The sequence below is a fragment of the Coturnix japonica genome, chromosome Z (assembly GCF_001577835.2).
Source record: "Coturnix japonica isolate 7356 chromosome Z, Coturnix japonica 2.1, whole genome shotgun sequence".
NCBI lineage: Eukaryota > Metazoa > Chordata > Aves > Galliformes > Phasianidae > Coturnix > Coturnix japonica.
In genome coordinates, this window is record NC_029547.1 from 51,164,872 (window position 1) to 51,229,617 (window position 64,746).

General features: G+C 39.9%; 2 protein-coding genes and 1 long non-coding RNA gene across 8 annotated transcripts in view; 2 read left to right on the top strand and 1 right to left on the bottom strand.

Annotated features, from left to right (window-relative positions):
• Positions 1–16,561, top strand: part of TTC37 (tetratricopeptide repeat domain 37) — a 45,302-nt gene extending 28,741 nt beyond the window's left edge. For all 4 annotated transcript variants that reach the window (XM_015849654.2, XM_015849655.2, XM_015849652.2 and 1 more), the window contains 10 exons: positions 489–561; positions 1,199–1,252; positions 1,362–1,473; positions 2,660–2,788; positions 3,389–3,510; positions 5,291–5,449; positions 8,033–8,185; positions 10,262–10,392; positions 11,581–11,704; positions 12,655–16,561. In XM_015849654.2, coding sequence (XP_015705140.1) covers positions 489–561; positions 1,199–1,252; positions 1,362–1,473; positions 2,660–2,788; positions 3,389–3,510; positions 5,291–5,449; positions 8,033–8,185; positions 10,262–10,392; positions 11,581–11,704; positions 12,655–12,732 — 1,135 coding nt within the window. In that variant the 3' untranslated portion in view covers positions 12,733–16,561. The remainder of the gene's footprint in view (positions 1–488; positions 562–1,198; positions 1,253–1,361; positions 1,474–2,659; positions 2,789–3,388; positions 3,511–5,290; positions 5,450–8,032; positions 8,186–10,261; positions 10,393–11,580; positions 11,705–12,654) is intronic.
• A 2,789-nt stretch (positions 16,562–19,350) lies between these two features.
• Positions 19,351–37,957, bottom strand: FAM81B (family with sequence similarity 81 member B). The gene is made up of 8 exons (XM_032441506.1): positions 37,718–37,957; positions 34,993–35,343; positions 32,337–32,455; positions 28,013–28,142; positions 25,637–25,743; positions 22,679–22,811; positions 20,894–21,089; positions 19,351–19,693 (listed from the first exon to the last, which is right to left on the bottom strand). The coding sequence occupies exons 1-8, from the start codon at positions 37,955–37,957 to the stop codon at positions 19,572–19,574; spliced, it is 1,398 nt and encodes a 465-aa protein (XP_032297397.1). The 3' UTR covers positions 19,351–19,571.
• An 8,377-nt stretch (positions 37,958–46,334) lies between these two features.
• On the top strand, positions 46,335–55,680 carry LOC107306460. 3 transcript variants are annotated; one of them, XR_004305682.1, is made up of 4 exons: positions 46,335–46,498; positions 49,961–50,081; positions 51,226–51,354; positions 55,536–55,680. It is a non-coding gene; the product is annotated as an uncharacterized LOC107306460 (long non-coding RNA). The 3 variants fall into 3 exon arrangements; XR_001552125.2 differs by lacking the exon at positions 55,536–55,680 and adding an exon at positions 52,605–52,689; XR_004305683.1 differs by lacking the exon at positions 55,536–55,680 and having other exon boundaries at positions 51,226–51,447.
• The last annotated feature ends 9,066 nt before the right edge of the window (positions 55,681–64,746 follow it).

The window sequence follows — 64,746 nt, forward strand, 5'->3', positions numbered from 1 at the left end:
TGTTCTTATCAGGGGGAATGCAACTCCTCTTCTGGTCGTCCGTGAGGTCTCACTCCTTATCTGCATCCTCCCTGCTCTCTCAGGCCCCGTGTTTCTTTTACTTGTTACCTTTAAGTTTCTCTTACTAATTTCTATAAACTACCTTTAAGTTTCCTTTACTTGTTTCTATAAACTACCTTTAACAGTCCCCCTTTTAGCCCCCTTTATTCCGAATTCCAGCAGAGCATCTGTTTCCTGCTTCACTGTTCACTGTGAACATCAATATATGTTTATATGTGTTGTTCACTTTATTTCTTTATCCAGTGATAATAACATCAGTGTTGTGTCGATTGTTTTAAATTAATTGCCATGTGCATTTACATCTGCACTGGGTTTTCTTTCTAATAGAAGAAGGTCCATGTGGTGTTTATAGAAACTGGCTACAAGAGTTATGAAAGACCAGGTTCATTTCTAAACCAAAAAGTTTGTTATCCTTGTTCTTTTTGCAGTTACCCTGGTAATCCTGCCCTTTGGTCTCTTCTGTCTCGACTAGTTCCACTGTATACACCACAGAAGGCAAAAGTAAGGACATTGCCTTAACAACTGTATGCATCCTGAGTTTGCTGTCTGTGTTATTTCTTAACTGAAAATAAAAACTGATACCATGCTTCAGTATTTTAAATAAATAAGCATGTTCTGAGCAGTGCGTGTACTGAAGAAATCATACATCCAATTATTTGCATCCTTCACAGGGTAATGGTTCTTTATCTTCCTGAAATCTACTAGAAATGTTCCAATAAGCAAAAGCTGGACTATATGACCCCTGTGGCAGGTGGGCTGGAGATTTGTGATCCTTGAGGTCCCTTCCATCCCAGGCCATTCTGTGATTCTATGTATGAATATGATATGTATGCAAAATTGAGAGAAAAGACTTTATCTGGCTTGAATTTGCTTAGTCCGGTCAATTTTATTTATTTCATTGTGTCTTTGCTGCTTCTGTGCTTACTGTTAGCTCTTCTACATTCAGAATGTCTCTTCATAATTGTTCGCAAAGAGATTTTTAGAATTTTCCTTTCCTACAGAACAAAATACCTTGTGCAAACTTCATATATATGGCTAATGTATCGTAAAGAAAAAAAAAAGACCTTGCCTTACATTTTTTATAAAATCTCTGAACTAGTCGTATAGCCAACTCTTTTTTTTTCTTTTAATCTTACAGGGGGGAGCTGTGGCAGGAAACATCGCACATGCACTTGATTTAAGACATGGAAAGGTTTGGTTCACTGTTAAATTGTAGATTTTACAATTCCCTAAGCAATCTTAAAGTGAATTCTTTCTGATTATTTACATTACAATGCTGTCATTCATCTTCTATTTTATAGGATGTCCTACTGAATGTTGCAGTTAATCAGCTGGCAGCAGGATGTCACATGTTAGAAGATGAGAGAAACAATCCTCTAAAAAATATTCAGAAGGCAATACACATCTGTCCAGGTACTCAAATGCACTAGTGTGTTTGTTTGTTTGTTTTTTTACAAATCAGAATCAGAACCATTGTGTTAACAAAATACTTGCTTTTCTTTGATTGTTGTTATTTCTCTTTGTCCATGCATTATTTTGAGAGAATGTGTAAAAACAGAAATTTAAACTTGTGATGCAAGAAGAGACAAGTATTATTTTGTATGTGAAATAAAAAGGAAAATCACATTTTCTCACCGGGTCAGTATGTCATGCTAAGCAGAAGAGATTTATTCATCTAGTTTGAGAAGTTGAATATTTTCTATTACATCATTCTGGTTATGAACTGTAGGCAACTGTTCACCTGTTGCTAAATGGTCATCTTCAATATGTGTATGAAATGCAGGTCTAGTGGGTCTTTCAGAGAGTATCTTTTGGAAGTGATAATAAAGCATAAAACGTACAATATACATCAGTGTGGCCTCAAGTTAAAAAGTGTATATATGATTACTTTCCCCCAAGCATACGCAAGACTATTATGGCTATCCACAGGTGTTATACTTTGCTTCTTACTTTAGTAAAGTAAAATCTTCATGCTGTTTTTCATTTCCGTGACATAATTAATCATTTTTGGGCTGAAAACTTAGCCAGATCTCATAGTTTATCTCTGTCTGATTCAGTACATAGGCTGAACTAAAGATGTTCTTTACCGAGCTCAGTCAGAGTAATGTGGAGCTTGGATTAGTTCACCCTGGAAGCAGGAATATAACCTATCTGTGATTGCTATAACTTGCATGCCAGTGGTTGAACTATGTAGAGTCCATATTACTCAAAGCTGTAGAAAACATCCTGGGATTTTTGCTGCCACTGTTAGGTAGTATTAAAAGGTACTGAGGTTTAGTCTGTGTAGTTGGAATCAAGCTGGCATACGAATATTTATACAAAAAATCTATTAGTTGACTTAAGAAACCATGTCTTTGTCTTAAGCTTTGAGGAAGCTCATTTGTTGCAGGCAAATACTTTTCTGCTGCCTTGGGCTGAGCTGCTGTAAGCTGCTGTCTGATCGAAAAAATTCAATTGCCTTCTTGCTGCCTCTTACTTTACAGTGTACCGTTTCACTGATGGCTATGTTTTTATGCTTAATCTGGTAAAGACCATTCTAAGTTTACTATCAGACTTATACAATGGTCATGAGTTGTCTGTAACAGTTCTTTTCTTCCAGATAATCCTGCTGCCTGGGCAGTGTTAATGGCAGCCTGTCATGCTGAAAACACTGTTGTCTGCCTAAAAAACACTCAACCGAAGAAAACAGATCTAGAGATGACACTTGTATCTACAATTTCAGCCAAAAGTAAGATATAAAACTTTCAACTGAAAGAAAATGAAATAAAATGGAAATGTTTTAAGCTTGTAATACTGTTATGAATTTCAGAAGCCCTGCATATGAAAGTTGCTTAGAAGTGATTTGAGCCATAATTTTATTTTTTCTCATAAAAATCCACATCCTAATGTAGAGTTAGGGTTAATTACTTAATTATAGCTTGTGTTTCCATTCGGAGCCTTAAATGCATTTTTTAATTAGCACTTCTTTATTCTGATACCTAATGAGTAGATCATCATATTACAAAGGAGCACTGTTGACAAGAAAAGGCTTAAGTGCTCCGTGACTTCTCCTGTAGATAGCTAACCTTGATTAATGGGTGCATGTTGTGTGGTGTGTGTAGCATTTCAAAATCTGGAATTAAAATTCTGTATTTAATCAGTTATTCTCAAACTATTAACTCGAATAGTGGATGACTTTTTCTATCTGCTTAATGTTCTTACTAATGAAAAAAGCCACATCAAACTGATACTCCAAAAAAGTTATTACTTGCCAGGTCTGGAGCATGTGACGGGGATGTCACTACATCATACACAGTAATCTGGTTAAGTGCTTTATCTTCTTTTGCAGCTGGAGAAAATAACCTTCCTCATAATTACATCCAAAGTCTTGAAGACTGGTCTCTTTGTCAGGCTATCACTAGTCTAGAGGAGAGTGGTAGAATCTCAGAAGCTGAAGCACTTTGTACCAAGGTATGGCAACAATACATGGGCAGAATTCTATGGAAACTTTGTGTATGTTTTACTAACAGGTAATCTTTAATGTAGTAACTGTTTATTTTGTCAGAGCTACAACTTGCAGTAGTTGTTGGCAAAGCAGGAGACCATTGCTGCCATAATACCAACACTGTCTGCAACACTAACTTTCCGAACAGTTTAAACAAGCAGTGTAATAGGTGACAAAACTTGTTCTTCCTCTCTTGCTTTTTTTTTTTTTAATATTAACCTAGTGTTAGGCAAAGCAAAGCATTACAGGAATTTGAGGGAATAAATCTTTGAAAGCTGGGGGACTTTCAGGGGACTTAACCATCTTCAGATCTGTGGTTAAGTTGCAGTGGTGCCTATTTCAGATCTACAAGTATATGCCACAGGTTTAATCATTGAAAGGAAACACTTTGGTGCAACACATTTGGGAAACCAAACTGTATTGTTAACATGCTTCAAGTGTGTGTGTCTAGTTGTCTTCATAAACAAAAGGCTAAGCAAAAGATCAGCAAAATAGCAGTTGTACTTAGCAGCACACATCCTTGACTTTCAAGTAGGAAAGGCATTTGTATATTAGAGTTGAAATTAAGGCATTTGTATATTAGGGTTGAAATTAATTAAATCTTAAAAATGAGATTCAGTAAACATGCTAATTTTTTAGGGGAAGGTACATTTTCCTGTCTCTTGGCTTGGCTGGGGAGAGGATGTTTTCTGGACAGTATGTCTAATGACCTATCTTACATTAGAAATTATTGGAGACTTCTGCAAATACAAGCTGTTATCTGGAGCAGGAAGGGATTATGGTGTTCTTTGCTTGCTTTATTTTTTTTATTTTTTTTTATTTTTTTTTATTTGTTAGTTACATAGTCTGGATAAAGTAGTCAATTTGTGCAGAAACCAGAATAAGAGTGACTGTTACAACTAAATCTCACTGACAGTTACAGAACTTAGGATTCCCAGTTGTTGTAACTGGCAGAGATGGGTCAGACCCTGCACTCCTTGAATTCCATATTTGCCAACAAGAAAAATTACCACAAATACTAATAGCTTCTATTCTCTTTCATTGTCTCTGCATATATGTGCATTTTTCAAAGAGCCTATTGAGGTCTTGCTGTTACTGTATTTTCCTTTTCTTAAAAGTGGGTGCAATGTGCAAATGCTTTTTTTTTAGAACGGATCTGGTTCGAGTTAAGATTTTTGGATATATCATGACTTAAAACAAGCAGAAATAACACATAATGTGACTTGGAGAAACTTCTTTCTCATGAGATGGATAAAGCAGCAGATGACTAGCTTTCTGTCATTCTTTAATATGATTATTTTTTACAGAAAGTGTTTAGTTAAGTTCTATTCCAGTGAGAATTAAATACACTCACTGTGAGAACTGGAACTTCTTGGATTATCCTTTACATCACCACTGTGGGTTTTTTGGGGTGTTTTTGTTTGTTTGTTTTTGATTATTTTATTTTATTTCAATTTTACCTCAAACTTGAAGGAAAAAAAAAAAAACAAAAAAAACCAGAGGACTGCCATTTATCTGTCTTTCAGAAACCTCTAGTGGTAGGACAGGTGCAAAACTTAGGATAGATGAGAGAGAAAGAAAAATCTTACTTATTTCCTTCTATCAATTTCTGGAATACTTCCTTGTACAGAGCAGAGAGAGATGCTGTCTTGTTTTCAATGCTATTTTGTATAAAGATCTGGTGGGGAAAAACAGCAGTGTCTTCTGATATTTGTAAATGATAATTTTGATATAATGTGGTTTTAGGGTTTAAAGAACTGCCCTGAGCACCCAGGTCTGTTTTTGCTTTTGAGACAAATTCAATGTAAGCAGTTGTTGCAGTCTCACAAAGAGCTTCCAGATACCATCTTGAAGGAGCTTCACAAAACGGTCATGACCAGTTCATCTTCCATTGCAGCGTGGCAGGTAAGTGTGTATTCTCTCTCTAATTTTGGTATACCACCTGTTACAGTGAGCTCTGTGCAGAGAATATCTGCTATGTGAGAGTTTTTCACTGGTTGCCTTTATTTGTCCACTGACAAGAGAAATCAGCTGATTTTAATTTCTTTATAAAACTGTAATATTATGTTAATTTTATTTTAATTCATGAAATAATGATAATTGTTTGTAAAATTAAGCAGATGTGGATGTAAAAATAACAGCTAGAGATTAAAACCTGACACCTGCATCTTTAGGGTTATATGACTTGGCAGTGTGAGTCAAAACAGTAAAATACTTACGTGATCTCTATATCCCCATAAGAAAAGGTGGAGGTAAGCTGTGTACAATTCCATATTCAGGATATAAAATCCTGAATAAATCTCTTCTGTGTTTCATGATTTTCTGACATCAAGCATCACCATTCTTTTGTCAGCTGAGACTGGGGAAAAGAAGAATCCTTCTCTGTGGTAGTGTTCACTCCCTCCCTTTCATGGAATCACAGATCATTTTTTGGTTAAAGTGAAGAGTCTGTAATTTGGTTCATATGGTGGGACAATCTGAGGAGCTATCTCATGCATGCCAATATAACTTTCTGGTGATGCAGCATGTGTGTGTATATATCTAATTTTTATTTTTGGACTGTTGCTTTTGGTTACAGTTACTTGCTTCCTTTACAAATGTTAGTGTGTTTAGAAAAATTCCACAAACTTCTAGTGTTCTGCATCTAGTTGTAGGAAACACAGTGCTCTCTCTGCCTGTTGAATACATAAATTTCTCTTTCCAGCAAGTTTCTCTTAAAGGTGATTTCAGTCCTAAAAGGTAAGAGAAAGACAGCTGTAAATCTCAATATTTATGTCCATTGTTCCAAGGTTGCAGGTCATCTTCTCTTTTGGAACATAGAAGTAATATCTGTGGAATGGTGCTTTTTTTGGGTATGTCTTTCATGGAATCCTAAGATTAAATTTTCCTGAACTGCAGAACGCATCAGATTGTTGGATTTGTAAAACACTGGGATATTTGAACCATGATTTGAGCCCCTATTAATTTATAATAATAGGGAGAATGGAATTAAATCTTATATGTTCTTCATGCATCTCTTGCATAGCCAAGTGTCATCTTGCTTACAGACAAGGAAAGGGAATGAACTAAAAGAATGAGGGTTTTATTTTGTTTTAGTTCGGGCCATAGGTAAGATGCCTCTGGGTAAGATCTCTTCAGTCTTCAGTTAGAGAAGATACTTCTCAGGGCTTTGGTAATCATCTGAAAAAGTTTCTTGGCTGCTAGACTGTTCCTAATGGATAGCTCTTCGCTTTTGTGCTTTCAGACTTCCAAGTGTTTGATAGATGTTTTGTCTTACTCAAAAGCATGTATCATGATACCTCAGAGTTTCACTAAGTTAGAATGACTGTTAGCATAGCTTCTTTTGCTTTCTTTAAGTTTTTGGTGCATGTCTGAAATTTTCAACAGGATTTAGGAGCAGTGCTGAACTAGTGCTCTGCTGACTGTTCTGCTTTTTTGTGCTGTGACTCACCAGGGAGACAATAAAATTGTGCACCTGTATGGATGTCCTGTTGTTGTACAAAGCAGTCTTGAAGTTTGATGTCAAGATGCAGTCTCATAGATACTAAAAGAGGGGACATCCTGGATAGTCTGTTCACAAAGTGCTTCAGTGCATGAGAAAAGCTCAAGGATCTTGTCCCCTCTTACTCTAGGCAGTTATTAGCTAGCAAAAGTATTTTTTTTGAAAAAGAGAATTACCTTGCTTTTAAAAAAAGAAGTTGCTTTGTTTGCTTGGTGATCCAGCAAATAATAATCTTAAATGTAGCTTAGGCATTTTGGTGCTTATCATGCACATGCCAGGAATTTTCAAACCTGTGGCTGTATCTCCTTTTAAAAATGTGATATGGCTACACAAGTAAAGAGGGAGAAGATAGAATCCCTTTACTTCAATTTATAGACAAATCCAGGGCAGATGGAGCAGGTAGCAGGAGCAAGAAACTCTCCACAGCACCTGTGATCTACTTTTTGTTCCACATAGCTCCTCCATGTGACTGTGGTGTGTAATAAAGATGTGTAACCCAAGTTTTACACTCCTCATCTGAGCTGAGACTCAACTGGAAGATCTTTTATGTTCCTGAAATTGCTCACTTGAGTTGGAAAAAACTTTGTTCTAGTGGAAAAACTTTTCCCCTAGTAAAGAACTTTCAGGAACAAGTAAGGCACCACATAATGCTCTTCTGGTCTAGAGAATGACTTTCACAATGCCAGTTGTAGTATTTATTCACTTATATGCAATATCCAGATTAAGACAGCTGTCAGAAAGTTGAGTGGGTGTGAATGAAACTCTGAAATATGTTGCTGTGGTGAGTTGTACTGCTGGCTCTGCAATCAAGAGAATGTATTTTCCTGCAGGACAGTGCATTATGTTGTTGGAGTGAGGGTGAGGTTGGCAGTGATGTTTTCATCCATATTTATACCGTGGAACTTTTACAAATTTAAGTGAATTATATCATCTATAGGGATGTGTGTTTTGTTGGTTCCTTAACTGATTTTGTTGGCTGTTTTCAGTGGCTGGCAAAAGTGTATCAGTCTCAAGGAATGATGGTTGGAGCAGAGATGTGTTACAGAAAGAGTCTGCAGTTGGCATCACAGCAGGGCAGCTGGAGTGGGAAGTTATCCAGTCTGCTCAGGCTGGCTATGCTCGCACTGGAAATCTGCATGGTAAGATAATCAAAATTATGTAACTGCATGATGTAACAGGAATCCATGTAGTGCTGGGCTTCTGCAGTCTTTCACTGAAATTCCTGCTTAAGTGACTGTGTTTTGTGAACAACAACTTGACTAGTGAATAAAACGGGACTTCAGGGGACTATTTTTAGAATATTCTTTCATAAGGGATTGCTGTGAAATAATTGTGTAGAATCACTGTGTACATAAAATGGCTAACTTGTTTGATATGGGTTGTTCCTCTAATTGATTCAGTTTGATCATCAAAACTGCAGTGTCCTTCAAGGCTCTGTTGCCTTGTTCAGATTACTGTCTTTAATAAATGCTTTTCCTATACTGCTGACTAGAAACTTCAGTCGGGTTTCAAATGACTTTATACTGTATGGTCACTTCTAGATCTGCTGCCTTGCTTTGAAGTATAAAGGTAATGGAAGTGTACACTGTGATGTAAAGAAAATCATCTTTCTTTTACCTTGCTTTGAAGAGCCAGGTAAACATAGCCCAAATTCTTGGAAAGCATCTGTTCTCTCTAGGCACTGTTACTCCAAAAATTTGAAGTGCTCTGGTGGGCTTCTTTAAAGGAGATAAAAATTGATATCGGTTAATCCTGGCTTACACTTTGTCAAGTATTTTAAGAGACTGCCAAGCCAGCAGGCAGATCTAAATTCAGGCAGAGGAACTCCACACATTGTGAGTGTTAATGTAAGAAAAGATAGTCAGTTTTACTGAAGTCAAAGCTGCAAAACTGTTGCTTCTGTTGGTGGGAAAAAAAAGAAGAAAAAAAATCCCCTCAGTGTAGAAAGATTCACTGTCTTTGTGCTTCAATTGGCAGCGTTCATCAAGGGACAGGATTATTTCCTCCTGTGATTCTTCTGTCCCTTTCCCAGTAGTCTGCATCAACTTTCTTAAATATCCATAGTATCTGCACAGGTTTCATGGTACTCTTTAACAGAATTAATACTATTTCTTGAGATGGTGGCTTAAATTACATGAGTCTATATGACTTTGTTTAAAAATAGAATAAATGTGGTTATCTTCTTTCTGCTTTTGCATGAACAGAACAGTTTATATGTGGATTTCTGTTAGGTCAGCTGATTAGCTGTGGCGTAATTAATTGATGTGCAAAAGGCTAATCAAAACCTTGGCCCCTCTGAAGCACAAGGTCATGTCTTCTGTCCAGGCAATAGCAATGTTATGTTCTAGCTTGTCACTCCAAAAGTAATGCCTCCAGTTTATTTTCATGGAAACTATAACAGATGCAAAGAGCTCAACAGCACTCTTTGATAGAGCAAATTCTCAGCTACAAAATATTTTTTATTTTAAAATAGTCATCACCATTAGCTATGCATTTTTGCCAGTGTTGAACAACAGATGGCATGGTGCACTCATACAGGTCACCACCAGTGGAGGTGACATGTTGTCACTACTGCTGAAGTGTAGCACCCACCACCTTACTGTGATGACAATGAAATGTGATGGAATATTGGCAGGAAGTCTCAGCCTCTTCTACTGCTGTACCACCAACATCCACCTCTGACATCATGGGCCAACATAATAAATAGGAGGCATTACTTTCAGAGCAACCATCAAAATAATCATTTTGTTGCCTGTAATAGTAAGCAAAGAAACAAATAACTTGCCCAGTAGCTGCTTAGTAATTACCACCTTGGAGCTGATTTTTATTGCTAGTAAAACATTGTTGTATTCTCCATTCTCTTCTGGGAATGAATTTACATTTTAACATACTCATGTAATCAGATAGAAGTTTACAAAACAAATGTTTCTGATAGGCAGGCATTACTAAAACATGTTTGGAAAAGACAAAGAGATTCTTCACATAAGTGAGCAAGTGGAATGCTCACTTATGTAAAGCCAAGAAGACTTAATGTAATTGTTCCAGGCCCTTCTAAACAATGTTTTTTAAAGAAACTGCTTATTAACTTGACAGGTATTTTATGTAACTCTGAAAAACTTGAATTCAACCTTCTCTACAGAGAAATGCAAACAAATATTGATTTGCACTGCACACTGCAATTAAACTCATTCTCTTTTTTTCTTTTATTTTACTAGGCTAATGTCTCAAATGAGCGCTGGCCATCTTTGGTTCAGGAGGCAACAACTGAAGCTTTGAAACTCTATTCCTGTCCCTTGGCAGTTCTCCTGCAAGCACTTCTACAGTATATTCGCAAAATGGGAGCAAGGTACACAATCTGTTAAGCATAAACGGAACATACTGTCTAAAAGTATTTACTTGTCAGAATGAAAAATGTCCAAGTGGCCATGATGGTCATATCTAACTCCTAGACCAAAAAAACTGAAAACAAGAGTTCTTGAAATAGTATGACAGCTAAAAGGGCTTTCCCATAGATAAGGGGTTAGTAGTGTGGGGAGCAGGAAGCAGTAGAATCTCACTTCTCTTCTAAAAAAAACTGTAATGACCTGATTTCATTCTATGACAAGGTGACCCCCTTAGTGGATGAGGGTAAGGCTGTCGATGTGGTCTACCTGGACTTCAGTAAGGCCTTTGACACTGTCCTCCATAACATTCTCATGGAGAAGCTGGCTGCCCATGGTTTGGATGGGTGTATGCTCCACTGGGTGAAGCACTGGCTGGATGGCTGGGCCCAGAGAGTTGTGGTCAATGGAGTTCAATCCAGTAGGTGGCTGTCATGGGCATTGTCCCTCAGGGCTCAGTGCTGGGGCTGCTTCTGTTTAACATCTTCATTAATGATCTAGATGAGGGGATTGAGTGCACCCTTAGTAAGTCTGCAAATGACACCAAGTTGGGAGAAAGTGTTGATCTGCCAGAGGGGAGAAAGACCTGGCTAAACTGGATTGATGGGCCAAGGCTAACAACATGAGTTTCAATAGAGCCAAGTGCTGGGTCCTGCATTTTGGTCACAGCAGCTCCAGGAAACCCTACAGGTTTGGGGAGGTGTGGCTGGAAAGCTGCCTGATGGAAAGGGACCTTGGTGTGCTGATGGACAGTCGGCTGAATATGAGCCAGCAGTGTGCCCAGGTGGCCAAGAGGGACAATGGCATCCTGGCTTGTATCAGGAATGGTGTGGTGAGCAGGACTAGGGAAGTCATCTTGCCCCTGTACTCGGCACTGATGAAGCCTCACCTCAAGTACTGTGTTCAGTTTTGGGCACCTCAGTACAAAAAGGACATGGAGGTACTGCAGCAGGTCCAGAGAAGAGCAGCTAGGCTTATGAGAGGCTTGGAAAATCAACAAGTAGACACACATCTCTGCTTCCTCACTGGTATTTCCATAAGGGCATCCCTTTTCATTACTTCTGGTTATTATTAATTACAGTCAGATGTTGCTGTGTTGTACCAAGTTAATGAAGTTCTGCAGTTAATTTGGATTGTTTTGGTCATGCTTCTAGGGAGACTCGTCGAATGTTGGAGAGAGTGGTTTACCAACCAGGGAATCCAGAAACCATAGTGTCTGTGGCTCGCTGGTACCTCCTGCAACATCTATATGCCAAAGATGATTACGAATTAATAGATGTAAGACAATTCATTCTATGCAATCGATTTTCATTTTATATTGTGGCTATTACTTCTAGGAGGGGTAGGGAGAGATTAGGGAAGTGATGGTTCTCCTGGCAGAATACAGTATTTAAGGATTCCATGCTGACAAAACATACCTTGCTTTGTATCCAGCTTACTTGAATGTCTTCAGTTCCTCCATGCAATACTAATGAAAATCAAACAGTAAAATCTCTCTGTAATCCAAATCATAATTTTTGTACTTAGGATTTTTATTGAATTTTTGATGATGCATTATTTTTTGTTCTCAGTAAATGGTGCATTCTTTTGTTTTCATAGCATTGTACAAATTGATTTGGTCAAATTTGCACATCCAGAAAGTTCTTTAATATGATGGGAGCTGATTCACTTTGGCTTGTAATTGGAATCACTTTGCCACTCAGATCCTGAATGTGTAAATAGGAGGCATGTAAAATAAATGGAGAAAGGCTAAATTTAAGTGGGGAAGGCAAAAGGAAGCCTTGGCAGTTTTAAGGAGATAAAATGCTTCTTTTTGACTAATTTAGGTATAATACATCTGTATAGATGTATTATAAGGAGGCAGGTGTGCAGTGACAGGGAGATAGGTCTCACCTAGATCTGTTGGTGTCATTTCCAGCAGGGAACTTACTTATACTCAGCCTCAAGTAGCAAGTGATGCTGCTATAGTGCTTTGCAAGTGACTACAAGTTTAGCAGGTGACTAGAGTGTTTTTTTTCTAATAAATGCATAATGTTTTAAGCTGGTATGTCACATTGAGTATTTCTTATTTCAGTCTGGACTTACTGGTTACTTAATTTTTTGGATAATTGGATAGCAGAAATTAATATGATTTAATTTGAATTAATATGAATTAGAGTTTCTAGTTAAATACTAAGATTAAACTTAAGAAATTCTCAGTGCTTTTTTGCTTGATTTTTTTTCTTCAGGTACTTGTAGAAAATGCCAAAGCTAATGGGGATATTAGAGCTCTGGATCTACACAAGAAATTGTCAGCAAGTGCCTAGTATGGACTACCTGAAGTGGAATGTCTTCTGTTCACGCAACTTAATCAGGCCATCCTTCAGGTGTTCTATGTGGTCTGGGCTTTCTAATTTGTCTTAGTTTTATTTCTTGTTGTGTCAACAGCAACCTTTTTTGAACAAAAGTAGGTTGTTCTTTTCTTGACGTAAGTTCCACCATAAAATACACTTCACATGAAAGGAAAAAAAACCTTATTTTTTGTTTGTTTTCTTCCCTGAAACCTCAGTACTGTTTGCAGTAGTTATCATCTTTCCCCATTGGCCACTCACAAAGAAGTACGATGTTTACTGCATTGGTAGTGATGAAAGCTAACCAATTGGCAACAAACTTTTCTTCCCTCCCAGATATTGTAAAATATGCAGAAATGTAAAATGTTTTCCTTTTGTTTTCGAACTGAGACCTAAATCCATGTAGAATTTCATGTGTGGTGTCAGTTTATGTGCTTTATGTTTTGGACGTGCGGAAGCAAACCCTATAGCCTGTTAGGATATAAAGCAGAAATGTTTAATAAAGAGAAGTGCACACAGCCCTGGTGCAAGGGGTTAACACTCCAAACTTGCACGCCATTGGGAAAAAGCATGTTACAGATATAGGTTGGACTAATATATGATCAATAGTCTCCCCCTGAGTTTTATTACATAAGCATTAGATTCCCCATGACCCCACTGGCAAAGACAGTTCTTTTTGGCCTTCTTGCCCATGTTTTCCCAGGCTTAGTATCTGCAGTTCACCCTCTCTCTGCCCCCCTCAACATAAACTATCTGTAACTACCCTTTGCTTTGGTTTCTATGAGGCCCCCTTTCCCTTTCAGTAGCAAAGTGCTCCCTTTTCATTTATTATGGGGTCCTTTCGGCTCTTCATTTTCTGTTAGCTAACTTTAATTACAGCAGCATGTCATGTCCCACCAATGAGGAAGGGGGTTGTGACTAAATTTCACTGAGGGGATTAATTGCTGTGGATCTTGTTGATAGGTCATAGAGTTTGGTTACTCTGGTTCCCTTTTCCCATGCAAAATTCCTGTTGAAATGCACAGTCATACTTACCTGTGAAGTAAACATGTTTTCTCTGTTGGTAGCGGTTCCATTAGACATGGGATGTTTAGGTTTAAACCCTGGTACCAGAAAATCCCAGCAGTTGCATGTAACAGGTAATAGGTAATAGTCTCGTGCGGGTTGGAAGGGACCTTAGAGATCATCGAGTCCAATCCCCGGGATTCGAGCCTCTGTGTAGCAGAGCAGCACTTCTACCACTTGCGCCACAGGGGGAATTTGAACACCCGGGCCCTGGTGTTGCAACGCGGCATTCCTACCACTGCGCCACTGGGGCACACCATGTCTTGAATCAAAAGTTCACAATTCTGGCATATGCCATATTTATATGGGATTCCACATGAGTGTTTTACAGCTAATTGTCCATGAAGAGTTCATTAATATGGAGTATCCTCTTGGGGATGGGAATTTATTTTTTGTTCATCTATTATACTATCCAGATTGGACAAAAAATACTTATGGGACCAAACACTTTCATAACAAGAGAGGTCACTGTGAGGTTAGCCGCCCCATTCATTATTAACTTGAATTCACCAACCTGGAGATAAAAGGACAACATATTCATGTTGTAGGGGTTCTCCATGAGGTAAGGAATCCAACAATGTACAAGATTACTTAGGATCTCTAATTCTCAGGGACAGCACTTCTGCTTTAGTATCTTCTTACAAGATCTCTACATTGTGCCCCTAAAATGCCCACTTTCTTCAGGCTGCAAGGGGGATATTATAGTTCACATGTAGAGCTCTTGCTTCCAGCATGTAACTCTGTGTGTCTTCCAGGGTTGTATCAACCAGAAAATGATAGTTACTGGAGAGGGTATGTACCAAGTTGTTCCACTATACTGCTTAAATGGGAATGAGTAAACCCCCACAACAAAGATTTTTTCTTCCTGCGTGTATTTTGAATACACTTCTGGTTTCATGTTGCTGTCTTTTGACTTATAAAATCTGTGAGAAGTTTAACCAAATAATGGCAAATTTAAGGCCTGCGGCTGTTGGGATGTCCAGACGAAGGCCTCGATCTGTTTGATTCCAGATTTGGATAAAACCAGTGATCAGTGTGCCCATACCAGGTTGGGTGGGCTTATTCACATTCCCAGTTTACTGAGATAAGATTATATTCTTACTCTGTGGATCTATAAACTCCTTCTCTGTGTGCCTACCATCTTCCTCATGGGGATAATGATACTGCAGATGGTCTTGTTGATCTGTATGTGGTTTCGAGGAATCAGGCAGGCTTCAAATCAGAGGAGTTATTCTGTTCAGATTAGTAATTAATGATAGCACTGGGGAAGGCTGCTGACAGACTAAATTTCTGTCATGTATTAACTCAAGGCAAGCACCCTTCCACAAACTCTCAGTCAATAAAGACTGGATACTCCCATCTCCAGGGTGTCCAGAACTCCTACCCAATAGGCAGCTCATTAAGTTAATAGCCATGGCTCCGTTGGGTCATCAGTAGTTAGGAAAGCTCTGGGCCTCATCTTCCAACAGCAAAACTCAGTTGCCACTCTCCACACGTACTCTGTCTCTGTTTCTTGAGCTAACCTGCTGTATTTTTCCAGGACTTCTGGACATGTTGCCTGCTGAGAATGGTACCATCTAGGCAACTTGCTTATCCTCACCCTGGCCATGATTGATGGTCTCTATCTTAATTACTGTCTTTGTTCTTAAGGTGAAGTACTTTTTGTTTACTTTCCAATTCCTCAGTTACATACAAGGTGCTTAGGCCTGGTTTCTTGATCAGCTGTGCCAAGCTTGTAAATTGCAGCTCACTATCCAGAACAGAGTCAAGGTCTGTCCAGCCAGGAGAGCTTATCCTTCATCCTCTAATTCAGAGTATAAATTTTTCTCTCAGTCTGATGTATTGGACGGAGTGATAGTACATTTGGCAGTTAGCTGGCTCTGCAGGGTTTTCATTTGTTCCTGCAAGGATTTAACCATTTTATCATTAGTTTCTTTAACCGGCTGCCTCTTCTTCTGCGCCATCACCAGTGCTGCTCCCAGCACATTACACGTGGTGGTTTTCCCTTTCCATGGCCATGCTTTTCAGTTTTTTATAAGTGTTGCAGTCCTGTTTGTTACAGCATTTGGATCATACCAACTAACACAGGCCCATGCCATCCATGGTGGGATGGGGCATGCCTTATATTCCTTCAGCTTCTCAGCAAGAGGGGAGCAGTCAGGCCTAGGCATTTCCTAGGCAGCCATGGCTTGCTGCTGCAAAACTTAACTTGGCATATAGCTTAGAGGTTACTTCCCAGTGCTCCCTCAGTGTAATCATTTTGGAACCTGTCCCTTATCACAGAATCACAGAATGACCCGGGTTGGAAGGGACCTCAAGGATCATGTAGTTCCAACCCCCCTGCCCAGCAGGGCCACCAAACATACACCTTTACTAGATCAGGTTGCCCAGGGCCCCGTCCAACCTGGCCTTGAACACCTCCAAGGACGGGGCATCCACAACCTCCCTGGGCAGCCTGTTCCAGGACCTAACCACTCTCCTAGTGAAAAACTTAGAACTTACGCAGTGTATCCCTCTGACTGTGGGCTTCACTAAATGTTCTCATCAAGAAAAACTAGTGGTCATTAGGGACAGGGTCATATATATATATATATATATACTGTGTGTAACAGGCTCTTTTTATGTCTTGCTGATTCTGCTGCTGACTGCTTAATTGGGTGAATCATGACAATGGTTCTTAATACATTATGTTAATTTGCCTTTATGTACATGAAAATAAAAAATGAATCAGTTATTCTAATCTTTCAGTGTTACCATTGGTGATTTTCAAGCTGTTGACAACAGAGTTGTGATACCTATCCATTCCTGGTTTACAGTTTCTGGATGTGCAGAAGCGTTAAGAAACATCTTGTGTTGGTTGGGATCTCATACTACACACTTAAAAGGCTTACAGGGCATGCAGTGCACTGCTGACATAGTAGGACTGTACTGAAGTGAAGGCACTGTAGGCTTTAGTACCACTTGCACCTGGCTTAAAGAAAGCAGGATGCTGAGCTGTGATGGAGCAAAACCATGGGGCCTATCCACCAGCACATCTTGGCTGCAAGCCATGCACAGTGATTGGTAGAAAGTAGGTGCAAGCCACAGGCTACCACTGTCATTTTAAACCATAACGCTAAGCTCAGTAGGATGGATTTTCTGCTCTGTGGAGGTGAACATTCTGAATGTCAAGAAGCCCTCCTCGTCTCCCATCCATCTCAGTACGTTGCTTTAAAAAGACTTTTTCTGATAAATTTAGATCGATGGTGGTTGCCTTCACAGCCTGCTGTCACACAGGCCTGAGCTATCAGTAACTGCATACATTAAAAGGGAATGTTGCAAAAGCCAGACTCGTGATTCTCAAGACTAGCTGTAACTTTTTTTAGCTTGCTGCTATTAATAGCCTTGAAAAGTGCATACAGCCCATAGTTCCTATCCTTGTCTATGGCTTTGATATTTATGCCTCCTACTGTAGTGGTGGGAGAGCCATCATCGCCAGCCTGGTGACAGCATGGTGAGTGGCTGCCAGCCCTTGTTTTTAAGGCATTAAAGAGAAGTTCTTCCACTTGAATATTATCCAATGCTTCATTCAGCATCAAACCCTTCTAACAGCTAGAAGAACAAAGGACCTCAGGCCAGAGAAACCAACTGAACTAACCACCAACAGTGAATATCCTGTGCATTAAAAAAAAAAAAAAAAGGGGAAAAAGAAAAATTCAGTGTTTTCTCTCTTCAGAAGGCCTTGAAGTTAATAACTTTTACTGTGATCAATAATGAGCTCCTTGAACAAGATAATTACTCAGCCCCAAATTGTATTGTGTGTCCTTAGAAAAAATCCATATCCCTACCACCTACTCATTGGAGAATCCTCAGGGATCATGAGTTTAAGTTTCTGTAAAACCAAGCACTAAGAGGTAAAAATCTTGTTCTCCTCAATAATGTGCATCTATAAGAAATCAGAGCTCATAGAAGCACTACTAAAAAAAAAAAAAAAAAAAAGTGAATTCATGCAGATTGAGACAGCCCTATAATTTATATTATCGTAGAGCTCAGCTTTGGAAATCTAAGTGCTGTACAAAGGCACTTGAGCATCACTGAGATGGAGGACTGAGACTTGGATACAGATTTCACTGGCTGGAGAGCTGTACATCTGGTTGCTACTAATGTAAAGGGGAAAAAAAAAGAAGCACCAGTTATGTTATATTCCACTGTCTTACACTGAAGGCAGAATGGAATGAGATTTAATGAATTTCAAGGTAGAACATCTGATTACATCAGATATGAAGGATTTTATATGCTGCTTACATTTCCTTTCATAGAAGTGTGAGAAAATGTCTTCCTTCTGATAAGTTCATCTGTTTGGGCCGTGCAGGTTTGTGACCATTCATTCCATTCTCTGTATTTCTGTTGCCTTGGATTTCTGTTCAGCTTTTCATCTTCTGTCTCCCACGACATCCTTATAACAAAGCTGAGGAAGTGTAGGAGAGATGAGTGGACAGCGAGGTGGGTTGAGAACTGGCTGACTGATTTAGACTTTAACAAAGCTACACGTATTTACTTACGCAACTAAGTCATTCAAACAGCAGCAATGCTCCAAATACATGTTCGTATGTGATCTCAGTTTCTAGTTGGGCCCCCGAGCCCTTCCAGTATAACCACACAAACCAGTACTAAGATAAAGTAATTTTTGTCGGTGGCCTAGTGTGAAGCATTGGCCCAGGCTGCGCAGAGAGGTGGTGGGTGCTCTGTAGGCACTCACAGTCAGGTTGGATGGAGCTCAGAGCAGGAGAGTTGGACTCAGTGGCCTTTAAAGGTCTGTTCCAGATCAAACAGTTCTGTATGATCCTGCCCTGACACTGCACTGACAAATTTTGAGGCACCACCCACAGTCTACAGTGATGTCTGCAAAGAACAGAACAAGAAGCACACCAAAGCACGAATTCTGAACATCTCAAACTGCTGCACATCACAGAGATTTATTTTAGTGTTACTGGTTACCTAATGCGTGTAAAAAACTTGATAAATGCAGAGCCACCGTGAAAGCAGCCAGCAAGCTTAGGAGAGCCTGGCAACAATCAAGATTCAGAAAGATTGTGACTTTGGTTGCAGTTTGATTTGTTTTGTCTTTTCAATAAGCCAGCAGTTTCTAGGACCTATTAACTCACAGGAGAAACTCTAACATACCAAAGTTGCTCCCTGCAATGGGAACATAAGTAATTACTGAGTGGAGTTCCCTACTGACTGCCTGAGTTTGGTTTCAGCAGTTGTGCTGTACAGGTTCAGCTTCTGAGAGAAGCCATAGCATGTGTACCCAGGCTACTTTTAATGATTGAATAACCAGTCCAAGTCATTCCACTTTAGCTTTTACTACCTACACATTGTGTGGAGCTGAAGGAATCTACTCAGACTGATTTCAGTATTTACAGCAATCTAAAACCAACAGGAGAACTGTACTAACAGTGCTTAAACTCTGAGTGACAGGTTTCATGAAGTCCTTTAAAGTAGTATGAATAATTCTGTATGAAATCTGCCTTCAAGATTCTAAGCCAATCCGTACTTAAATCTTTTATTTGTGTACTTCTAATTGTGAACTTGAAAATGGCTGCAGGTGCAGCAGGGCTGTTATTTTTGCAGCTGTCCAATATGCCAAGTCACAAGAGCATCCTACAGCAACAGGGGAAAACAAAGCTGAGTGTGTTTAATCCAGTGCTGCTTCTCATTGGAGAGAGCATCTGAGTGTGTTTATAAGGATTTCTTTCTGCAGTTCAATCTCATGGAAAGTCTCTTGCTTTGTATCTTTTTTTGTATTTCTCAGTTTTCTTCTTTTCAAGTTTCAGCTTTGCGTTCTGTATTTGTTTGAGCAGCTCCAGAGACTCGTGAATGGATTGAAATCCTGGTAGAAAAATAGGAATGGTTAATGAAATTGTGGTTACTTTGAGTACACTAAGAGATTCTTCTTTTTCTCCCTAAGGACTCCTGGCCCACTTGTAAACCAGAGCACATTAAACCCAATTTATTTGTTTCATCTTCCTACTGAATACCATAAACATGCAATATCAGCTTATGTTGCCAGCTCTTTGCTGTAGGATTCATATCTTCTAATGCACTGGACAATATCAAGCATGATAAGAATAAACTGTACCTCTTCAGTGGCCTTTTTCTCCCTATTTTGGGGGGTTCAGTCTCTACTAGACTTCCATGGAACTTTGTACTTTGCAAATAATGGATGAATTGTAACTGAAGTAAGGAGCTGTGGTCCTGCATCACAGACAGCTTTGAAGGTGAGAACATGTCAGACGTGAAGCACTTGCGTAGTGTTTCCAGCCCTCTGTTCCCTTGGAGCATTGGCTGAGTGTTGTTTTTTTTTTTGCATAATCTGTTTCCATTTTGTTTCCATTATCAGCTGAGTGTGGGGCAATAGGATACTTTGTAGTGAGTAAAATCTCCCTTTTCAAAGCCTTGTGCTTTGCGCAAGGCGAATTGCTCTTGATAGTTGGAACAGCCAGAATTGGCTCGGGCTGATAATGAGTCTGTGACCAGGTAATTGCACTCAGCCTCACTTCACCCATAAGAAGCATCTACTGTGTGTTCAGCAATGTTCTCTAAATGCTTCTGTATTCATCTAGTCTATGGTCTGGGTAGGGCAGCTGTTAACAACCGGGTTCCTCTTTCTCAATCTCCTGTTAGTAGAAAATGGAGTGTAAAGGCTGTAAAAAATACAAAGCAAGCAAACACGATCAGCAGGATCTGAGGCAAAAGGCAAAAACTTTCACCTCTCAATTAAGGTTAGTAGCCTTGTGAGCAGAAGAAAGAAGTACTCAGAGAGACATGGAAAGTGGATTGTGAAATTGCCTTTTAGACCATCTTACCATCAGACCCTTAGGAAGAGAAAGTGACCTGTGTGTGAATATACTGCAGGTGCTGGTAAGGACAACTGGGCTAGCTCAGAAGCCTAAAAATGACACCTGTGAATCCAATGTGTGGGAGAGAGGAAAAGTCTTTTGAAGGTACTTGTCTCATTACTGGAAAATATTTTCTGCAGTGGTAATTTACTTTACAAACGTATTGACAAATAATTGCATGAAATTCTCACCTGATCTGTATTCCTCCTGGATTTCCTCGAGCTCCTTCCAAATCTGTCTTTCAAGCCTGGTGATTCTTGCATGCAGGTTTTTTTCATCACTCTTCACATGGTTCAGCTGCCTTTTGTGTTTCTCTGGGTTGTCTGATTGCTCTAGCTGTAGTGACAGAAGTAGAAGCTTCTCATCTATTTTCTTTTCTGCTGCTTCCTTTAAACACATGGCAGAAGGTAATGGTAAGGTGCTTTAAATATGTCCACCATAATACTCCATCTTGGCAGCCCTTAAATTAGTCAGTTTTTCTTCCCAATCCCAAGAATAAGAGCATTGCAGAAATGCAGTGAGGTCTGGAACCCTGAAGGGATGTCAGTCCTCTTTTCCCCAGGTAACTGCATTAACTGGGGAAGGGGCTGGGGGAGGCCAGAGGGCTTTATTATTTATGATTTTTATCACCTATTTTAACTCCAGTTGTTCTCTCTGTTTTGTTCTCTAACAACAGGATGGAAATTCAAACAACTTATTTCAGGCTGCATTTGTGCACTTACCTCAAACACAATTTTTTGAGCCAAAGGGCAAACCAATGAGGAGTGTATCCAGCTCCATGAGTAAGGACAGTGAGCCCCTAACAGCTGCTATTTGGAGCCCAGTGCCACTCCTGAGGGCCACCGCACCTCCTCAGAGATATGCTCATATCTGAGCCATGCTGCTGCCCTCTCCTTTCTTGCTCTTTAAGTTGCATTGAGTCCTCTGCTAAGATCCTAGCAGGTCCCTCACTTTTTGCAGCCCCGGTGGCTCAGAGAATTCAGACAATGCTGGGCTCTGCTTCTCAGTGAAAATATTTGCAAACCTGGCAGAGCTTTTTGCACCTAAACTGAGTTTATGGTGGTGCTGAAAAGGCATTCTGTGTTTACAAACATTGCCATGCTGTACAGGTGGCTGGTGGAGTGAGTCAGCTCCAGGAATAACCAAACTGCTGCTTCATACTCCCAACACAGCTTCAGCTTCAGCATGAAACATATCCACCTGCCCTCTTATCCATCTGGCCTCAGAAACACTTTCATATTTGCCTGGTTGCAGCAATTGTTTGGTATTGACTACTAGAGATTGTGAAGTTAAATTTCTATTGTGTTTTAGTTCCCTTTTGAGCAATTTCTCTGTGTGGTTTTGTTTAGCAGCCTTCATTCCGGTTGTAAGGTACAGCAGGTGTGTTTTAATTGGTTTTGAACTCTGAAGCTGAGTGAATGGCAAGAAGCAAAGGAGGAAAAGCTTTTAGAGTTGGGAAGGAATTGATTAGAAGATTTTGACCCTGTGCCAAGCACTGACTGCTGCAGAGAAATCTAAACTCTGCATATTAATACACCAAGCACAGTATGGTGATGGCATGTCTGTATTTAAAACAGGTAAGGATTTCCACAGAAGATCCCTTACTATTTTGAGCCTGTCAATGAATGGAAGAAAACTTTATGATGCTCAGTGATGGTACTGATGATTGTTCTGGGACAGTTCACCACTATTGGGTAAACTGGGGCTTCACAAATAGCCAGTTCATATTGGGATCCATTCTCAGAGGTACTTAGAAGTCACCCGGATGAGACCTGCCACCTGCCTTTGTTGTTGGTCCTGTTTGAATGAGGAGCTGAATCTCAGGACTTCCAGATATTCCTTTGAAATAAATTATTATACAGTCTTCTGTTTTTCATAATTCATCATTTTACTGGCCACCTCACAAGGCACCAGGGCAATTCCATTTCTGTGCTCAGTCTTGTGGTGTGTGTAACTTGCTATGTGGGAAGCCTTACCAGCCTCTCCTTCATCGCTATGAGCAGCTGGTGCTGGTACTGCATTCGATCTTCAGATTGTGTCAGCTGTGCCTCCATCCACTTCCGCTGATTCTGGATCTGATCTTTGAAGTCATTTAGAGTGCTTGTCAACCTAAAATTATGGTAAGGTTTTTTTTTTAGTAACAAGAGTTAAGGTTTAGTCAGCATCGTGGGGGAGTCTTGAGTCATTAAACTGTTTAATGTTACTTCAGATCTCCTCAGTAGTTTCCTAAGGGGACCAAGCTCAATTATTTTATTAATCCTTACCTTGAAGTCTGCATATACATGACAAAATGTCATTTCTCTGGTGCAGTCTAATTTGAGAAAATACCCAAGGGCTGAAAAATGCTGTTTTGCAATTGACGATTTGCAATCAAATCTTTATCTGAAGTGAGTGAAGAAGCTACACTATCCCATTGAACATCAGCTGTGCTGCTGGACATCACAGTGGGCACCAGAATCACCTGCGGTTTGAAAAGGTTCTTAAGGATGAAAGGCATTTTTAAGTAATGGTTTACAAATGTGGACAAAATGTGTGCATGCCTCTGAAGCACCAGCTCCCAGAGGAAACAGCAGAGGCAGCTCCTGGATACATGAAAGGGCAGTGGCTAAAAGAATGCTGCACAGAACAAACTTTTGAACCCCTGAGCTAGAAAGCAGTGTGTTGGCTTTTATGCTGCAGCACATAATTGACAATATGAGCCAGGAGGGGACATGGACGTATATCCAAATCTTAGTCACATTTCAATTTTCTTTCTCCTGCAGATTGCCAGAGCTCCACAGAAAATTTGAGTGTAACTGTATTAATTCCTAAGGAGTACTTGGATGCAAAGAGTGACCAATTGAAATTTGTTTGGGTCTCAGACATGTTACAGACCAGCAAGGAAGGAGTGAGGTTTTACAACTAGACTTCATGCTTAAAGCACTTGTAACACTTATGGCACTTTCCAAAGAAACTGTTTTTTAAATCCAAGTGATTGATGACAATTTTATATCTGCCTAATGAAGTGATAATTGCCATCTAATGTAATGTAATTACTACTGTAATGTGAGAAACAAATTAACGTTAACAGAATTTCTGAGCGACATATTACTGCTGTTTGCTTGCTGTAGACAGTGCCTTACCAAGATCTTGTATGGCTGTGAGGTCAGTATATGATTATTACTCATTTTATTCATTCTAGAACTGTTTTAACAATAACACGGGGTTGGGGCTGAGTGAACTTTGAGCTTCCTTCCAACCCAAGCCACTCTGTGATTCTTTGAATTACTATCCTTCCTTCACGGAGCTAAAAAAAAATGAGACATATAGTGAGCCAGGCTGCAGAAACAGATGAGTTGCCATAGTCTTGGTTCAGAAAATGACTGAAATATTGATGAGATATTGTGGATATTTAATATGAGCATCCTCTGAGTAGTGCTGGGATAAACGTGAGATCAGAACTACTGACGAGTGATCTGCCTCTGTGCAGTTGAATACAGCTATCTGTCAGCTAACTGGCCCTGAAAGACAAGTACCCAGTCCCCCAACTGTGAAGACCAATGTTGCCTAGCAAAGCACAACTCTCTCTGAAGTCCTGAAATAGTTAAAAAATTCACCAGGTTTTCAGCAATTGTATATAGATGTATCAGTTTGTGCTTTTACAATACAACTGCTGGATCAGGAAAACTGCTTGTTATCGGACAGCTTTGGGTCAGCTGAAGAGATAACTGGGTTTTAAAATGAAGTCAAATGTGCCTGCTCATAAGCAGGAACTCCAGTCTGTCCTAGCAAGAGAAGTTACATTTTACTTCACATTGAAAGACACAGTGCTAGTGCATCTCAAAGCCTTGGAAGCTTCCTATTTCTGTTTTGTAAGGCCAAGTTGACTTATGAGAACTTCAGCATTTTCTTAAATTTTCATATTTCCTTTTTTTCTGGCATTTTTACATTCCTTTTTTCCCTTTTATTTTGGTATGTACTTCTTGATTCTTTACTTGATACTTTACTGTCTTGATTCTCTTCATCCTTTACTCTCGGTCTTTCTGTAACTCCTTTTTTCTTCATCTTAATCTGTTCCCTTTTTCAGTTGTAATTTCATCGTTCATCCCTGTTCCTTTTCTTGTTTTCTTGATGTGAACATTTTGTCTTTAAAGCAGCATATTTTTAACTCTGAATGCAATTCAGATAAATTTAATTCAAATACTCCAGCATTTTAAGAATTGGAAATGCTGCCTTTGAAATACTGTTGCAGTGTTATTATAATTAGATTTCAAATTACTTGTGCTGGCTCTGCTGTTTAGCACTGGGCTGTTAAGTGTTGTTCTGCATATGGGTGCCAGGTACTTCAATTCATTGTGTAATCACTGGGGCTCCCACCTCTGCAAAACTCATCAAGACTAAAAGGACACTCTAAAAGTACTTTTGCATCCAGAACAGGAGAAATATGTGGCTTAACAAAGGAACAATAAATTACAAATTCAAGGGCATGTGAGGCTGTGCAGCTTCACCCCCCAGCTCCATCCCTGTTCTGCCTCTGCCCACCTACCTCAACCAGCACTGCCCCATCCCAGCTGCTCTCCCAACTGAGCAGGCAGAGCAAACCTTCCAAGAATACGTCACCTGCACCTTAGGCAAGTCACAAGTTAGCCTAAGTTACTGTGGTAAATAGTGTCCTTCTAATCCATGCCTCTGTTTTAGGTATGGAAGGGTAATTGCTTTTGTACCTTTCTTCTTACAGGATGGCATTTAGTGCCTCATTTTAGCAATTATCTTGCAAGACAATGTATTTTCATCATGTATTTTCATTATCTTATCGTACGGATCTTCATTAACCTTCTCTTCATGTTTTAAATAGATGTTAATTAATGGGTTTGTTTGGCTGTTTCGTGACAACCTGTTCATCATACTAAAGTATCCAAGGTGAATTACCATAATGAAAACACTTCATCACCTACTTGAAATCCAGAAGTTGCAATTCGTGATGTTGATCTCCCTGGAACATCTTTAAATTTGAGCTTTGATCGGAGCTGGAAGTCTCTATCTTGCCTAAGAGCTGCATTATCTAATGAGAATTAACAGAGAATGCCTTTATGAGCCAGAATGCAAGCACTTAACTTTGAATATATATTATGATTGCAAGAATGAAAAACACAACTGACACAAAGGTACAACTTTGAACTTCTCTCACAAACTATTTCATTCAGTGAGGACTTGAGCTCAGGGTCACTAAGGCTATAGGAACCACTTAGTGGAAGTTTTTGTGGACTTTGCAGGCTTTGTAATCAAATTCACAGTCTAACACTTTTTATTTCAGTATGACGCTTGCACCACTGAAATTTCCCAGAAGATGATAGGACCCAAGGGGTAATATTCCTTGACAGAAAATGTTCATCAAAAACCTCTTGGACTCCCAATAAGGGAGAAAGGAGGAGACAGTCATTCACAGATCAATCCCTCACGTGCCCCATCCAGGTTGGAATGAACATCCAAAGCATCACAGAGCACTCTACCCTGGGCACCTGATGCACTCTGAGGCTTTTTTGGCTCGTGCTGTCCCCATTCTGTGGGGCCATTCACTTTTAGAGGAGCAGGATGAGAGACTGCCTCAGGAACCAGGGCTGTGGTTTCTGGACCTCGGGCAAATCATAAAATTGTTGAATCATAGAATCCTTTAATTTGGAAGGGGTGCTTAAGGGTCATCTGGTCCAACTCCCTCACAATGAACAGAGATACATACAGCTCCATCAGGTCCTCAGAATCCCATCCAGCCTGACTCTCAGTGTCTCCAGGCATGGGGCATCCACCACATCTCTGAGCAACCTGTGCCAGTGTTTCACCAACCTTATTACAAAAAAACTTCTTTATATCAAATCTAAATCTCCCCTCTTTTAGTTTGAACACATTTTCCCTTTTCCTGTCACAACAGATGCTGATAAAGAGCCTGTCCTCTTCATTCATATAGCTGTCCTTTAGTATTTAAAGACTGCCCTGGTCAGAGAATGCCTTCATCTGGTCGATAGCTGTGGCACATATATGTCAACAGGGAGCTGCTAAAAGCTTATTACATTGTTATTACATTTGATACCTTAGTACTCCTTTTACAAGAAACAGCTCTGTTTTGGAAATTCTCATTTGCTTTTTTCCCACAAATGCATGAGTATAGTTCTCCCCTCTTCACCTGAGAAACTTTGTTCTGCTTCCTGCTTCATGCCTATGATGGCTTATTTTTACCTGGTATTGTTTCAAATGATCTGACGCACACCTGCTTCATTTCCCATTCTCAGGCAAAGAGAAATATCTTCATAGGAATTCAAGGAGACAGGTGTCCAAACAGTGTCTTACTGCAGAATTTCAGGTAAAATACTTTCATTTAAATTGTCATGAATATTTTTTTTCTTTGTAAAAGAGGGTATTTGGGTACAAAATGACTGGAATTCTGCCTTGTGCAGCAGAAGATGCAGTTAAAATATAGCGATGAGTTTTTAACTGATATCAAGTGCATGAGAAGCTGAGTGTCCCATATCTTCTCCAAAGCTCAATTGTAATGTGTACAGACAACATGTAATTTGAAGCAGGAGCAGAAAGCTGTCATGCTGCAGGTTTACAGATCAGACATATCACTGGACTGTACTTGTGAAGCATTATTGCTAATGTACTTGAGCCTGTGGAAGGTTCTAAAACAGCTACTGGATACAATGAAACTGTCACCAGATCAGTTACAAGGAATCATAAGCAGTAACACTATTTATTGTTGGGATATCCCCTCCATCGAGAAAGAAAAAAAAAAGGGGGAGGAAGGAGAGAGAGAGAGATTGGAAGAAAATACCATTTTCCAGAACATTTTCAGTGCTACAGTTTCAAATATTTTTTGAAATATTGCCAGCATTCATAGAGGCCTGGATATGCTGCTAGATGTTTCCTCGCAGACACCTTAAAATTGAAAAAAAACCAAACAAAAAACAATGGAAGTATGAACTACTTTTCAGCTCCAGAATAAATGCAACTGAATTTTCTGGATGCACTTAAAGCAGAACCATGCTTTAGTTCAATGGTCTTCGAAAACATACTGAGAAACCAACTGTGATGGGTCATTCATGATCTTAGTATTCTCAAATCCTATAACATTTTTGTTATCTGTTCTTAGACTAAGCCTTTTATAAAGGTCACTACCATTCCATAGCATCAAGGAAAACCTAGTTTTTATTTTAAAAGATCCTGAGAATATTTGTAAATGGTGTATTCATCAATAGTATCAATCAGCACATAGAAGAGTAAGCACTCTACATGTGCATCATCATCACTCACTGGATATTGTGAATTTCTGTACTCACCATCTTCTCAAATCTGCCAACATGATTTTTGAGGGTAGAGCGGAGGCTGTAGATCTCCTTATCAATGTTCTGGACTTCATGCCTGATAACACGGATGTCTCCTGATAGCTGTGCAATACTTGACTCACATCTGCAACCAAACCAGAGATGAGAGAACTTTTGCATGGACACATATGAAGGTGGGGAAGTAGAAGGCACTCAGCATTCAACCAGCAGTCCCCTGAATTGCAGTGACAACACACATGGTGTCCATGCATTGCAAACTCCTAGTGGCTCCCAGCTGTTTGAGGTGACCTGAAAAAGTCCACAGCTCACCCTGCTGGGCCAGCTCCTCCTTGGTTTCCTGCTGTCTAATCTTAACGGTGAGCTAATTTAAATCTGAAACGCAGTTACACAATCATTCCAGCTGCCTGCAGTCTTTGGATGCCTACCCGGAGTGTAGGAGTGCCCAGACAGCAGCATCCTCTGGCTTGAAGCAGATGTGGAGGATAATCAGGTTTGGAATGGCAACAGGCAAAAAAGATGTGGTGTTTTATAGGAATAACTTGTCATTTTCTATTTAAACTCTATCAGCTGCATTCAGTAAAATATCTTGTCACATTTCAAACGAGCAAACAGATGATTTGAGAATGATGGCATTAATTGAATAATACTTAACCAGCTTACGTCCAGGTAATATATGCATCCAGTTTTTTCCTGTCTTTACCATACCTAAACACAATGTGTAATATATGTGTATGTAATTACATAAATACATCTACTTTTTTTCACAGGAGGAAGATGATTTGCTTTAGTGTATATGTAAATATTTGTATAACATCATAAAATCATCCAACATGAGCTAGAAGACAGAGACTTCTGCTCTGCACACCTCCCTGAGCAGTGAAGGATGACTGAAAGTCCCCTCTACACCTGCCCCCCCCCAGGAGAAACCACCTGCTCCCATCAAATGCACTTGTAACAAGACCAAGGAAACAAATATCCTAGCTTGTGTAGTTTGTGCACAGCACAAAGCACGGAACATTGAGTATACATAGTTGATTGGAAGTTGAAACAGATGAGTTTTAAAATGCCAGAGAAATTATCTTCTGAGGCACCACAGGTTAAAGCCAGTTCTGTTGTCAGACAAAGGAACTAAAGAGAGCCTGTGACAGTTTAAATAGACCATCCTTTTGTCATCTCTTGGTGATGCAGAAATATTGAGATTCACCTACAGAGCATTCATCTCAGGGAAATGAAAAATGTTTCTGCACATAATAGAGGCTTTGTATAAAGGCCAGAACATTGATCAAAAAATTTATATATATGTTATTCATCTGGAAAACAAATTACAAAATAGCTTGAAAGGCAAACACAGCTCTTGAGAGGGCAGGGAGAGTGAGGTGGTGCCTGCTGCACTACCTTTACCAGTTCAAAACTCCAGCACCAGCATGGAGCCGGCAAGGGATGGTGCTCTAGGGGCTGGGAGCCCCATGGGGACAGGGGACACCCAGCACTGTACTGGGCCAGAGGAACACATTTGTATGTAACAGCAATGAGTCTGTGGCAAAGATGGGGTTATGGGATTATAGAAACCTCTCCACAGCCAGAGCAGAGGGTAGCACATGTACCTACACACAATACTGGTGCTTTGTGCAGCATTGCATGATTGCAGCAGTCTGGCAGACTTAGACCTGAAAGAAATGGAGATACTTGAGACTTTTAATATCCTGCTCCAAATCAGTATTTGATGTAGGAGATGCTCAACAGATTGTGGTGAGATCATCGTTTTTCAGTCACATACACAGAAACTGAGAGTATGCGAGGAACAGCAGGATGGGTATGGAAAAGTGCAGGAAGGGTGCTGCCTTGTTAGATTTGCATATAAATTAAACAGCAAAAAGAAATAAAAGCTTCTAAGGATTGTACAGAAGGATTTAATTATAGGCAGGAATATAGCCGCCTCATATACATTCGAGGAACATTACCCTTTAAAGTCATGGAAAGAGCAGTATATTCAATAAAGAACTACTAAATTTGGCAAAGTTTGCATATTCTGAAAGGTGGAATAACTTCATGGGCATGCACCACTGGCTTTGGTAGTCCAGCACTACACTGGATTTCTCTTTTGAGAAACAAGGAAAAAAAATCTCAGGAAAAAAATTGTAATGCAATCATCATCTGTGTAAAGTGCAATGACTATTCAGTCTTCTACTTGGTGTGTCTGAAGAGATGAGTCAACATTTATGAGAAGTTTCATCTTACAGTTGATTACCTAAGTTTTATTACTCTAAAATATGATCCCAAACCCAAAGGAATTCTTGCTTCAATTTATTTTAAGAATTAGAACACAAATCTAAAAATACAGCTAATTTTATATGCTGCCTGCTGATGTTGAAGGTTGTTTTTGCTGTCACTGCTATTCGAAACACAAATGTTTACATGGTGTAGGTATGTGGTCAGAAGGTCCCAGAGTTAATGGATGGCCACGCCAGTATTCAACAAGAGTGCTCTGTCTTTCAGGGGAAGACAGAGTGACAGAAAAGAGAGACACAGACTGAATTACAAGAGCTAATCCACATTAATCCTTTTCATGTGGCAGAATACAGGAGGATGAATCATCTGCTCAGAGAAAGAGCAGTGTTCCATTAAAGCTTACTTCATCCCAAGTAATCTTCAGTTGAGGTCAGGCTGCGTGTTAGCAGCAAAACTTCCACTGCAAGTTTGTACTGGGAAGATTTCTAATCAGTCAAAACACACAAGTTGTATGAAACCCTGAGTTTGTCTCCAGCTACTCTGGGCTATACTTCCTTTACACAGCTTTGGGATGAGACTAAAGGTTGAAGGAACATGAGATGATCCTTCTGACCAGTTCTGGCTCACTTCAAAGCACCATGCTGGGGACAGTTTTGCCAGCGAGAGAAATGAGAAAGTGCTGAAGATTCATTAATCAAAAGAAAACTGTACTATGCTTCAGTGTGCACTGTCATGAGTGCAGGACCTCCATTATTGTGTGTGGATTTTCAGTGAGTAAATGGAAGTGGATCAGTATTTTTTTAACCCTTTGCATTTTCTTCTTCCATTTCCTTCTTTCCCCTGGTGTGTTTGCTTTCCTTTGCTGCAGGCCAATGCTCCATCATAGCAAATGGGAACAAGACCTACTGGAGCTAGCAAAAATGAGCAGCAGGCCTGGAGAAACACTGGGAAGAAGAAAGAGGACACATTGCTGACTGAACATCATGACTTTACTGAAAGCATATAATCTGAAAAGTCTGCCCAAATTTGAGAAGACCAAGGGAAAAATTAATTGCATGATCACATCCTGCTTTCTTTCAATGCTGATCAGGCAGAAGATTTAAAAAATGTATATTTCTCCTGCCAACTTTAAATGTACTACCTTCACCACCTAGTTTTGAATTTTTGGGCTTTGCTTTAGTAGTTTGGAGCCCTTCAGTACACTATGATTTTTTTTTCTCAGTATCTATACCTGGAAGTGAAGACATCTCTGGATGTTTTTTTAGAAGCTATACATAGCTGCATACTTCTCTCAGCCAGAAATTTTCCTCATCTCATCACCACATTCCCGGCTGTTCTTAACAACATATCAAATTTTTTGCTTCAGAAAGGGAATTCTGGACTCAGTTCAGTATTCTGGTATCTCTGCTAGGTATGGAGATAACTGGTCATTGTTCAGCAGTCCCCCACAGCTCTGGTCCAGGACTACAGTCTTGGCATTGCTGACACTGCATATTTGTGAGAGCCCACTGTCAGTTATTCATCTACCATTTTTCCCTCACAGGGCTTATAAAACAATTTTTTTCCCCATATGGTCCATATGGCCCAAGTATATTCTTTCACAACACCAATTATATTTCTGTTATCCACAGGTATCAACAGCAGTGATTTTATATGGAACAAATATGACTGGTCTCCAGAGAAAAACAAACAGGGAAACATTAGAAGCATGCCAGTTCAAGGAGTTTGCTTCATTAGAGACTACTTTTTTTCAGTGTATTTATTGGTTCAGACATTTCTTAATCCATATACTCTCCTGATATATAACACAGCAGGGTTTCATTTCTTCTTTATGTCATAACACTAGGTGCTTTTAAATGCCTCATGAAAGTTCACTATCAAAGAAAGAAATTAAGTTTGTTCTACAATACTCACTTTCCAAGAGAGGAGGTGAAAAACAACAGGACAGCTTAATGTACTTCAGCTGAAGTCAGGTAAAGATCAGGCATACAAAATAAATAAATAAATACAAAATGAGTGCAAAATATATGTGCCACCTCTGAGCTTGCTTTGCCTAAATCAGAAAAGAAGGCCATTGTGTATTCCTTACCTCACCACTCTTCCACGCAGGTCTCCAAGACTCTGGATATATTTATGGTCCAGGCTTTGAATAGCAAAATTGGTTTGCACTGTGGCACCATCTCTTGTTCTTATTTGTCTCTCCAAAACCTGTGAATTGAAAATATTTAATGCAGAGTTGGTTTTCCGCATTACTTATTTATGATTTTTTAAAAATGGGCTGAAGCACCAGTTTCTAAAAAACGTCTGTAAGTTTTTTTCTTTCAAGGAAGAAGTAAACAGCATATTTTTCTTTCAGAAATCTACAGCTGTATAAATCAGTGCTCAAGACCAGGTAGGGTGGGGATTTGGGCAGCCTATGCTACTAGGAGATGTCCCTTCCCATGACAAGAGAGTTGGATTAAGTTGGTTTTTAGGGTCTCCTTCAACACAAATGATTCCATGGTGCTGTGAAATTATATGTCTGTCTCTCCCTTAAGATTGTGCTTTATGTAGAAAAGTTCAGCACTCAAAAACAGGGAAATGTTACATTAATCTTATCCCAAAGAGGCATGTGTGTCAGTATGAGCAGCTAGTCAATGTCTTGTTTTGCTCTTTTTGTTTGTTTTGTTGCACAGTAATAAAAGTCTGATCTAAAGACAGAAGGAGCAGCCACCCTGAAGGCTTTTTGGCAGTGGCTCATCCTGATCTTATCTGAATGTGTCACAAAAATTAATTTTAGGAGGATATTTGGAGCTACCATGACCTTTTACAGACATAATGCTGAGAGAGAGAATAATATTCCAGATGCCCCATTTTTAGGACTCTGGTTAAGAGCAGAGGCCCTAAGTTGACATTTCAGTGTTGCCACAGCCATCCAGGGTTACAGCTGGAGATGGGGTGAGAGACACTTCTCACCTCTGCAACTAAGCTTTTAACATAGATGTATCCTTCATATAATTTGAAGTCTCTTAGAATCATGGATAGTGAATCAATCAAGGTCATATCATTAACTGTGTTGAAGCTGCTATTTCAGCTTATGAAGTTATGTCAAAACTGTCAAAGGGAGGTGTTTCACCACCTGCAGCTTCACTCTTTCCAGAGTCTTCCCCAGGACAAAATATCCTTCTTTTTAGGGCATTCTTCATGTTTTGGGGTAGACTTGGAATACAGAAGCCACATTTCCTGGTGAATCCCTTTGTCTTTTGTAACTCTTTAGAACTGGTCATTGCTCAACTCTGCTAATTCACTGTGTGCCAGGAGCAATTCCCCAAACTTGTGCTCTCTGGTGGCTTTTGTTGACAAGTTCTTACTGTGCTGCTTTCTGCACTATTGATCCTTCGCACTCAGAAATCCTCACAGCCATAGCATAGAAAGTGAGCAAGCACTTGAGATTAGGACACAAAGTACATTTACAACCAGGGGACTGGTTTTAACTTAGAATAACTAAGTTTTAACTGGTTTTAGACTTAGAATACTGAAAGTATCTTGGGCATTTTTCTAGTAAAATAATCCTGATCTCAGGTGAGTCGCTATTTCAAATTTGTTAATATAAACACATAGAACATAAAATATTCCTTTACATGAGAAACAGAATTTTGAATTTACTGGCATTTGGAAAACACTCAGCACTTCAAAGAATAACAGAAATATCTTTTGAAGTCTATTTTTTGTGCTGCACATTTTTGTCCAAAAAGAAAAGCAAGGAGTCGGTGAATTTCACATATAAATCTGACAAATAACAGCAAAGAATTAAAGTTTTTAGCCAAAGCAGGGTACCCCATGAACTTCCCGTACAGAATCATCAGTCAGCTTAGTTAAAGAATCATAGAATCACAGGGTTGGAAAGGTCCTATGAGATCATCTAGTCCAACCTTCCTCCCTTTACCATACCTACAGAATTAAACCATTAAACCATATTGCCTAGCTCCCTGTCCAGACACCTCTTGAGCACTGCCAGGGATGGCAACTCCACCACCTCCCTGGGCAGCCATTCCAGTGCCTGACCACTGTCTGAGAGTAAAAGTTCCTTCTTATGTCCAGTCTAAACCTTATCTGACACAACTTTCAGCCATTTCCTTGGGTCCTGTTTGTTGTCTGGCAGAAGAGGCCAAGCCCCTCCTCATCACAACCTCCCTTCAGGAAGTTGTAGAGTGCAAAGTGCGACCTGAACCTTCATACCAGTTTAAAATGAGCTTCCTGAAGACTTTTATTTTTCAATTATGTTTTCATACAGAAATTATGTTAAGTAGAACATCTACAACTAGAAAACTAAGAGGGGGAAAAAAAAATCATGTTATGTTAGAAAAAATGTAGTTTAGTCATTTCCCTTAAATTCTGTCTCCCATGCTCCAACAAAAAATAAAAGCAAATAGAATATGATTCTTTCAGTTAATAGAAAGTAATCCAAAAACCTGTTAGTATGCTTCCCTCTCCTCCCCTCCCCTTCCTTTTCTCCTTCCCTTCTCCCTTCCCCTTATCCTTCTTCTTCCCCTTTCCTTTCTCTTTCCCTCTTTCCCTTTCCCTGCTTTCTTCCTTTCTTTCTTCATAAGGAATTGCAAGTGCTACTATATAAGAATATCAGAATTTACCTAAAATATACCACTCATGATAAGGACATTTCCACCCCCAGAACCACACAAATGTTGTGTCAATCATGGGCTAGTGCTGTGCTACTGGAACAAGGGAAATACCCTGCAGTCTCTTACCTGAATGTCCTGGCTGAGCTTTTCAGTTATGCCTGTTATGGTCTGCACGTGGTTCTCCAGTAGCTGCCGAGCAGCAGTCTCCCTGTGCTGAAAGCCTGTGGTTTCCTGGAGGTAGGAGACAATGTCATTCTTGATTCTGAAGGCCTGATGAAGAAGGAAGGATGTGGTCCTCTCCAAGCTGGAAAGCCGTCCCTCCAGCAGATGTGCTTTGTCTCCAGGACCACGAGCAGGGGATGGACCTCTCCTGTCAACATCCAAGACCCCAGGTATTGTTGCAACCGTAGAAAGCAAAACAAGAGAATGGCATGGAGCCGTGTCAGGGGATGTCTGGCTGGCTGCTAGGAAGAGGCTCTACACCAGAGAACAGTAGGCATGGAATGGGCTCCCCAGGGCAGTAGTCACAGCACTAAGCTGCCAGAGTTCCAGCAGCATTTGGACAACACCCACAGGCATAGTGTCTGGATTTTGTGTGTTTATGTGTGGAACCACGAGTTGGACTGATGGTCCTAGAAGATGTAAGCAGCTTTTTTTTTTTTTTTTTTTTTTTTTTTTTTTCAGCATTGTATACTGTCTGCTGTCTGTGAATGGAACTTTTATAAAGCTGGATTGGAAGATGGCATTCCCCATGAAATGTCACTGGCAAGGATGTGCTGTGCAAGGTAGCCAAATAGGTGGTAGCTGAGGGAGTTCAGGCATGTTCCTGAGGCTCCTCAGTGGCATATCATTGTAGAAATGTTCGTTTTAACCTCTTCATAATTCATTTCAAATATAGGAATAAATTAACACAGGCAGTGGTCACCCTGGCAGAAACACTGTGACTTGTGCAGAGCAGACCCCAAAACACACAGCAGGCAGGAGCAGCAGAAGCAGAGCTTGAGCCACACACAGCAGTGCTCATGTTCGGTTTCCCTTTGTGCAGCTTACACCTACCCACTGGGAAGAAAGTTGCAAAACTAACGATTTTCTTACAGCTCTCCCAGGCTTGAATATAAACAGTGCAACTGCATATAAATATAGAAGGAAGGGAGAGAGGAAGGATGTTCCATGGAACTGAAACTGGCAGGTACAGAACAAAACTTAATTTAGACAGGAAAAATCTGGAGCTTGAAGAAAACTGGAATGATGAGCTGCTTCTGAGTAAAAAGGCAGAGAGAAATTTAATTTCTGTAGAACCTCAAGCTTCTGTGTTATCCAGAAATTTTGTTGTTGCTGTTTGTTTAGTTTAGCTTTGTTCCTTAATTTAATCTGAATGGCATATTTATGCTCTCAATACTATATGAAATCCCCTGATATCAATTTGGCTAAAACTTGTAGCCTAATGATGAATAAAAATATTCAGCCATTTGAGAAAGAAATTGTATATCTTATCCAGTGCCACTAAAGGCATCCTAAAATTTAATTTGCTTTGTTGCACTCCTGTGCCGCAGTATCTCAGTCAAGCTGGCATTCAGAGTGCCAGCAGATAAACTAAATTAAATTTTGGGTGGTCCTGTACTGGGCAAAGAGTTGGTCTTGATGTCCCTTGTGGGTCCCTTCCAAAATGAGATATGATTCTGTAACTCCGTGTTTTCTCTGAATAGTAGCTCTTAGACTGGTATAAATAGAAGTTTAAATGTAAAAATAATTTTTAAAAGGAGAGGAGAGAAGAATTCAGCTGCCCTACTCAATCAATGCACAAAATGCAAAGATGGCAGTTTAATGGCTGATGTGTGCCCAAGGATACTCTGCAATGAATTTTACAGCCATATGGGTGGCTGTTCTGCAGCTGGCTTATGTCTACATGTAGCAGGAGTGGCATTACATTTGCCTGTGCGACTAGGACTTTAAAACAAAAATTACCTTTGGCAGCCCTGAAGCACCAGCAAGATCTAAACAGTTATTTAAATCCCTTCATGGTAAGAACTCTGAAAACCAAAGTGATCAGTTGAGGTTTTTTATGCTTAGGCTATTTTCAAAAATGTCGTGTTTGTTACAAGCCACCACAGGGAAAGGAAAAGGAAAATGAGAATGTTCTTTTGGACAGTAACTGGGTGAGAATGTTAAGTTCAGTGAAGCCTACTGATGTGCAGCTAACCCTCCAAGGCTAATCTCAAGAGTCAGGCTCGGGGTCTGGTTATGACATGAGTATGATTGCAGCCTCTAGCATATGTGGAGCCTGAAATAAGACTAACCATGTTGAGGGGTTTTTGGCTTAAGAACATGCAAAGAGACAGCCTTGTGCTCTGCTGTTGTACGGTAACCCACCAAGGAAGTGCAGTAATATGATTTGAGCCCAAACAGGAGCTGCTAAAGGTTTGGATGTGCGATCCCTGAAGCTCCAGTCCCTTTTGGCTCTTTTTCTTCTCTTCTGACTTGCAGATGTTTTCCTGCTGAGGAGTCCCTGGGAATTCCCCTCAGACAGAGCATGTTGAATTTCAGCTTCTTTGCCAGCCACAGTTCCACATTCAGCTTAATGTAGCTTACACACACCCCTGGGTAAGTGCTTGTCTGTGTGTGGTCTGCCTTTTCTTGCAGTTCTTCTTGATCTCCTCATCCACTGCATCCTGCTGTGTAAGGGCAAACCAGCCCACTCACTGCTGTGACTCACAGCTTAGATGAGATATTTGTCTAGGCTCAAGTTTCTTGAACCTAGCCTGCTACAGACAACTTATACTCATATGAGAAGAGTTCCCATTCTTGCAGTTTACAACTGAAATTCCAATTAAATCACTGAATAGAACTGTACCACAGGGCCTACAGGGACCAGGTACAGTGAGGCTGGTAAACAACTGGGTGTGCACAGACCTCCCCGCACAGGTTGCTGATCTGGTTCAGTAACTGCTGTGGTCAAAAAGGAAGGGCCTTGTTCTTTCTTCCTTCTTTCTTGCTCATTCATTGGCCCCTTTCCCTGCTCCCAGTCTCTTTGTCTCATTTTTGCATTCTCTTCTGCACTTGAAGACAGACATAGTGCCCACTGGACATCCATGGTTTAAGTCCACTTATTTATACAGCAGAACACTGTTCCTTTTTGGTGTTTAGCTCTTGGCTAAATTGCTTTTTTCATCACCTGAGTGTGTTAGACTGGTTTCCCGTGTGTGTGCCAGACCAGGGGGAGAACTGAAGAATCAGCGAAAGAAAGAGAAAAAAATCTTTTCAAAAGCAATGGTGAGCCAACAAGCTAATGAGAAGTCTTGCTGCCAGTCAATATCCCAGGTGCCTTGTGAGAGGCTTGAGGATGCCTGTGACAGCAGCATCCAAATTATGTGGAATTTGGGCCATTTCATGTCACTGACCTAGAAGAACCAGCTACCCCACCCCACCCCAAGGAAGCTGTCAGCAGCTTTGAGTGATACTCTCAGTGCCAGCATCTGGGAGCATGGGATGGAAACCTCATGTCATCTTCCATAAATATCTTCCTCATTGTTATGGGACTTTGATTATAATCTGTCACTTTGCATCATTTTGAATGCTTGTATGCATAATGAGGGCAATAAAATACTCTCAGTTCTCTGTCATTTTGGGCAGATTTGCCAAAGATTGAGATTCATTATTAAATTAACTTCTGCTGCAAACCTTTTTTGGTCTTTTAATTTAAAGTTAAAATATTAGCTTTGCTTCTATTCTGCTTCAGTAGAATGAAAATAGAGTTAAGAAGTCCAATACACTGTGATTTATTAATGACCTCCCTCAGAAGAGCTGTGCATGTGCTATAAACTAACCTTGCAAGCTACTGTTCTGAGCATGTCATTTATTATTATCAACCATAATTAACCTTTGGGAGGAGAAGCTGGGGCTTTATACTTTACAGGCACTACTGCCATTGCTCCTGCACACACTGGGATGCTTTCTGTAGGCTAAACTATCTCCTGTGGGGCTCAGAGCCAAATCATATGCTTTGCAGCACGTGCAGGCTGAGGGAGCTGGGCTTATTCAGCTTGGAGAAGACTACAGGATGATCTCATTGCAGCTTTCTAGTACCTAAAGACAGCTACAAACAGGAGGGGAGTCAACTCTCTACAAGGGTAGGTAATGACAGAGCAAGGGGAAATGGTTCTGTGTTGAAGGAGGGAAGATTTAAGTGGGATATTAGGGGGAAGTTCTTTACCAAGAGAGTAGTAGGGTCTGAAACAGGCTGCCCAGAGAGGCTGTATAGATCACACACACACACTGAAGTAATCCCTATTCCTTCCCACATTTTCTGCCATCTTTCACAAGCCTCCATCCATGCTTCCAGCTTTACCACCCCCCCTGATGTTTCCCTCCCCTGACATTACCCAGATGCAAAACTCCATTGCCACTTGCTCAGACAGCAAGTCTTTGTGCTCCTGCTTACTGCTGCTCAGAAGACTAGAATAAAATAAAATACATAATAAAATAAAGAAAAATAAATGACCCTTTCTTTACACTGAAACCAGCAGTAGCATTTAACTTTAGCTCTACATGGCTACTGACTCCCTTGAAATCTGCAGGAAAATCAAATCTATGAACTTTAAGACTCCATAAAGTGAACAAAGAGGGGGAAATGGAACAACCTCACACACTTTATTGTTCTGTGAAATAAGGTTAACAGCAGTGCAGAGGCAATTGTAGGGAAACACTGCACATCAGCAGGGAAAAGATTCAAGTCATAGAATCATGAAGTTGTTTCAGTTGGAAGGGACCACTAGAGGTCATCTAGTCCAACCCCTTGCAACGGACCTCTAGATCAGGTGCTCAGAGTCCTGTCCAGCCTGCCCTTTAATGTCTCCAGGAACAGGGCATCCATTGCCATTCTGAGCAACCTGTGCCAGTGCCTCACCGCCAGTACTGAAAAAACCTTGATTATATTCAATCTAAATATCCCCTCTTTTTGTTTGTACACACTTCCCCTTGCTCTGTCACAACAGACCCTGCAATAGAATCTGTCCCCTCCTTTCTTACAGCCCTCTTTCAGATTCTGAAAGACCTCTCTCAGGTCTCCCCACAGACTTCTCCAGACTGAACAGCCCAGCAACAATGCCATAAGTGTGACATCAACAGCAGCTAATCAGTTTGCTTTTATTCAAAGTCATTTCCTCAATTGTGCAAAAAAAGAGCAATCTGGCTCTATGGCACTTCGTGATTTCAAGTAATCCATGTGCACCTTCAAATTATATGAACCAGCAGTGTTCTTGTTGGATGCAAATAAATCCTCATTTCTTTCTGAGAGAGGCTGTGGCTTGGAGAGAATAAGGACTTTTCCTGGCCAACAGGGACTTTGGAGAAAACAATACAACTATGATCTAAGAGAAGCATCCACCTCTTGTGTGTTGTTCCAGGAAAGTGCCACCATCCCTGGCATAGAGACCTTCTCAGCAGCATGTATGTTCCCAGCATGCCTGTGAAATGCCAGAAGTCATCTGAAGCATGAGGCTCACTGGTTGAACCAGGACAGGGCTGAGAAAGCAAAGCCCTTTCTTGCAGCTGAACAGTATCTCCTATCCAGAAGGACCTGCTGCATGACTGAGATCATTCATTTGGCCGTTTTTTAAGTCAACTCTTTTGTTTAGCTTTTGGAAATCAGTATCCAAGCAGGATTTCCAATAATAACTGATCAGCAGTTTACCACTAACCATGCATCCTGTTAATTTTCACCTACTGGGAGTCATATAGGTCACCCGACTCTTCACTGCAGCATCAGAGAGAATCTTTCCTCCCTAGGAACCCAGATGCACATTTTTCCATCCTCTCTAACAGTCAGGGACAGAACCTTCTGCACAGAAGCTCTGTTGAAAAAAAAAACAACCAAGGCCAATTCTAAGAACCGTGTGAAACATACAAAAATTTGGCCACTTAGAGTGTGAGGTTTGGTTTTGTGGGTTTGTTTGTTTGTTTGTTTTGCTTTTTAAACAGAGATCTTCTGTTTAAGATCTGATCAAAAAGCCTTCTATATTTACTGAGTAACATTACAAGTTCAATGCAGCAGTGTTGCAATACACTACTCTGAGATTTCACTAGTGCCCTGCTAGCTCAGTTAGTCTAAGCATTTCCTACGTCAGCATGGGAAAAAAATGTCAGTAAATGAAAGCTCAAAGTTGGACATACATCTCCTAGTTGCTCTTCTCTCCTATCAGCAGCAGTTATCTGTTGTGTCTTCTGTGCTTGCAGCAGCTCCTAACACCATTTAGGAGTAGGCAGACCAGCAAGCTGTTAGATTCTTCTGCCCTGAGATGGGTGACCTTGAAGAGTCATTAAAGCTAATAGCTTAAAGCATCATGAACTTGGACAGTACAAAAAAAAAAAAAAAAAAAAAAAAAAAAAAAACAAAAGCAGGAGGAAAAAACAGAAGTAAATTACTAAAATCTTAAGAAGAGTTCTTAATCTCCCAGCTAGTGAAATGTTGAGATATAGGCTTGTGTTATTTCATATGCAGATGTCATGTGGTGCCAAAGAGAGGGCTTCTTGGTCTAACAATAACTGATGTCTTCTCTGGTGACAGTGACAGGGGCCCAAGGGAACGACATGGAGCTGTGTCAGGGGAGGGGCAGCTGGGGGTCAGGGAAAGGGTCTGCACCAGAGGGTGGTGGACATGGAACGGGCGTCACAGGGCTGTGGGCACGGCCCTGAGCTACTGGAGTTCCAGGGGTGTTTGGACACCACTCTTAGGCATGGGGTTTGGTTGTGGGTGGTGCTGTGTAGTCAGGAGTTGGACTATCTGGGAGTTCAAAATTTAAGAAGAATTATAATATTCATTGTCTGTCTGTGAAACACACTCATGGTATATTTGTGGGGTAACTGGAGACTGGCAACTGACATTTATGGATGAGCAAGGGGAAATCAGGAGCTTCATGTGCCCCACAGCTCTTCAGACAGGCTTTCCAAATCAGTCCTTGCCCAAATCACAGGAATCATAGAGATCATATTGCAGAAAAATGCTCCCAGCTGCTTCCATCCAAGAACGCATAGGGCCTGGAGGCAGCCAGCATGAGCAGCCTGTGAAGGAGTAATGAGGTTTGGAGCACACTTTCATCAGAAGAACAAAACCCATCTGCAGAACAAGGTAGTCATAATGGTGTGGAGCAGCTGCTGTCATTCATAACCTCAGCGTGGAACTCCAGAGAAGCCTTAAATGTTCTGAGAAAGTGCACTTCTGGAGTGCAGCCTCACAATACTTTTGCACAAAGCATTCAGTTCCTATTTGCAGTTTTCTGCCTTGTAGAGAGGATGCCACAGAAACCAGCCATCTGACACAAATGCTTTTCTACACTGAGCAGTGCTCCTTCCCACACAGAGCAGGACTCACTGCACAAGGCAGCATGGCCTCGTAATTCATCATTATGGTACAACAGCCAAGGTTACCCCTGGAGAGACTCTAACTCAGGTTTCAATGAGTTCTGTGAGATGGTGAGTTTGATTTATTTACCTTGTTCTCTAAGTAATCTGATAAATAAAATGGTCAGTGATGTGACTCATCTCCTGGTATCTATATGAATACAGATGTAAATAGTGATGTATGTCCAAGGGTACTGAATTTAAGGACCCTTTTCTAAAATTATTATCCCTTGTAGCTACAAACAAGCCAAGGTCAAATATGTCAAGTTGTTTATTTTTAGCTGTTATATATCTATAAAACCCATGAATTATTAGCTGATTTTTATATTATATGCTGCAGAGAACTTACCTCAATGTTGGTCAAATAAATAATTACTAAATCTTCTGCATGAAGAGAAATAAGGCTATAAAATAGGTACATAATTACATAGCTGCTGAATAGCCTCTTAAATAATCAACACACAACAGACATGCATACATCTGCCCACAAAATAAAATGTACAGCAAAATAATGGGGGATGTAGCATTGTAAGTGCAGCTCAATGTGGCTGTAATCTGGATAAAGCACACAGATGTGCTGATGGCTTTCTGGACTGTAGAACTGTCACACAAGAGATGATCTTAAATGCCTCAGGAGCCCATCCAACCCCAACAGTGATCACAAGGATTTTGAATGGTGTTGGAGTTGGAGGCCTTGCTCCTCAACACCATTTCACAAGAAGCAGCAGAGCATGGACTGCAAATCAGTGGGCAAAGGGCAGACAGCCAAAAATGGTGGTAAAGTAGAAAGTATTTGATGAATTTAACCCCAGGCATGTTACTTGCTTTAGCCGATAATGAAGGTTTTTTAGTATATCCACAGATATGATTTGTCAGCATTGCCTAACAGATTCTGTCATGAATTAAACAACCCTGATGCTCTCATTATCAATTCCTTGATAACATCAGCTGAATAGGAGGTTTTTAAGCAATGATAAAGATCGAAGGAGTTCAGCAAATGGTTCTATCAGACCACTGCTGTGCCTAGCTAGAATCTGTCTCCTGCATTTTTATTTAAACCAGGTTGAAACATGAGCTCCTTTTTCCAATACCAAAGCAAGCAGTTGATCTGGCATGCCTCACAGAGCTCTGCTTAGACTTGTTGAGTATGTTATTTGGTACCATCAAGCACATCATTTAACAGCAGGGAAAACAAGCACTAATGAGTACTTTCTGGGAAAATCACTCACATTTTGAGTGCTAACAGCACTGCCAGCCACTAAGCTAGAAGCTGTATTCCCGGCGTGTGGGCAGCTGCATGATAGCTGTGGTTCCTGCTGTGGCCACGCAAACTGAGCAGGGGACTCAGTGTTATGGAAAACACCAACATTATAGCTGGTTTGGGGACATGAGCGTCAGGCTAGGACAAGCCAGCCTTTTCTCCTTGGCTGCACTGTCGGTGCATCCCTTAGCTGGATTACTTCAGCTTCCTTAGGTAGCAAAACCCTGAGGGCTCTCATCTGGCTGGACTGCCCATACGACACATTTCATCAAGTGATCTTCCAGCAGTCAAACATAGGACACAACCTTCAGCAATTGGTCCCTACCTCTGTTTTGACAAGGGATCAAATCTCAAAAACTGGAGCTAAAACCTTTCCTTTTATTGCATTTCCACCACGTGCAAGATGTCAAGATTAGTAATACAGTTTCCTTCACATTCTTATCACCACAGCAAATTGGTGACATAAATGTGTAATGCTCTAAAAGCAAGTATATCAAATGACCACGGAACACTTTAAATCAGAAAGTAATTTGAGAGAAGCTAGTCTGCAATACTGTGCAGTGTGTGGATTTGGCTTGCAAGAAACTGTGTAATTGCAGGAGTTTTTCCCCTTTTATTCAGTGAGCTTCAGTCTTGTTGGCAAAGACAAATAAATGCTTGTGAACACTTTAACTAGCTTGCTCTGCCTGTTTGAATCTTGAAAAGCCTCTCAAAATGAAGGTGCAAGTAAGGATAATGAAGAAGTCTAGGCAAAGCAAATCTCAGAAGAGTCAAACACTTCTGTACATTTAGACTCTGTACTTGAGCATTCACCTGTATAGAGCACCAATGAATGTTTTGCAATGGCTGCTGCTCTGTCCACTACTGTCTGAAGCCCAAAGGTCACCCTTTGCTGCGTGCAGCAGAAGACTGGTGATCAGGTAACAGATCCAGCAGTTTCAGGTGGGCTATAATCATGCCCTCAATCCATTTTAGACATTTTTCAGAGCAGTATGCTGTCTCTGCTTAGATAGATTTATGTTTCTATGTCTTAATCAAACTGCCAGATCCAACATGGAGTGGAACTGGGGTTTATTTCTCAGAGAAGCCTGATTTCAAATCCAGGATTAAAGATCCTGCTCTTGTCTGGCTGAATTGTCTCCATGAAGAGGATGTCAGCAGCAGTGGCCACAGCTGCAGGGCAGGCCATGCCTGACATAGAAATGAGAAGTGAGTCCCTGGCTCCCTTGGCTGCCAGTCCAGCAGATGTGTCCATTTTAAGCCCAGAAAACTAACTATATATTAGGCTCCATGAAAAGAAGCATGGCCAGCAGGCTGAGGGAGGTGATTCTGTCCCTCTAATCTGTGTAGGTGAGACCTCACCTGGAGTACTGAATGCAGGTTTGGAGTCCTCAGTACAGGAGAGACATGTTGGAGTGTCTCCACAGGAGGGCTGTAAAAATGAACCAAGGGATGAAACACCTCTCCTATGAGGAGAGAGCTGGGGATGTTCAGCCTGGAGTAGAGAAGACTATGGGGAGACCTGAGGGTGACCTTAGAGTAACAAAAGGGGGGCTGTAAAAAGAAGGGCACAGACACTTTCTCAGGGTCTGTTATCATAGGACAAGGGGAAGTGGGGTAGACTTAAAGAGGGGAGATTTAGAGTGAATATAAGGAAGAAGGTTTTTTTTCTGAGAGCAGTGGATGCCCCGTTCCTGGAGACATTCAAGGTCAGGCTGGATGGGGCTCTGAGGACCTGATGGAGATGTAAGTGCCGCTATTAAGTGCAGAGGAGTCAGATTTGATAGACTTTACAGGTTTCTTCCAACTCAAACAAGTCTACTATTCCATGATACTACAGTCTTCAAGGAAAAGCTGTGGAATTTTTGTTAGCATAAGCATGGCAAATGAAGGCATGTCAAGTGAGAGTATCCAGACTGAAACTCATAGCCAATAAATCTCATTTACCAGGAGGAAATCTGACTCCTAGAGTGTCAAATAAAACCTATTCAAAGTTAGTATTCATGTGTCAGTGTGGTCAAAACCAGAAATTTGTGTCCAAAAATGTCTATAGTGTCTTAATGCTGTAACAGCCTTTACAACTGTATAATAAGAATAAATTTGCTAATGAGAAATCTGAATAAATAAGCATAACATACCGTGGCTATCTGTAGGGTATTGTCTCCTTTTTCCCATGTGAAAAGCAGTGGTAAAGGGTTTCAGGAATTCTGGAGCTGGAGTCAGTGCTACATGGGCAGCATATACTTACACAACTGCAGTTTAATATATAAACCTCTTAGTTCAAAAAACAGACTTTAAATTCATGGAGACTAACAGAACTTCAGAGTGTGACTTCTTGTGACACAGTCACACCAAACTGTACTGCAAAAGACTGAAAGTCTGAGGAAAGCCCTGGGCTGAACATCACTGAAGGACAATACTGCAGTTTGAAATTGGTGGTTTCTTCTCCCTTTTTCTTTTGAAACATGAATGTTAAACCTGCACAGCCAGACCTCCAGAATGCAATTGCCAAGGAAACCAGGATAACACCAAACCCAGCCTCCCCGGTAGATAGCAGAGAGTTTGCATGTAAGCCAGCAGCAAGCAAACCACAAATACACCTGCCTCCAAACTCGCATAAGTCCTATCCCTTGGCAGCAGGCAAAATACCTTACAATGAGGTCTGAAAGGCATGTAGACTTGCCTTCGTAGCATGTTGCAGCAGGAGCAGGAGGGCAGCGGGGTTGCCGTCCCAGCTCAGCACTGTCTGTAGCTGGTGGTGCATTGTGTTTGCTGTGGTCTCTAGGAAACATGGATTCTGTTCCAAGAAAGAGGTGAGACAAGGGCCTGTTGCTGGGTTGCTTCTGCATATCCCATTCAAACCACTCTGCTCAAGCAGTGTGTGTAGTCTGTGTGGTGAGTCTGCAAGGAATGCTGTGATATGGAAAGTACAAAGGCAGAGCTGTGCACATGGCACATGGCACCTGGGGTGCAGAGGTGGGTCAGGAACAGATCTCAACAATGGTGATCAGATGATTGTATCTGGAAGCTCTCTACATATCAGTGAAATAATCTGGTGTTTTGCTTGTGTTATGCAGTGCGTATGTGCAGGATACAAAACAGGACTGATTGTGTCAAGATGCAAAACACGAAACGACAGTCGCTTCCTCTTTGTTGATGCTTTTGCAAATAGGAAATGACTGTGATTTTTTACAAGCATATGTCAAAAGCAAGAGCTGAATATGTAAGAAGCTGAAAGACCCTTGAGGAAATATCTCTGTACACTGGCAATAGTTTAGATCAGTTTAAACCCTTTTTTGACATTCAAAAGCATCGTGCAGCGACAGCTGGGTGATTTCAGCAGAGCAGCCAAGGCAGTTCTGCAGCTCCCAAGTGAGAAAGAACTAAGGCTGCTCTGCCTAGAGAAGAGAAGACTAAGAGGGGATCTTATCAATGCTCACAAATATCTAATGGAGGGGTGTCAAGAGGATGGGGCCAGGCTCTTTTTGGTGGTGCTCAGTGACAGGACAGCAACAGTCACAATCTGAAACATAGCAATTTCCATCTGAATGTGAGGAAACAATTCTTTACTGTGAGGGTGACAGATCTCTGGAACAGGCTGCCGTAGGGCGACTGTGGAGTCTTCTTCTCTGGGAATATTCAAAACCCTCCTAGACACTTTCCTGTGCAACCTGCTGTGGGGAACATGCTTTAGCAGGAGATTGGACATGGTGATCTCCAGAGGTCCCTTCCAACCCCTACAATTCTGTGAAAATAAAGGCATTTTGCTAAGTGCAGGTTGGGTAGGTATTTCCCTGTGCTTCCTGCAGACCAGCCAGGGGTGCTGACCTTTAGAAGACACAATTAGAGATCTGCAAGGACCAGTGGGTGCCCGTCTGATGCAGAAAAGTATCTTGTGACAGGGCACAAAGCACTTACTTACAAAGCTCTTACTCTCAATACTTCGTTGCATCCCTGGATACCTCTAACTCATCTCTTTGCAGTGGATAGGAAGAAACAGAAGGGCAGTAGAAACACACCAGTTCTGTTTATAGCAGTGATATATGACAAACAGCCAGTGGGTTGGTTTATAAAGGCCTGCCCACAGGTTTGGCTTGCTGTCAGCCTAGGGAGCATGAAAGCAATGGGCTTCATGGGCAGTCTCTCATGGGAGAGATTGTCACGGAGCATGCAACAAGATACATGTGCAGACAGATGGGCCCCCACATATTTTGTACCTTAGACAGCTCCCAGGACATAACAGCATGCACAATAGCCATGTATTCCTTGAGACAGCCTTCAGTGCTATGCTTAGTAACAGGATGAGCAGATGGGCTGCTCACACTGTGTGTGGACACACTGGGTTCCCTCACTGTGAAAATAAAGCACAGCTTGTCTAGACAGGGTTTAAGTGGAGGCATGGAAGATTCTTCTGAAAGAGCTGCTTGGGTTTTCCCATTCTGTGCTTCTGTATTGAGAGGAGAGGGAGAGGGGAAGGGAGGGGAGAAGGGAATTCTGCAGGTGGCAACTGGCTGTGTCCCACTGAGTGATTATGAGCTGCTTCAGCCCCATGCTTCCACAGCCAGCAGGAGCCCACCAATATCAGCACTAGCAGTGGTGGTAAGGACCCTGGCGTAAACTTAGGAGGAAAGACCAGAGGGAATCATTCATGTGAGAATCACTGGAGTACAGACTGAGATCACTTCAGTTATGGGCTGGAGTTAACAAAATCTTGTAGATTCTTTCATTTTTTAAATCAAATGTACTATTTGCGTCTGAATAGCATCAAGCTTTCAGCTGTTCCAAGGGAAGAAGTAGCTTTTGGTTTCAGTTACAAGTGGGCCATTACCGTAGCTCTCCTTCATGAACTCAAACATTATTTGTTTATTTGTTTGTTTATTTATTTTCACATTCAGAATTCAATTAAACTAATAATTGAATTAATTATTAATATAATTAATAATTGCAGTTTTTATCTCAAGGTACAGTATGACAATTCTTGCTTCTTTAAGCAAAAACCATGGCATTTTATTAGAACTGAACATGATGAACTAAACATATATAGATAAATATAACAAGAATACAAAAATGGAGTCTGCCAGTGAGAGAAGGGATGATACTATAGCAGATTGCATGTGTGTGTATACATATTCAAACAGTGCAAAATGCAACATTTTTGAGTGTTAAGCACTAAAACATTTACAGAACAAAGACAAAAGTGTAATAACAATATTCTAATGCATAAGATTATAGGTCAAGTGTGATGGGCTGTTTTATGATTACTTGTTGAGTGATTAGACTGTTACTCCATTTAGATTTTAGGGGTTGTTATACGAAGGATATTATTAGACCTAAATAAGTAGGATATGTAGGAAGCTTCAATTATCTTTGCTGGATATGTAGCCATAATATTTTCCAATGATGAGCACTACAGAAGTATTTATTAAATTCAGTGAATTAAATTAAACACAGTAGCATACCTAACTCAGAACAATAATTAAATAAGTACTATTACAAAAGACTCTTGGAAAGATATAACCATTTCATCTGATGATTAAATTACATAGATACTTGCATTGCATATAAACTGTAGTAAAGCTCAGCTTTGACTACACACAGGATAATGTAACAAGCAAATCAAATTTTTCTAATGCTTTTTGGTTTAGTAGGACTAAAGCGCACTTTGTGAGCAATATAAGCAATATGACTTCATAACTGTGCATGGGTCACCTGCCTGACTCCTCTAAAGGGGATAGTTTGCCTACGATAGGTTACATGTAATTGCCAGGGAAATACCTGGGTATATTTCCATTTATTTATACATACCCGTATAGCTTCATTGGGACTGTGTCTTTTGCAGACATCGGTAATTTATTCTCTTTCTCACTCAGTGCATTTTTTCCCTCTTACCTTCAGTCACTATGAAGGCTTTGTAAATTACCCTTGACAATATGAAACATGATCAAAATCTGTTTCTTGGTACTATGAGTGTAGACGCAAGTGCTTAATATTTCTGTAGAGATACAAAATTAATAACTAATTAATTAAGGTTCCATATATTTTTGACATTTTTACCTCAATGCTGGGTTATTTATTAAAAAAATAGCTCAATAATTTTATATAACAATCTGAAAAAAAGGCAAAGATATATGGGGGTAAGTAACAAGCCATTATTAGATCATCCATGTCTTCTATTGCCTTCTAGACAGAAGTGTTTAGCCTGCAGTAGATGGGCAGGAAAATAATTTCTACACTATTTATCTCAATTCAAGTCTCTTCTGCTTGCCATTTGAGATAAAAATGATGAGAAAGAAAATTCCTTTTGCAGAATGAAAACAAAATATGCTCACTTTATTATTATTATTATTGGTCTCTGTTGGATTCTGTCTAAGTATGCTCTCTCTGTAGCATTGACTCCTATCCTACAGATATCTTACAGATATCAATGCACTTTCCTAGGTTCAAGTTTTTCTGCAACAAGAAAAGATGATTAAAGGTGCTTAATATTAGCAGCTCAAATGCTGTTGAAACAAAAAATATGGCTGCTGATCCAAAAAGAACAGGGATTGTAGCTATTACTGTGAGTACATATGTTCAGTGTGAGTATTTGGTACAACATTGTAAAAGACCTTGAAGTAGACCAGTGTGCATATCATCAGCAAAGGTGCTTTATGATAAATGAATGAATACACTGTGCAAGAAGTAATGAAGGGGTATTTTCATATTAATAACACAGTAAGGTTGTTAAACATATTGCTATAAAGAGTATTTGAATATTTGAAATGGTTTCAAACAAAAAATCTGATCAGATATAAGGAAGAGATTTTTTTTACAATAAGAGGAGTGAGGCACTAGCACAGGTTGCCCAGAGAGATGATGGATGCCCGGTCCCTGGGGATATTCAAGGTCAGGATTGTCGGAACTTTGAGCACCTAATCAAGTTGTAGGTGTCCCTGTTCTGGGTAGGGGAGTTGGACGAGATGACATTTGTGGGTCCCTTACAACTCAAACAATTCTGTGACTCTGTGATATTGTTGTTGCCAGTTGTACAAGTGTAATCTCATGGCATAATTTTAATAATGACTTACCAATCTATATTTAAATGAGTATGATACTAACACATCCACCTCAAAGCCTAAATTTTAGCAAAATGGTTAAAACTTAGAACAGAACTGGCCACTCAACTCAAAAATAAGGATCTCTTGCTATCAAGGCACTGTCTATTTTAACTAGAAGATTGTTCTGAATGCTGAAAAACTGAAGATTTGATCCTTAGTTTTTACTGTTAGTATTCTGCCATAATTATTTTAGAAATGTGTAGCTTATAATGATTGAGCCAGGTTCCCATCTTTGATCAATTCTTAAGTTTATCTCAGTGCAATTTCCTTGAGCAATTCAGTGCAAGAAGAAGTACAAATGCTAATGCAGAATAACTGTCTTGGTTGTCATGGCAGACAGCAATGAACATAGTTTAAAGCTTGGAGTAACAAAAAAGTCCTCTCCACAGAAGGGAAGAATGATATGTAGACATGTTCCTCTGAAGTGCCTTAAGACTTCCAAAACAAATGTTAAAATTAAAGAGCCTTTTTTACTTGTGGAGAAACTGCAGGAGTTGGCTCAGAGAAAGAAAGAAAAACAAATTGGCTTAGAGCTTATAGCAGAAATAAAACACACTTGGTTCAAATATTTTTCAATAAATATATGGAATGTTTTGTTGCCAACAGCGTGCACTAAAATTGATGAAAACTGGCACAGGATACAGGATTAAAAAGAGAGTAAAGAAAGATGAAAGACAGAAAAACCAGGGAGAGCCTTCTAGACCCTAACAACGTGAGAGAGCTGCAAAAGAGAAGGTGAATTAACCTATTGCCATGATGTTGGTTGGAAATAGGTTTAAGACTTCTATACCCCTCCCTGTTCCAGAAAAATAAAGTACCTGAGTAAGACATAGGTATCCAAAATATCAACCTTCCTCAAAACTTGAAAATGACTGAGTCTTTCAGGAGATACTGCTGAATGTGTGGATTTCACCTTGCCATACTACTTATGGTTCATTTTTTTAGCTGAACAAAGAGGCACTTAAGAAGTATTGCTACACACTACAGTGAGACTCCTACAAGGTTTTGCCGCACTTAGCATTATTGCTTCAGAAAGCCTTGTCTTTTTAAACTGAAACTGAAATTAATGAAACATCCTGAAGATATAAATTAAAGTTCTTTATCATAAAAACAAAACAAAGCAAAACAAAACCAAAAACACCATCATACCAAGTATATGTCATAAATATGGTAATATTTAATGATTCTAATGACAGGACACCTCTATCACATTACTTTGAAAATTTAAGTCCTTGCCAATGATGGGTCATTGGCTTATGGAAATGAAAAGGACCAGTTTAAAATGTGTGTAGTCAGTTCAGATGGACATACTTATTACTAATTCTTTCTGATGCTTAGTAAAGGCAATACTAAAGAAACAACTCAAGAAGACATTTTCCTCAAGCATGGAGTAATCAGTAGTTGATTCCTGTAGACTTTTGAAGGTCGCTGTTCTTGTGTCCTATTCCATCTGTTTCTTTCATGAGGTCAAACAAGATGTAGCCAGAGGCAGTCGGAAACCTCCCTTGATGTTCATGAAGGACAGATGTATGCTCAGCACAGATTCTTTGACCTTACTGTTCATCTAAACAGCACTGGGTCAGCTGAAGGATCCTTAATTCCTGATGCAAAGTACAACTATCCTAGCTGATAGTGACTTCCAAAGCTATGCTTATAAGCTTTTTTCTTTTTTTCCAAATCAAATATTGATTTATTCCAGGCACAAAATGACTTACAATGCCTTTTAGTGTTTTAGCAACTTTTTATCATTTTATATATACATGAGTATATTATGTAAGGGATTTGTATAGGACTGGATTTGCTCTTTTTATGACTTCTGTATGCTGCTGCAAGCCACATAGTGTCAGGCAGTGGTCCACACATTTGTATGGATACTGAATATGGTTATCTTTCTCTATCTAATAAGACAGTGAGTGCTGTTGTGCATATTCACTAGGGAAAATAGGTTCTGCATTAAAATGTCATTTATCATATTATTAATTCAGATGAATGCTTGAAGATGTCTAAGAAGGTTTCATCAGCGGCAGGAAGAGAGAAAGCACAGAAAAAAATCACCAGAAACTCTTCCAGAAAATTGCTTCTTATACCGTCCTCTAGCCTGGCTTAACCCTGAAGTGCAGGTTGACCTGAATTCAGCTAAGAGAAATGTCATTTTGACTTAGTCCAAACAGAAATCATCCTGCCTGTTACCCATACCCTGCTGAGCTGCGCAGTCTGGAGGTCTGGGTGGGTGGCAAACCATGGAGGCCTCTGCAAGGAAGTAGCACTTGTAGATAATCCCTTATGAATTCTCATTACAAGAACTGTGGAGTGGTGGTGATGGCAGATGTGGACAACAGGCTTTCTCAGCATGTGATGGCCTGTCTGCATTCAGTGAGCCAAGCTCCAGCCTTCCCCACACATACTGCTGATCTCAGAGCTTTCCCACACATACTGCTGATCTCAGCTAAGTGTTGAGGTGCTGTTTTGGGTGAGAGAGATGTGGATGTGCTGCAGAATGATTTTTGTAACAGTGAATTTACTGATACACAGGATAGACTCCTTTTACAACACAGTGTACTCAATATTTCTGACAAAATGCTGCCAGTTTCTTGTTAGTCGAGCCATCAACTTTTGGCCAAAATAACTGCTGGCAATATTTTGTGATTACTCATTGTTTTCCACCTGCCTCTGAACGAGTGAATGAATTAAGCTTCTCAACAGGCATATGAAGTAAGTGTTACATTAATTAAAACATGCATGGCTCTGGAGAACCTACTGTACATCCCAGAAATCATATTTTAGCCAAATAAAATGCAAGTCAGCTTTCTGGTACAGCACTGAAATCAAATGAGAAATGCATCTGCATACCAAACTGTTACAGTGCTCAAAGTGAATGGCAGATAAACACATTTTATGGTCTCTGTTCCACATTGTTGTTTTCCATTGGAAATCCATACCAATAACAAGACAATAGAAAGAGCAATCCAGATAGAGCTACTGCAAACCTCTGAATAATTATGGGGAATAAGGACTTCAGGTTCACAAAGGGTTTTCTTTTTGAAACTGATTAATCAGTCTTTCCTAATTTAGGAATAAAAACTATGTATGTCACATGGAGTACAAATTTTACAAGATGTCACTTTATTTTTTGGTTTAAGATCATTGTCTCTGTAATAGGTGGACTGATTAGTCTTGGCAATTGTCAGATGAGGGACATTACAGAGGGGAAATACTTAAGTACTTCAATCCTTGTGACTGTGGATCAGATACCTTATCATTATTCATCTGTATTGTAGCTTTGCTAAGTGGTACAAGCCAACTGAATAACCTGCCAAGGGAATTCTTCAGAGAGGAAAGATTTTAGTCTATACCACTTTCCTCAGATATTTTGGGTTAGCATTACATTGAGCAATATTACCATGAACCCAACAGATCTGAGATGGAAGATATGGAAGATACCATTTATTTAGAGCCCCGTGATTCAGAAATGTTTGCATGAGTATCCATCCAACCCATACTGCAGAACCAAGAAAGGAATATACAACCAACACAGAGTATTACTCTGTCCTGCAGTTATTATGGGACTTCAATGCTGAAAATGCTTAGCCATTTAGTGAAGAGGATGTCACTGATAGTATTGTGGGGCACATATGATAGAATCATAGAATCACAAGGTTGGAAAGGCCCTACAAGACCATCTAGTCAACTGTCCTCCCACTACCATTGCTACCACAAGCCACTAAACCATATAGAATATATGAATAGAATAGAATAGAATAGAATAGAATAGAATAGAATAGAATAGAATAGAATAGAATAGAATAGAATAGAATAGAATAGAATAGAATAGAANATAGAATAGAATAGAATAGAATAGAATAGAATAGAATAGAATAGAATAGAATAGAATAGAATAGAATAGAATAGAATAGAATAGAATAGAATAGACAAGGTTTTCCCATAAACACTGACTAACAGTGTGATTGCACTGAAACAGAAGCTGACACAGTCTGTACATGTCTCACACAAACAAGGGCATGTTGGTCCAGCTTTGTGCTGGGACACTCACGGGCATTCAGAACATCCTTCAGTCTTGAAATGGAGCAGGGGCTCCTCAGGCTCCATGTAGTTTAGGTTCCTTGGTGTGAAATCATTTTTAGTTTTTCTAAAATTCTTCTGGATTTCTATATTTGCCAGTGTAAAAATGAATGCCTCAAAGTCAGATAATCAGGTATGCATACTATGTTGTCTCTGCACATGATTATGTGTACACTAACTGTAGTTCCAATGTGAAAAGTCTGAAAAATGAACACTGAAGTAGTTCTATGTGATCCCTACTTGGAGTTATTTGTATGGGTACTTTAAATATAGTTGAAAATGTTCTTAATGAATTCGTTTCACAGACTGCAATTTCTATTTCAGGGATGCATTATACATCAACTTATTTCCAGCAATATTCAATACATGTGCAGACCACTTTCATTTGCTTGAAAATGTTCATATAAATTTTGTTGGAAAAAATAATAATTTTTCTATGCATAATTAACTCTTTTAGCAGCGCCTTTGATGAAAAGTATAGAAATATAGCTCATTACAAATGACAAACCATTCAGTCTAATTCTTTATTTGCCACCAATGAGTGGGTTTCTTATGGATACTTTCAAGTCTGAAGAAAAGATTACAAAGTCAATAAAGAATATTTTGTCACAAGTAAGAAACAAATGTCTTCTGAAAAAAAACTGTCTTTAAATATCCAGGTGCCATAAGCAAGCAAGGAAATGTGCAAGTGCTGCTCAGATAGATTTTACCTTTTTACTCTTCATCATAATACTCCCCAAAGTGTATTAACACATTAAACTTTTAAAATCTGCCACTCAGAGCTAAAATTTGGTATGACAGACTGTAGGGCTGAATCAGACAATTTTTTATTTCAGTTGAAGTGAAAATGCAAAGAATTCCCTGAAGAAAGCAAACAAGTAAAAAGAAGAGTGAATGAGAGAGCTGAAACAACACCAAGAAAGGAATAAACAGAGAAAGGCAGAGAGTAATCACTGTGCTTGGAGAGATCAGTGGGAGTGAAATGACGGAGAAGGTGTGTGGGCAGCCAGAGCTGTGTGGATGGGAGCGCATGACCAGAGGAGGTTGGTACTCGTGGATGGCTTGGTGCTAGCACCCACTTGTAGAGATTCTGTTGGCAGATCATCCTGCACAACCACACATTTTTCTTTCTAACATTTTGTTTTCCTTCACTCCTTCAAAATCTTTGTTTTCTGTCTGGAGTTCTCTGGTCAGAACTTTCTAGGCAAAAGGTATTTCTTTAAATATTTCATCAAATTAAAAGGGCTGTTGTGCACAGGAGATAAGTGTTGGGAATTCTTGCTCTGCTGCTGAGTAACTGGTAAAACAGTGACTTCTCAAGCAAAATTACTTCTGTCTTCTGAAGAAAAACAGTTTTTCTACATTGAATTACAAAGTTCATGCCAGATCAGAGGGACAAAGCTTGTGAAGCTTGGAGAATATGCCCTGAAAGGTACAACTAAAGGAACTGGGCTGTTTAGTCTGGAGAAAAGGATGCTGAAGGGAGACCTTATCGCTTTCTTCCAATATCTGAAAGGTGCTTACAGAGAGAGTGAGGTTGGTCTCTGATCACTGATGACAAGTGACAGGATGAGGAGAAATGGCCTGAAGTTGTACCAGGGAAGGTTTAGGTTGGATATCAGGAAAAACTTCTATACAGAAAGGGTTGTTAAGCACTGGAATAGGCTTCCCAGGGCGGTGGTTGAGTGACCATGCCTGGATGTGTTTAAAAACCATTTGGATGTGGTGCTCGGGGACAAAATTTAGCAGAAGGTTGTTAGAATTAGGGTACTACGGTTAGGTTGTGGTTGGACTTGATGATCTTTGAGGTCTTTTCCAACTGGAGTGATTCTATGATTCTATGATACCGTGATTCTGTGACAGTTGATCTGCTCTTCACAAATTGCCCTACTTTTTTAGTACTGTCCTCCCCAGAACCAGGTGAGTGGATGAAATGCTCTGATATTCCCTTTTGACCTCCTAGCCCACAAGTAATTAACATGGTAGCCAAAATAGTGCAGCATTCTGGTTGTATCTCATGCAGTGCATATCTTGGCAACATTAGAGTCCTCCTCTTTGCTTCCTTGCAGTTTTGCTGAAAGCAGACTACCAAAAACAAATAGGAAAAGAGGACATTTTTAATCTTTTGTTTGCAGTGTATAAGCTATACAGAGATTCTCACTACTCTGGCTTCCAAAGGCTGCATGAATTCTGAAAGGCTGAATTTTTGAAATGGTAAATAACTTTGTGTGTGTTATTCTTAAAGACTTAAAATCAATAAGGAAACGCTGAGCAGAGCTGCATCTATCATTTCTATTGTCCTGTGGAAGGACTGCACCATTTCCAATGAACAACCACAGGCAGCCCTGAATTACCGCACAACAATGTGCCCCAGAATCCTTCCACACACATCTGTTCAGCCCAGTGATGCTTTGCCATTTCATGGATGGGAATGGACCAGAAGCCACCAGCAATACCTTCACACTGCGTTCTGAGGATTTATACTGTTCCCTAGTATAGAGAATTGCTCAGATAGATGTTAAAATGTACTTCACATTTAACTTTATTTCCACAGAGAGTCTATTTCACTTCTACTCCCTGCTGTAAAAAAATCCTGCCCTCTTAACTGCCTCTGAGGCAAACCTGTAGTTCTGGAACTACAACAGTTCCTTAAATATATAGACAATTGCTTTGGTTGTGTCTTTGATTGGCACAGAACAAGAAGTTATCACTGTCTGACAGTGAGTCATCTGTGATCAGTGATGAGAAAGATAAGATGGTTGTGTAAGACAAGATGTGGTGTTAACAACTGTATTTTAAGAAGTGATTGTTTACAAGTACTTGCATACCTGCTACCTGAAATAAGCTCACATCAGAATCCAACAAGAACAAATGATGTGCACATTTTACATGTTAGACCACTTAGGTGTAACTAACATATCATCTCAATTACTCACAGACCACTCTCATGCCATAGATAGCTTCCTAAACTGTTCTGCTTGGTGGAAAATGCCAAAGGTCATGCCTAATCTCAGTGAGCTGGTAACTAGGGATTGGGTATAACGGTTACAATTTCAGCTGCAGATTCATTTTTTTCCCTCTCAGACTTTTTCTTTTTTTGGTTAAATTCTCCATGTGGCCTGTGATTTGTGAGTTAGAACATGTAAATAACTGCATGTCTGGCAAAAGTCTGTGCAAAACCGATCTCGGTATCTTCAGTGCTCAATTCAAAATATATAAAAAAAAATGTCTAAGTTTCAAATGTTTCTCTGGAAGCTATAGTATGCAAGCAGGTAACTAGATATCAAGTTACTACTGCTTGCACCTGTCATTTAAAAAGTTCAAATGTGAGAGATATTCCAGAAAATATGACATTGTGCTCACAGCTCTGAAAATCTGCCTGCCAATGCGTGCTGCACTCACCATCTGGCTTCTGTGCTGAAGACGGCTTTGCAAGCCCTCAAGAACCAGTTTTGTTTGGGCTTGTGCAGGATCCTGTGCAGCAGATGGTACTTCCACGGAACTTGGCTCTCAAGTAGCTGGCCACAAACTGCTGTGCATTTGATCTGTGCTGTAAGAATACTTGTCATTTAAGGTAGCTCCTGCTTACCTGTAGAGTTTGTTTCTCCCTTTTGATACGCCAAAACTCCCTCTGTCATGCACACTGAATAAATACACATACGAACTTTCTAAGAAGCTGCCATGAAGAAGTACACCATAAAAGCAACTGAGGAAAATCTAGCCCAAAACCAGTATATATGTAATAAATCTCATACTGAAGCTACAAATGAAAAGAAAGTAAGGTCAAAATTATATTAAGTATTACTGTATATGAGGAAATTTCTTGTTTTCAGGTGTCTTTTACCACTGAAGGTATACTGAAAGTATCCTTCATATGGTGTAAAATAGGGAATAAAATCATCGCCCAAAGGAAAAATGCAGTATTGCATTTTCTGCTGGTACAGCAGAACCACAAAGCCTTCACTTTCCAGGATTCCAGGTAATCACTGGGAAATGTTTTCATGTTTTTGTTGATTGTTACAGTTACTCCTTAAGAAAAACTGTTCATGCTTTTTATTTTGGATATTTTATATCAGCTAATAGACATTTAATTACCTATCTGAGTTCTGTCAGGGTAGTGTGGATCTTTAACCATCAAAGCAGAATGAAGGTAGGGATACATTTTAAAGACTATCCCCACAGCATTTCCATCTCCACTGGGTGTTTTATTTCTTTCTGTTACCATGCACTATATTCCCAGTGAGTACTGCTGATACAGACTTGTTACAACACTACCAAAAAAGTTTTACCATATTAAGTAGCTGTAAGTCAAGAGAGGAATAGATAAGCTTGCAGAATATGATAATAAATGCTCCAGAAATACATTTCACCTGTTAGACAGAAATGAGATTGCTTGCATCCTCTTACCTATAGATAGATACAGGCAGCAGCTTTTTAAAGATAAATTTATGTGAGGCTGAAAATAAGCCCACTGAGTATTACTCAGTCTGGAGTGCTACAGATCCAAGGTCTGTGTATTTCCCAGTGTGTGACGTGGACTGTGTGTAGATGTAGTTGCCCAGGAACAAGGGGCAGTGCCAGTCAGAAACTCCTCCATCTGCCTCCATTGCCAGCTGATGGTTGAACTAGATGGTCTTAGACATCTTTTCCAACATGAATGATTCCATGATTCTATGATTGTGCAGCAGTCAGTGCAAAAGCAATGCCGCTGTCAGCTTCCTATTGCTCTCTTGTGGTATCTCTGGTGTTTTAAACATCTGTATCTTAGAAATTCACTCTACATATAATCCAATCTGTAACTACCTTCCCTGCCCTTTTTAATTTCTTATTTGTCAGCTTACCACAGATGTATTACTTTCCAGTTTTGTTGATCTCCATTCTTCTTCATAACACTGATAGCTATGTTTCTTTCCTCCTCACATAGAAGAGTAATGATGTCTGAATATGAGCTTCACTAACTGAGTCTCAAATTGAGGGCAAAAGGCATTTGGCTAATTCATAGCATGTTGTAAAAGGATTTTTTCCACAATCTCTTATTGAAAAAAAAAAACCCAAAACCACAAATCATTTCCTGAAAACATTAACTGTCATTCCAAGGTAATTCTCAGAAAATGCCTTCGTTTTTAATTCCAAATCTGCAAATTTTGTAGTGATCATGTCCATAGGGAGCAATGTCCAAAGGCACTGTAGAACAACAGCCAATGATGAATAGAGGCACTACATTTCATTTACTGTGATGAGAGGTGTGCTGTTTCTGACGTTGTTTCAAACACTGATAAAATAGTCTTTAGATTATAATGTTTCTTTTATTCTTGAGTTGTGTAGATTAGTTTTGAAAAACAGAACTTAATGATTTTTGGTTTTATGCCAGTAATCCTCCAAATAATTAACTCATCAATGAGCAATTTAAAAATTATCCACAATCAGTGCTCATCTAAGCATATAGTGTAGATGTGGGGCTGTGTGCATTGCCATGAAGGCAGTTCTCACTTTTGCTTTGGTGACTCCTGGCTGGAGGTTATGACAAATTTTTGTGAGAACTGTGGGCTCTGAAGAGAATTGATTTATATGTGATATATATGTATATATGTATCTGCTCTGTTAGGTTAAAAAAGGAAGAAAAAAGAGAAAAGAAGGTAGTTTTCTACTACTCTGGAGTCCCACAATGCAGTCACACTTCAGATAAATTAATGACTCTTCTTTAACCTTTTCATATGTAATTAGTGTACTGAAACAAAACACAGTTTTTGGTTGGGGGCTTCAACAAACAAAAATTGCATTAAGAAATCATGATCTGATGAAAACCTTCATTTCCAACCGCAGACACTTAATGATCAGTAACTGTTCTTTCACAGATCAAATGCCATCCACATGGAGACAGAGAAATATAAAATTATAGAGAAACTTCAAAAACAAGAAAAGATCTGACATTAAAAATCTTACTCAAATGCCACAGCACAAAGGCAAAATATCTAAATTGTGCAAGTTCCACAGCAAAGTTCAGAAATCATACCATGCTTACTTTAAAGCAACCAGGTACAAAACACAGTTTATACCAACTACTCTCCAAGAAAAAAATCATTTAAAGTTTCTAGCTATCACCTTATCTTAATACCAGCACAGCAGTTTTACTAAATACATGTGCTTCCCCAGGAATATATTCGAAAATCTATTCAATTATAATTGCATTTCCATTCTTGAGGATCCTTTATTGATAATGTCATTTCCAATTTACCTTTTCTAAACTACAACTGTAAGGAATATGTAACAGTGAGCTGAAATGAATAATGACTGGATTCCCAGAGGCAGCCACACTGAACTCCTCTCAGCAGGTTCAGAGAAGATAGAAGAGAAGTAACCTTAGCATGTAGAGAAACATGGTCTTGTCACACTGCTGAAGGCTTGTCCATATGCCACATGGTGCTGTGTGAACTCCTGGCAGGAACTTCTCATTCAGACACATTCTGCAGTGTGGTTAGTTCCCCTCTGATTGCCCTGCAGCAGTCCAGGAAGCAGCTTCATTTGCCTCCAATCTTCTGCCTCACAACTTGTCAGTCTTCCGGCAAAGCATTGCTATAGCTGGAGAACCTGTGAGTAAAGAAGAGAATATAAGGACTAGTTGGAAAGCGAGGAGGCAAATGAGATGGAGTTGAAGTGTTCTGAAGTCTCCCATCCCAACCTAAGGGAGGTGTGCACTGAGAAATGAAGAGGCTGAGCTTTCTCAGTACTGACGCATGTGAAGATAACAGAGAACTGATCCTCCATCACCTTTAGTGCAGAAAGTGATAGAAAAGAGATAAAGATCCTGTGAAACATGGAGTGTGTTTTTGATGGGAGAACTCCCTTCACAGAGTCCTACACTGGCTGAGGCCAGAGGCACCCAGAATATCACAAGCCCACCCCCTGCTCCAGCAGGGAAGCTCAGAGCAGAGTGCTCTGACCTGTCCATGTGGTTTTTGGAGATCTCCAGTGTGACTCCACAGCCTATGGGAGACCCTTTTCCCATTTCTGTCACAGCAAAAGGAGTCTGTTCCTTGAACCTGTGCTCATGCAGCCAAGGGTGTTTCTCCTGGTGATACCAGGCAGGCAGGAAGTAGTCTCATCACTTTATAAGCATAGCTCCCCACTGATTACCTCTTAACTCACCAAAGGAACGGGCCAGAAACAACTTTACACTCTTGTGACCATAATGAGAAAAGGGAATTCATGACTTCTGCCCTCTGTCTGTAATGGTATGCAGTCACAGCTGGAGCAGGTAGCTTTCATGTCACAGCTTGACAGAAAAGGAAGGGAATAAGAATTATCATTTATTTTCTCTGTTCTCAAGGGATAAAAGAAAGGCTCAGAGCTATTTCTTCCATCCACCTCCTGAAGTCAGAGGTCATGTTGTTAAAGGATACCTGTAAATGTGTTAGCCACAAAAGATTCATCTAGTGGCAATAGGTCTTTCCTTTCCTACCTTCTATCACAAATGTGCTTTCAGATTGGATTAATGTAATCAAAAAGGATGGGAATCGTGGATGCAGAAAAAGAGGGGCAGCAGGTGGCCTTGTGGTTTGCTCCCTTCTCTGAGCTGTAGGTGATTAGCTGCTCTGAGCTGTGCAGAGAACACAGAGAGAAGAAAAGGAGGAGGTAAACTCAGGAAACTAAGGCACTGGAGGTTCTGTAGACAATGCACAGTCAATACAAGAATGGTACCAGTAGCTCCTGGCAAGATGGGAGTTGCTTTGGGAGGCAGAACAACAGAATAATAAAAGAAAAAAGAAGCTCACAGCAGTGGATGCATGGATGTATAACCTAGCTGCAACTAGCAAATGGCAGCTAGAAATACAAGTTCTCATACCGAGGAGGACCTCTGGGGCTGGTAAAGATTATTACAGCCCTGGAGCATCAGAGACAAATATTGAGACTTCAGGGCCATGTTGAAAATTTCATTTCTCTAGGGCCACTGAAAGGGACTGAAAGCAAATTGTCTTCACTCCACATGGATCCACAAAACCAGGAAGGTGGTTGACAAGTAAAACTGCAATGGAAAGGACATAGAAAAAATGAAAAATTCATTAAAGTTACATGATTACAGAAATTCTTCCAATTCTCAGTGCAACCAGAAAGCATTTTTAAAACATTCTGTAACAGCCAAATTGAAAACAAACAAGATATACCAACTATCCTTTTTATTTAGGTAACTTCATAGTCAGTTGTAAGAGATAGAATGAATCTACAGGCAAATCAGGCACTAAAACTCCCAAAATTAAGTACTGAGGCATGTTTAAATTTCATTACAGGTATCTTTTTATGTCCTTGGCCATGAAAACTGTTTAAAAAAATATGACCCAGAGGAGAAATCAGGCAGCTGTACACAACCAGATTTATAGGTAGCACAAGAACTATAACATTGCTACTAAATCCAGTCTTGCACCAAAAACTTCAAGATATGACAACCCCAGTAGAAATACAAATGATAATTTTTCTGCTACTAAGATTTTGCAGAGTAAATACACAGAACACTAATAGTTGTGTTAGGAAACTCTGCATTGACTTGATGAAGTAATGAGGTAGTATAGGAAATAAAAGCAGTAATTAAGTGTTTTGGGAAACTTGGAAAGGACAGATAAACAAGGAACGTGCAGGGCTTGTATACTGTTGAATCTGAATGTGTTCTGACTGAAATGCACTGAAGTACAAACAGGGATAAACACTACTGAGCTCACCAAAATCACTTAAGAGGCCAGCTGTGTGCTTAAGGTTGACGTCATTGTGTCTCTAACTGGTATGAGAGTGAAGCTACTATGAACTACTTAAAATGGATTTGGACAGGGCTTATGTAAAGCATAACACGGGAATCAACAAAAAAGATATGGAGGTCGAAGCACAGAGTACTTGCAATCTGAGCTAGAAATCACTGTGACCTATGGAGGAATTCTTTCAGGAAAAGAAAATCTGTAGAATACACGGATGCAAGTCATATGTTCAAAACCAGAGTGATTACCTGAGTTTATAGACTGTTTGTTTTACTATGAATACATTGAAAATGGGAGGAAACCAAATAAGCTATTTGTATGAGAAATTATAATGAAAGGAACTTGACATTTCAATGATTGAAGTGACAGAATAAAGTAGTATGATTAATATTATATGCATATATGTACATACACACATTTGTGTGCAAGCAGCACACAATGTAAAAGTAAATGACTTTGCAGCAGCCTTCTTTCCCATTCCTCCTAATGGAGTAGGAAATGGAGGAGACAACTTGGTGGAGTTCTCCACCAACTCTCATCTCTCCCTTGAACTTGAAATTGGTTACTGAGTTTCAGGATCCTATCACTGGCAAGGAGGTTGGTGTTGAATGATCTCTGAGGCCCTTTCCAATGCAAGCCATTCTGCAATTCCTTTGATTCTGTTGACCAGAGGATCCAGGGGGCAGTTCTGAATATAAATAATATTAGCACGGAAAAATAATAATAAAAATAAAGTGTTATCTTAAGACGTGGAGAAGTTACAAAACACCAAGGCTGTTGGAAGGCAGCAGATTTTAAGAAGAGATGACCGGCAAATGAGTAAAAGTTTCAGAAAAAAAAATATAAAAAATCTTTAGTCTGTCTAAACTCAATCAATGGCAGCTGATGTAGGTGGCACATATCGATTGCGAAGACCAGCAGATTTTAAGAGTGCTGTGGTAGTAGAAATGCCAATTTATGAGACGTGTTGTCAGCCCTGCGGTGTTCCACATATAATTGTACAGGTTTGACAGGAAACACCTGACAGAACAAATAGGAATTGGAAAAAGAAAAAGTACTCACTACTGGTGATGCTTGACAGAGGCTTGGTGGTTGTCAAGAAGTACTACCAGAAAGGTTTTTTCTGACCATCTGAGATACTTAGAATCCAGATGAATCTACAAAGATACTTTTTGGAACAGTAAAATACAGAAATACAGAGCAATGAAAAAATAATAAAATTATCATAAGAAGACTTAAAAGGCATCATGTAAAGGATCCAGGCAAGATCTGAAGGATGAGGTGCTTAGCAACAGAAGATACTATA

Coding starts and splice junctions, on each gene's coding strand:
- FAM81B (XM_032441506.1), bottom strand. CDS start 37,957: ATGGATGTCCAGTGGGCACTATGTCTGTCTTCAAGTGCAGAAGAGAAT. Junction 25,744..28,012: donor TTGGCAGATTTGAGAAGATG/GTGAGTACAGAA, acceptor AATTCTCATTAG/ATAATGCAGCTCTTAGGCAA. Junction 19,694..20,893: donor CCAGGAGGAATACAGATCAG/GTGAGAATTTCA, acceptor TTTTTCTACCAG/GATTTCAATCCATTCACGAG.